A 66560-nucleotide genomic window follows, 5' to 3' on the forward strand; every position below is an offset into this window, starting at 1 on the left:
TTTTTATACTTTTTGCAGTAAAAGGAAATTGTAATATTTGTACAGTGTCCAAGTGAATAAAGACCATGCCTAAGGCTATCTCTGATCAGTTTTTTTTTTTTGGGGGTGGCCCTTCCTGGGACTGCTGGCTTGATTGTGGGAGTAGGAGGATCACCTTGCAGGAGCGGGAGGTGTGGCAGCCACAGGCTGCCTACCCTCCCCGCCCCCACCTGCCGCACCTTAGGGCGGGGCGGGGCCGCCTCAGCGGGGCGGGGCGGGAGCCTTCCTACCCTCTACTCCGGGACTCCAACCCGGAACTAGCCTGGGCTCCTTTGGGAAGGTCGCGTCACCTAGCCAGGAGTGAGAACTTGGGCCGTGAGTGTGGGGCCCAGGGGCCAGGGGCCAAGCCACCTTCTCATCCTCGGGGACCTGGACCAGGTGTGCCCTCGGCTGGAGGTATCGTCGTCTCGGGGTAGGGCAGGCACCCACAGACCGGCTGGACTATGGCGCCCCCGCGAAACGTGGTGAAGATCGCAGTCCAGATGCGTGACGCCATCCCCCAACTCATTCAGCTTGACCAGGTCACCCAGCCATCACCCCTTCCATCCTCCCTGCCGTCTACCTTAGGGGTCGCCCTCCCTCGTCCTGTCTTCTTGATCCCATTCCCCTCAGAGCAGCCCGCCTCCCCCTTCCCCCAGGGCCCTCCCTCACACCTCCCTAATCCCAGCCAGAGAACGATCCTCGACTGTCTGCTTGCAGGCAAAGCCACTGGCTGCTGTGCTTAAGGAGGTGTGCGACGCGTGAGTGCGGACTCCCGGGCTATGGGGTGTGGGGAAGGGCAGGGCAGGAGGCGCCCCCTAGCGGCCTCACTGAACTCTTGGTGCCCGCGGCAGGTGGAGCCTGGCTCACCCTGAGCGCTATGCCCTGCAGTTTGCTGATGGGCAACGAAGATACATCACAGAAAACGTGAGTCCCCTCTTCACCACCTCCAGGTACTCCAGACCCCCAGTGATTCGGAGTGACCTCCCTAAGACTCTCACCCACCCACCTGATTACTCAGACGTACTGTCCCATTATCTGGTGTGCTCTTATTTTTGCTGTGTGGTGTGGTCAATTCAGACTCAGTGGGCCTATAGGACACAGTAGAACTGCCCCATAGGATTTCCGAGGCTGTAAGGGAGGGAGCCCTGGTGGCACAGTGGTTAAGTGCTTGGCTGCTAACTGGAAGGTCATCAGTTTGAACCCACCAGTATCTCTGTGGGAGAAAGATAGGGCTGTCTGTTTCTATAGAGATTACAGACTTGGTAACTCCAGCAGGAAGCTCTACTCTGTCCTACACGGTCGCTGTGAGTTGAAATTGACTCGAGGCCAATCTTTATGGGTCATCTTTAGGGGAGCAGACTGCCAGGTCATTTTCCCTCTGAGTGGCTGGTGGGTTTGAACCATTGACCTTTCAGTTAGCAGCCAGACAGTTAACCACCATGCCACTAGGGCTCCTTGATCTTTTTTTCCCTGAGCCCGAGTCCTTCATGATACTCCACTTGACCATTCTTCAGAGCCCTCCCTGACTTGCCTCCCTGTTCTGCTGTGTCTTTTCCAGAACCGCACAGAGATCAGGAATGGCAGCATCCTCTGTTTGAGCACTGCGCCGGTAATCGCCTTCATGGCCCCACCTGCCCACTCCCAGCCCCAGCCCAGCAGTGCCTCATCTAGTGAACAACCCAGCTCCTACACCTGTTAGCTCGCCTTCCCACTGCCCTGCGTCCTCACCTCTGCTTCTGCCCCTGCCAGGATCTTGAGGCTGAGCGGCTGCTGGCTGGGCTGCAGAGCGGGAGTCGTGAAGGGCGCAGGGAGGCCCTGCAGCACCTTGTCCTACTGGCCTCGGACCTCACTTTTGCCCAGGAGGTCATCAGGCGTGATGGACTTCAGAGACTAGGGACCATCATTGAAGACGGGGATGAGTGAGCACAGGGCTGTGGTGGGCTGGAGGATATGGTGGGACTGGGAGGTCCTGTACTGGCCCTGCTCAGCCCCCGATGTCCCCACCCAGCCTAGGAGAGATACTGGCCCTTGGGCTGCAGGCCTTCTCTGAGCTCATGGAGCACGGCATGGTGTCCTGGGAGACGCTCAGCAGCGCCTTTGTCAGGAAGGTGAGTGGGCTTATCTGGGGCAAAGAGTGGGGACAGTGGGGCAGTATCAGGATTTGGCCTTTCATGGGGATAGTGGTGACAACGATCACCTACCCCATTACAGGTGGTACGCTACGTGAACATGAACCTGATGCATGCCTTTGTGCAGCCCCTGGCCCTCGGGCTGCTGGAGAGTGTGGCCTTGAGCAGCCCTGCCTTGGGGCAGCTGGTCAAAAGCGAGGTGCCATTGGATAGGCTGCTGGTACACCTTCAAGTGTAAGTGTCTAGGGATGGGGTGCAAATGGAGGGAGCTGGTCCGGACACTAAATGGCCCCTGAGCCCTCTTCTTGCCACAGGTTAAACCAGCAACTGCAAACCAAGGCCATGGCCCTGCTGACTGCCCTGCTGCAGGGGGCTAGCCTTGCTGAGCGTAAGGTGAGTGTCCATGCAGTGGCTGCATAGGGTGGGTGGGAGCTGTTGGACACTATGCCCATCCCGACCTGTAGGCTGGGTGCTGATGGTGGGGCTAAATCATCTGCACCCCTTTGCCACCCACCTCAGGAAATGCTCGACTACCTGTGGCAGAGGAACTTCCGCCAGTTCATCTATAAGGTAGGAAGGACTGGGCCAGGGCCACCCCTCCCCACTCCTCCTTTCCCGGTCCCCCACCTATACTCACACCATGGACTGGCTGTCCGCCAGAACATCATCCACAGTGCAGCACCGCTGGGCGACGAGATGGCACATCACCTGTATGTCCTACAGGCCCTCACACTGGGGCTCCTGGAGCCACGTGTGCGGACACCCGTGGATCCCTACAGCCAGGTTTGGGTCTCGGGAGACATGAGATAGGGGGCCTCCTGGAGCTTGGCTTTGAATCTACAATCTTGATCCACTCCCACACCCCACCCCTGCTGCCCTCGATGCCTGCAGGAGCAGCGGGAGCAGCTGCAGGCCCTGCGCCTGGCAGCCTTTGAGCCAGAAGGGGAGTCCCTGGGTGCCGGGCTGAGCACCGATCACCGCCGTTCCCTGTGTGCCCGCGAGTTCCGTAAACTGGGCTTCTCGGTGAGTGAGCCCCACCCCATGCTGCCTTGACCCAGGGCTGCTGCTCCTGAGGGCTGAGCCCTGCCTGAGCTACTGGCGTCCCTCAGAACAGCAACCCAGCACAGGACCTAGAACGCGTGCCCCCTGGCCTGCTGGCCTTGGACAACATGCTCTACTTCTCCAGACACGCACCCAGTGCCTACAGCAGGGTCAGTGATGGGCTGGGTGGGGCAGGGCAGGTCTCCACATAGCGGGTCACCATGGCCTAGCCATGACTCCCTGCCCTCGCCCCTACCCCACCACAGTTCGTGTTGGAGAACAGCAGCCGGGAAGACAAGCACGAGTGCCCCTTTGCCCGCAGCAGCATCCAGCTGACCGTACTGCTGTGCGAGCTGCTCCGCGTAGGGGAGCCCTGTGCGTAGGACCGGCCATGTGCATCCGGGGACAGGGACGGAAGGGCAGAGAGGGCCAGGGGCTGCATACGCTTCCTCCCTGAGCCCCTCCTGCCCCCCCGCTCCAGGCTCCGAGACAGCCCAGGACTTTTCACCCATGTTCTTCGGCCAAGACCAGTTCTTCCACGAGCTCTTCTGTGTGAGCATCCAGCTGCTGAATAAGACCTGGAAGGAGATGCGGGCCACACACGAGGACTTTGACAAGGTGGGAGGGGCAGGAGCTGGGGACCTGGGCCAGGGCTGGGGCCCAAGCAGGGGTGCTCAGCTGGGCTTGGCGTGGCCCCAGGTCATGCAGGTGGTGCGGGAACAGCTGGCCCGCACGCTGGCCCTGAAGCCTTCTTCCCTGGAGCTCTTCAGAACTAAGGTGAATGCGCTCACCTACGGGGAGGTGCTTCGGCTGCGGCAGACAGAACGGCTGCACCAGGAAGGCACACTGGCCCCTCCCATACTGTGAGTTAGCGGCTCAGTCCTGGCCCTCGCCTTTCCCAGTGCTCCACGGGCCCTCGCCCTGGTCAGTGAACCCTCCTCCTCCACCCAGGGAGTTGCGGGAGAAGCTGAAGCCCGAGCTCATAGGCCTGATCCAACAGCAGCGTCTGCTCCGACTCTGCGAGGGGACACTCTTCCATAAGATCAGCAGCCGGCGGCGCCAGGGTTGCTGGGTGGACTGAGGCGGGTGGAGGGCGGCAGGGTGGGGCCAGGCGCCTCTACCACTTCTCACTCTTCCCTTTCTCCCCACAGATAAGCTGTGGTTCTGCTGCCTGTCCCCTAACCACAAGGTGCTGCAGTACGGGGACGTGGAGGAGGGCGTGGGCCCACCGCCCCCAGAGGCCCTGCCTGAGCAGCGTAAGGGGCAGGGGCAGGGGCAGGGCCAGGGCAGAGAGCAGGTGTCTGTCTCCCAGATCACCCCTGGGGCCACCTGGGCCCCAGTGGTCAGCACAGCCTTCTTCCTATAGTCCCTGTGGCTGACATCCGGGCACTCCTGACAGGCAGGGACTGCCCCCACGTCCGGGAGAAGGGCTCCGGGAAGCAGAACAAGGTGGGTGACAGGGTGAGTGACAGGGCTCTTTCCTCCTGGCCCTGACCACTCCCTGCTCAGTGCTCCTGTTCCTGCTCCCCCAGGACCTCTACGAGTTAGCCTTCTCAGTTAGCTATGACCGTGGGGAACAGGAAGCACATCTGAACTTCATTGCGCCCTCCAAGCGGGAGGTGAGTGCTGGGCCAGGCTGAACCGAGTTGGGCCTGGGGGCAGGGGGCAGATGGACAGGTCCTCAGAGCTGGTCCCATCCCCAGTTCCACCTGTGGACGGATGGGCTCAGCGCCCTGTTGGGCAGCCCTATGGGCAGTGAGCAGACACGGCTGGACCTCGAGCTGCTGCTGACCATGGAGACCAAGCTGCGCTTGTTGGAGCTGGAGAACGTACCCATCCCTGAGCAGCCGCCCCCGGTGCCCCCACCTCCCACCAACTTCAACTTCTGCTATGACTGCAGCATCGCTGAACCATGATGGGGCCTTGGTGGGTGGAAGGTGGAGAACCCCACCCTGACTAGCAGGGATTGCAGCAGAAATAAAGTCGGCTTGGCTCTTAGGTGTGTACGACGAGCCAGTTCTGAACCTCGTGGGCTAAGCCTGCCTTGATGACAGCCAGTCTTCCCTTTCTGCCTTCACACTTGGCTGGTGAATGAGGTGGGGCATCAGGCCAGGACCACAGCTTGGGGTACAGCCTGGCAGGGATAGCTGCAGAGCTGGTATTCTGAAGTCAGCTAGACCTGGCTGAGAGTCAACCCAGAGTGGACTGGCCTTGAGGCTGCAGGGGGCCCCTGTGGAGCAAGGTGGGGAAGGGGGTACTTTCTTCACGTGGCTCTGGGCTGGACCCCTTTAGCTGAGGTCAGAGAGGAGCCCTTCAGTCTGAGAACTTCAGACAAAGAGGTAAAATAGGAATTTTTAATCTTGTTTAGCTTTATGACTGAGATGGGCTTGGCTGCTAAAGCTAAGTGCTTGTAGAGGCTGGGAGAATACCTGTAGGGGACAAGGTAGGGCACAGGCCTCCGGTGTGAAATGTGGGTAGGGCATGAGGCACAGAGTCTGCTCCTCCCCAGCACCAGATCAAGCCCCCCTGGGGGCCTGGCCTCCAGACCAGGGCCTGGCCAAGGAGCTGCTATTTCTAGGGGCCAGTGGCAGCAGCATGTAGCTGGGCTATGGGGCAGACTGAGGCAGGAAGCCCCCTGGGATTCTGGGGTCGGAACTTCAGGGCTCCATGCCAACCTGGCCTCAGAGTGTTAGGGTCAGGTCAGCCCCTCCCACAAAGCGGGACTGGACGCAGGTCACATGGGGCAGCTGGGCTTGGAAGCGCCTAACAGCAGCCATGGTTATACCGGGACACATGGCCACATCCAACACACGGAGTTGCTTGCATGCCTGCCCAATGGTGTCCAGGGTTCTGCGGGGAGGCCACAGGGTAAGTGCCTGCCCAGAGTGGGCCTGGCCCAGCCCTGCCCTGTGGCTCTGTCTGCTTGGTCTCAGGATGGACACTCACTGCTCGGTGAGCTGACTGCAGCTGGACATGTTGAGGTGCTGCAGCCTGGGCCAGGAGCTGGCGGCCTGGGCCCAGCCCTCGTCAGTGAGGCAGCTGCAGTGACTCAGTACCACGTGCTCCACGCTGGGGCAGCCCCGGGCCACAGCCACCAGGCCCCTGTCTGTGAATGCTGGCAACAGACTCAGTGACAGTCTCCTCAACTGGGGGAACTGGAGTACCTGCAAGGATGGGGGTGCAGGGAGGCTGCAGCATGGCACCAAGCCCAGAGGCCTGTCCCTCCACCTCCAGCCAGAGGAGTGGCTATGGGCAGCAGGAGTCAGTGAGGAAGGAACTCCCCCTTTTTCTAAGCAGAAAGGGGGTGGAGGGGCAGGCCCCTGGCTCCAGCTCCAGGGTCCTCAGCCTGTCCACACCTCAACCCCACACCTTGGTCAAGCTGGCATCAGTCAGCTTGCTGCAGGCTGTGAGGTCCAGCTCCTTCAGATCCTGCAGCCTGAGCAGGGAGGGACTCTGTGGCTTGGGAGAGAGCTCTTTGGGGCCTAGGCTCTGATCCTCCAGCTCTGGGTGTGGCTGTGGGAAGAAGAAGCACCTGCTGCTCAGGTTCCTCCTGAGTCTGGCCCCCAAGTGCTTCTAGGGAAACACCTGGGAGGGGCAAGAGGGCAGTGGAACCCAGGGGCTAACTCTCACCCCGACCCTGAGAGTCTCACACCTGGAGCCCTTGCACAAACTCCTCACTTGGCTCCCCTAAGCCTAGGAGCCCCCAGTCACAGAGCTCCTTGCACCATGCCAGGCGCAGGACTGAGAGGTGGGTGAGGTGGGTGCAGATGGCCTGCACACTCCGGCTGGTGAGGGCCACACAGGAAGTTAAGTCCAGGACCCTGAGGCTGGGGCCAAGTTCTGTGATCAGGGAAAACACCGAGGTGTCCTACAAGGCAAGTGGAGGGAAAAGCGATGGAGAGGTGGCTGAGTCACTAGGAACGGCCCTCCCCCACAAGCAACAGGGTGCTACCAAAGGAGTCCGAAAGGGAAGCTACATGGTCCCTGGAGGATAAGGAGGCCTTGGGGGTGGGAGACAGGAAGGAGGCTGCTGGAGGACAAAGGCCTGAGCCATGGCTGGGGCAGGAAGGAGGTAGATGGAAGAGCAGGGTCCTGCCCAGCCCTGCCTGTGCTCCCAGCCCCTGCTAAAGGGGTGGTCTGAGGCAGCTCTCCCACATGGTAAATTGGACCAGGGGTAGGTATCTGATCCAAGCTAAACCAATCAGATATGCTCCCTGGGGAACTTGAACCAGAACTGCAGGTCAGATCGGGGGGTGGGCACAGAGGGGGCCCCCAGAGCAGCTGAGAGAAGCCTGGTGGGAAAGGGAAGGTGGATGGGGGCAAAGAAATGTCCTTGTGCTTCCCCAAGCAATGTTGAGAGACTTTCAGGTTGGAAGAGCCCTGGTCTCACTGACAGGCTGAGGGGAAATCCACTGAAGACGGAGGGACTGACACAGCAAAGACAGGGATGCCACCAAGGGGGCCAAAACCCAAAAACAACCCACTGCTGCAGAGTCAATTCCAACTCATAGCAACGCTATCGTATATGGTAGAACTGCCCCATAGGGTTTCCAAGGCTGTAAATCTTTATGGAAGCAGACTGCCACATCTTTCTCCCACAGAGCTGCTGGTGGGTTTGAACCACTGGTTAGCAGTTAAGCACTTAACCACTACGCTGCGAGAGTTCCTTCCTAGAGGGACCAGCTGGGCTACTGCAGGGACTGGCTGCAGCTGGGAAATGACTTTGCTGGCCCCACATCATATCATCTCCCTCAGGCCTGCCAGCAGGCTCTCCCGACAGGACTACTTCTGTCACCAGCCTCCCGTGCCTCCAGAACACTGGTTCTCAGGGAGCCCCCCTCAGAGCCCCTCCCTGGTAACTGAGTACCTGCCATGAGGCATTATACCACCTTGTGTGTGGCTGGGCCACCCAGGTCTTTTGGCCTTCCCTTTACCTGGGCCCCACTGAGGGCTGCAGGGAATTGTACTGGCAGCAGCACAGTCTAGACCCCCTTCCCTTTCTAAACCGTGTCCCAAGTCCTATTTTCCCTACTCTTCCTTGGACACAAACACTACAGCTCTTCCCTGGTGCCACACGCCAAGGTCCCCCAATCTCTGGCCTCGGCCAGGAAGTAAATAGTGGTACGCTCACCTTGAGTGAGGAGCAGTGGGCCAGGCTGAGAGAAGCCAGTGGGGGAGGAGCTCCACGAGCTGAGCCCAGGGCACGGGCCAGTTCCTGCCCGCTCACCAGGCAGCACTCGGCCATGTCCAGGCTCCGGAGCTCCCGCAGGCCCCCCAGGGCCTTACACCCTGCCTCCGTCAATCGATGCAACTTCTTCATGCTCAGGTGCTGCAGGCGCTGCAGGCTGCAGCTCACGGCCAAGAGCACCCCGTCAGCAAGCTCCAAGCAGCCACTGAGGTCCAGGGAGATGAGGCCTGATTGCTGGCGGCACAGGGCGACCACAGCTTCTGTGGACAGGTCCCGGCAGCCGTGCAGGCTCAGCTCTTGCAGCTGCAGGCCGGCCACCTGGCCCAGGGCCTGCAGCGCCTCGGGCAGCAGGCCGGTGCCACTGAGGTCCAGGGCGCGCAGCCTACCTGCCCGCTCCTTCACAAATCGCAGCAGGTTGCGGAAGGAGAGGAGGGGGGAGTGGCAGGAGTTCTGGAGGCCCAAGGAGCCTCGGGCAGGGCCGAGCTCAAAGGTAAGCTGGCAGTAGGCCAAGGAGAGGCGCTCCAGGCTGGGGGCACAGCTGCTGAGCCGGTTGAAGCTGGGGTCGGCCAAGTCCCTCAGGCCAGCCAGGTTGAGCTCCCGGAGGCCGTGCAATGCCTCCCGGACCCGCTGGGCCGTCTCTGGCTGAGCCAGCAGTGTGCCTGAGGTGAAGAGGCTGTTGCAGCCACTGAGGTCAAGGGTACGCAGGGCCGGGCAGCCCAGGATCAGGGCCACAAAGGAGGCCTCTGTGAGGCTGCCCCCACCCAGGCACAAGCTCTGCAGGTGAGGGCCCAGGTGGTGGGCGACAGACTGCAGCACCTGGCGTGAAGCTGCCGAGCCATCCAGGTTGGTCAGGCTGATGCTGGAGATGCCCCTGAGACCCAGGCTCTCGATGGCCGGGAGGGAGGCCGAGGACACGGGGATGTTGTACTGCACATCTGTCTAAGGAACAGCAGCAGGCTGGGGGTTAGCCCTGGCCTCAATGGGAACTGGGCATTGGGTCTAGTGGCTAGAGTGGCAGGCCAGAGATTGGGGGCAGGTCAGGGAAGGGCCTTCAACAACAGGGACCTGCCATGGTGTGAGGTGTATGGTTGAGCGGGATGCGAGTGGGAAGAAATCAAGTGGAGGCCCAAAGGGAGAGGGCTGTCTGGAGAACAGGAATGTCAGGGATGGGCAGGACTGGATGCCCAGGGAGGGGCAGGGACAGGGTGGGGCACTGAGCTGAGCACAGGGGTGGGGGGTATGACCTGAGGAAGCCCCACAAAGCCCCCAAATTATGCTGGACCTCAGCGTTTGCACATGGAGGCCTTGAGACCTGAGACAGGCCCTCACTTACCACAACCTTCTGCAGCCCAGGTTCCAGAGGTCTGGGGTCAGGCAGTGAAGCCTAGGACCCCTGGTGGCCTCTGAGTATGTCTGAGCCACAAAAATGTTTACCCAAGTTTTGTGTGCTAAGTGAAAGTGTGCTCACACACCTGTATGTGAACTAATACGGGGGGCTCTGGCATTGAGCCCTGGATGCTCTATAGTTGAAGAAATCCTTGTGACCCGCCACGGTGCATCTCTGGAGGAGACATCTGTCCAGGTAAGAAAGGAGGCACCTCCCACTTCTGTGGGGAGGAGCTACTAGAAGAAATCTCAGGGCATCAGGGAAGGTGAGCACACAGTGAGTGGGTGGGAGTTGGGAGACAAGGTTGGGGCTAAGTTGTGGGAATAAATTGCTTGTGTAGGAATTTGGGGAGCCCCTAGCTGAGGCATGGTATTTATAGAACCTTCCCTGATCTTGTGCCAGAGGGAGCCAAAGGCAAGTTGGTATAATTTATGTGGAGGAGGGAGAGGAAGAGAGCTTGGCTTCTAAAGCCCCTGTTTCTCTGCCCCTAGCAGATGCCCGGGTTGCAGGCAAGTGGTCCTCAAAGGGGCCTCCCCTTTAAATGTTTCAAAATGATCCTGATTCAGGAAAGCCAACTAGCTGGACAACCTATCCTGTCAGGATAGCAGAAAACCAGCTAATGTAAGCTAATGTTCCCTGCTTGGATTCCACAGAACGTCACCAAAGGGAATGAGAAAAGTCAAAAAAAGATAATCTGTGCTCCTGGGAGATGCTTAGCGATGGGATTCTCCCAGGAAGGCAGACGGGACTCATTCTCCAGGTGTGGAGAAGCCAGCCCCAGCCTCTGCTGCAGAAAAGCTGCCAAGCGTGCCTGTCCTCACGGGAAGGAGGGCGTGGGAAGAGGTGGGGGCATCCCCTGCAGTTACAGGGGTCAGGGGTCACTGAGCTGGGCTTCCAGATCTCAGTCTAGGAAGGGGGCAGTGTGGGTGAGGAGCTTGCTCCACAGATCTCATGGGCAGTGGGTCAGGGGAGGGGAAGACAGTGAGGACGCTGTGAGGGCAGTGGGTAGTGAGGAGACACCCAAGGATCTGGGTCTGTCTCTCAGATTTGAGGACAGGTAGGAAAGATCCCAATGTGTGAGGTGGGGAGAGATGGGAAAGATCAGAGAGGAAAGGTTTAAGAAAGAAAAGGTAAAACTCGCCTCCAGTTGTCTTAAAGCCTGCTTGACAGATGATGCAACTTGATGAACAGAGTAAACTGAGGTGAGGGGTGGGAAGTGGGGAGTGGGGCTGGTTGCCGAGGCAGCCGGCCTTGGTCCTGCCACCTCCACCGCTCACATGCCGCAGCAGAGGCCCCGCACAGAGGCCCTGAGAGCCCTGCAGGCACCAGTTCCAGCAGCAGGCACTGGCTTCCTCCTTTCCCTCCTGCCCGGGGCCCTGATGCCAGAAATGCTCTCCCCTCCTCCTGCCTCCCTGTGGACAAGATGGCCACAGACACAGATGAGGGGGCACTGACAGTCACCTCCAGCCCCACATCTAGGGCTGGATGATGGCAGCAGAAGGTGGCAGGGCCGGGCCTGAAGACCTTCCAGCTCTTGGGGAGGAGATGGCTTGAGACCGCCTTTCTGCTCACTCCAGGCCCCCTTTTGTTTTTTTCTTGGTGGGGAGCAGGCAGCCTCTAAGATATCACCCAGGGACTTTACCCTGCTCCTGAGTCAGCCACGTGGGAAGAGTTATCATCTGGGGGGCACAGCAGCACACAGAAACAGCAGGGCTCCTAGGTTCTGGTCGTTGGCCCCTGTGTAGGAAACACCCCCTTCCTGGGCCCTAGATGCTTCTAAAGGTCCAAGTGAGGATGCCAAGGGCACCTGCTCCAGCTTTAGCCACTCCATCCAAAGAGGTCAACTGGGCCCAGTCTCCTCCCTCCCCAACACTGGCATCTTAGAGGGAATGCAAAATTACTGGGAAGATGCCCTGAGCTGGCTAAACCTGCCATAGCCCCCATGACTGAGAGAGGCAAGGGCTCTGTCACACCTAGTGAAGCTCCAAGCTGAGACTACAGGCCTGTGTACACACCTGGAAAACCATCCTCCATCTGCCCTTCGAGTCAATTCCGACTCACAGTGACCCCATGTGACAGAGTAGGACTGCCACATGAGGTTTGCTAGGCTGTAATCCTGGTGGAAACAGATCAATAGGTCTTTCCTCCCATGGAGCCACTGGTGGGTTCCAACTAACCATTGTACCACCAAGACCTATGTCTGTCTGGTCCAACAACGCTCTCCTCCAGAAGGCTGCCAGAGGCTATGTGCTCTAGAGAGGAGTTAGGCTTGGGGCCTTTACAAACATCCCAGACCTAAGCAGCTGGAGGGCGCTCGGGTTCTTGTCTCACAGTGACCAAGCCAGCAGCAGGCAACCAGGCCTCCCCAACTCTGAGCCCAATGAGCAGAGCCTGTGTGTGTGTGCATGCGTGTGTGTGCGTGTTGGGGGTGTTGGTGATACCTCTGTTTGCCTTCTTATTTGAGGAAAACCGAGGGTCAGTGTATTAATTAATTAATCCGGTCAGGTCGTGGAGCAAGAAGTCACCACCCCAATGTGCCTCACAGACTGACGGCAGCACCCTAACACCTTGTCCTGTGTGTATCTCCCTCTAGTGCACACACACTCCTTGGGAGCTGTGTGTCCCTCGATCCTTTAAGTCCAGGGCCCAGCACAGTGCCAGGCACAAGGCAGGTAGCATCAACATCTGCATAAGGTGGACTGCCTTCAGTGCTGCCTGCAGCCTTTCCACATGCCCCTTCCTCTACCCTGTGACTGTCCTACACCTCTCGGCATGAGGCACTGGCCTTTACGTTTTCACACTCTTGATAGACAACTTGGCCTCCAAGTTCACAGAGCCGGAAGCCACCAGGCAGGAACTTCCTCAGCAAACATCTCCATACTTCCAGCCTATCTTCTGTTTCCTCAGGAAGGACAACATCCTCCCATCTAAGGCCAAGCCTTCTGTGCTAGAGCTTGTCTCAGCCATCACCCTGGGAATCTTGCATCCAACATTCCACACCTCTCTCCTCCCTCTGGGAGCTCTGGTGGCGTAGTGCCTAAGGCATTTGACTGCTAACCAGAAGGATGGCAGTTCAAACCCACCAGCCACTCCAACTAGAAGGCTGGCGGTTCAAGCCCACCAGCCATTCCTCGGAAGGAAGGTTGGGCAATCTACTTCAGTAAAGATACTGCCTCTGGAAACCCAAGGAGGGCATAGCCATGAGTCAGATCCATGGAAGGCAGAGAGTTTGTTTTTTGTTTGCTTTTCCTCTCTCTACTCACCCCTCCTCTAGTGACCCACTGCCCTTAGCATATGAACACATTTGGCTTTTCTCCCAATTAAAATTCCTTTGTCTTACATTAATGGAGTTAATGGAGGAGGAACACCTCAGAAAAGGAGGGTGAGGATGGTTGCACAACTCCAGAACATACTCAATGTCATTGAATCGTACTTATACAAACTGTTAAATTGGTGTATGTTCTGATGTGTATATTTTCAACAACAACAGAAATGAAGTAAGTTAATTAAAAACAAAAAAAACAAACCCTTTGTCAAGCCCACCTCAACCTCTCATTACTTCCTGTTTATTTCCCTCCTTTCACAAAATGAAACTTCTCACAAGTGAGGTCACTCTCTATACTTCCTTTCTTCCCTAATTCACTCCTCAACTGACCTGGCTTTTGTCTCCAGATGCCAAGTGTCCCTGAAGCCTTAGGGGCCTCTTCTGGACGGGTGCTATTTGTTTTCTGTTTTGCTTTACTCATGGGATCTGAGGGTTAAGCATCCACTGGACCCTTTAAATCCTCCCTGCCTCTGACCTCTGTGCCCTCCACTTCTGGAATCTCCTCCGCCCCTTGGAGGTTTCTCAAACCTCCCTTCCATGCCCTCAGGCTGGCGTCCTCTCCAGGGACAGTGTCTGGCAATTCCTGTAGCTTTTCAGGTTTCCCTGGGGGATGTTATTCAGATTCCTGATTTTAACTTCTCATTCTTTATGACACCCAAATCTATATTCCATCACCCAGACCCTTCTCTTGAATTCCTGACCCAGAAATCCAACTACCAACTGGACCTCACCATCTAGATAGCTCCCACTTCAAATTTTCAACACATCCAAAATCAACTTTCTCTAGAGAGTGAGATCCATGACACTGGATGGGTAACTCCACAACAGATACTACTTATAGATACACATGTGATACATGACAAAGGAGGAATTCCAGGCCAGGTGGGGGTAGGGTAGGGGGATGATTATACAGAAATGGTGTTTGGGCTACATTTGAAAAACAACCAGTTTAGCTCCTTACCTCACAACATAAATCAAAGTAACTTTTACTCATAACAAATTAATATGAAAGATTCAGCCATGACAGATGGGAAAGATGAGTACATATCAAATCTGAGGAAAGGCAAGGGACCGCTAAATTTGAAGAAAAAAAAAAAGGATGTTCAGATTCAGTAACAAAAATTTCACTTCTGTATCTTGTAAATAAACACATATCTATAAGCAAATTAAAAGGCAAACATACTAAGAATATATTTCAATACATATACAAAGGATTAATATCTTTAATGTATAACAACTTTATACAAATAGATTGAAAAAAAAAATACTAAGACCCCAATAGTGGATAAAGGACATGAATAAACAAAAGTAAGAAACACAAATGGACAGCTCATCAGAAAAACTGTTCAACTTCAGCAATCATCAAAGAAAGAAAAAGAAGAAAACAACAAGCTATCATTGCTTGCCTTTCAAATAGCAAAGGTGCCTGCATTCAGCTGCCAGCCGGGCCATCTTCCTACACACAGTGGCTCCCTCTCCGGTCCGCTCTGCACTGCGGACTTCTAACACACCAATCCCATTGTGCAACTCCCCTGCTGCAAATCCTGTAAAGGCTCCACATCGGCCACTGGGAGAAAGCCCAAGCCCTGCCATCCAGCACACTTGCCCATTTGTAGTCTGAGCCTCTCTAGTCTCATTTCCCATCGCTTTTCCCTCATATGTCTAAGTTCCCATCCTGTGCAACTCCTTGTGTGGTCATTTCCGGAATGACTCCACACCTTGGTGCCTTCACCTGCACTGTTACCAGTCTTGGAAGACCACCCTTCACCCTCATCCTGTGCCTTCAGGAAGCCTTCCCTGATCCTGCCAGTGTCTTCTGACATCCATCTTCATGTTCCCGGAGCACCTGCTCATTCCTGTGTCACAGCCCAGAGCACATGAGATGGCGGTCATTCACATACTGTCTTCTCCTTCACTGGACTCTGAGCTCCTTGCGGGAGGGAACTATGTCTTATCCATCCACATAGTCCCAGCACTGTACCCAGAGCAGAGCTGGTACTCAGTAAATGTTGGCTGAAGAAATGAATGAATGGGTGGATGGATGATCTATGTGCAGGGCCATGAGCAAGCTGAAGTGAGAGAGAACTGAGAAGAGGCCAGGTGAGGGTGGGCGCCTTACCTCCCGAAGGGCATTCTGGGCTGCGGAGTACCAAGCCCGACTCACGAGGGAGGCCTCTTTCTGATCCGGCAAAGGCAGGAAGCTCAGAATATACGTGAGAATCTGAGGGAAAAAGGCAGGGAGGGCATTGGGGACTTTTAGTGCTGGGGGCCTTTGGAACTTACTGAAGCTGACAACATAGTGGGTGTGAGGGAACTAGAGCACTGGCTTCAAGTTCATTTTAGATCCTAAGCTGAACAGGGGATGTACTTTTCTCAAGCCCCCAGATCTCTTTATCGTGAACAAACCTTTCCTGAGCCCAGGCTGGGTGCAGACTTGGGCAACTGAGAAAAATCAAACTTGTTGCCAAGTCTGGTAGAAAGAGGCTGGGCACTGGGGCCAGATAAACTTGGATCAAAACCTTATGCTGTCAACTGATCTCCCTGAGCTTTGTTTCCTTATCTGTCCAATGGCAATTGTAGTGAGATTTAAATGGTTGTTATGAGGATTAAAAACTGTCCTAAAGTATCTTGCATAGTACCTAGAACATAGCAAACACCCAGTTAATGCTGTTCAGTGTCTCTAAACTCTTCTCCTTTCACAATCCAGGTGGGTGGTATATCACTGCTGTAACAAGAGAAGTTAAGATAACTCATAAACTGTTTTCATAAGACAGTTTTTTGAGTCCCCGCATACCTCTAATGAAGATCTTCTGGGTTCCCCATTACCCTCAGGATAACATCACTCCTGGATCAGTACTGCCAGGCCTCCACACTCACCTGGGCCCACTGACCCCAAAGCAATCCCACAAACACAGCATGTCTGTTGCATTTGGCTCATGTGGGCCTCTTTCCTGGAATGCCCCTCCTGGAAGCCTAACTTTATCAGCCAATTCTAATTTCCTTCTCTTCTCTGATACTGTACACACAGGAGGTGCTCAGAAATACTTACTGGACTGAATTAAGGATCGACACGGACCCAGTCCTCTACCTCTATTTTCACCAAAGGTTTGCTCAGGGAAGGGATGGGGGAGATAAAGCAGATTATTACTGAAAGGTGAGTGACTGGGGAGAACAGGCTTCAGGGACAGAGAAGCTAGGCAAGAGGAAGACAGCACTGATGGGGATGGGGACTGTCCATATTATAGCAACCCATACAGAGCAGAACTGCCCCACAGAGTTCCCAAGGCTGTAAATCTTCATGGAAGCAGACTGCCACATCTTTCTCCTGCAGAGTGGCTGGTGGGTTCAAACCGCCCACTTTTCATTAGGAGCCAAGTGTTTAACCACTGCGCCATGATGAGTTGGAATCAAGTGGATGGTGGTGGGTTTGGTTTGGTTCTGGGACTGTCCAAGCCCCCATCCTCAGGGGTGCTAATGAAGATTAGCAGCCTGTCTGAGCTGAGGTAAGATAGTGACCAGTCTGTCTTCTGGGGCTGAGCAGCCAACACAAGGAGCAAAGGAAGACAGCAAGCTTGTCCCCACTGAGGGGAAGGAGCAGTAACCTTGAGCTGAGATGGGGAGTGGCCTTTCTAAAGGGGCCAGAGGAGGCAGTAAATAAGGACAGAGTGGCCATCCCATGAACCCAAGGGATTACAAGAGATATGATTGGTCATCACTGGGGCCTATGGGAATAGAGTAGCTATCCTGTGGGCTCAAACCTAGGTGAAAGCAGGCCTCTTCTCTGTAAGGGGAGGGAGCACCATTTCAAGACTGATGGGAAAGGGCAGTAAGTCTCCCGTGGGAAGCGAGAGGTTTGATAACTTTCATGGCAAAAGGGATGGAGAGGTCATTCTAAGAGGCCACTAGGTCAAAACTTGTTATCCCTCCAAGTGGTCTTGCCACAGGCTAAGGAAACAGACATCCCATGGGCTAAGAAGCAGGGAACAGGCCTGTCCTCACTGAAGGAACTCAACAACCATACCTGGATTTGATAGGGGAAAGGCTGTGTCCCACCGCCAGGAGGCGAGGGCATTCATCTTTCAAGGTGGAGCGAACGGAGCGACCATTCCAAGAAGTCAGTGGGGATAAGATCTGTTACCCTTAGGGGACGAGGATATGGAACGATCATCTTCCAGAAGTGAGAGGGAAGGAGAGACCATCTCAAAAGAAGAGGGGTAGGAAGAGGGCCTGGCCTCGCTGAGGTGACACAGCAGCCATCGCCTGCGGCAAGTGTGGAAGGAAAGGATGGTCTCTCAAGCTAAGGGAAGAGTGCCCCAAAGACAGGGCCATTACCCAGAGCTTGCAGGTCCCGGGATCCGCCAGGCGGGTCGTTTCCGCAGAGCTGACTGGGCCAGGCAGCTGTCTGACAGCCCCTCCCAATAGCCCGGGACCCCGAGGGCGGGACCTGTGGTATGCTAGGCCTGAGGGAGGCCTCCTCTCACCTCCAGGGGCAACGACTCCGCCATCGCATTCCCAGCCGCCTCCGCCCCCGCGCGAGGCTTTCTGGGAAAGGTAGTTCCACCGGCTGTTGGGCGGGGCTTGGGTAGGCTGTGTACTCCACTTCCGTCCCATATGCTTACGACTTTGATACGCAGCGGAAGTACCTGTGCAACCGATGTGGTACTTACTGACTGCGGTTTTGATCGCTTTCCCTTGTTCTCTCGGCTGGGTGTTTTCGTCGCACCATGGCGGTGAGGAGGGTGGATAGTGTGGGGACTGCATCAGCAAAGCACCCACAGGGCCGGGAGACTGAAAGCAGAGGAAGGACATCAAGGGATGGCGGGGTCGACGGGAGGGGGGCGCCTTCCTGTGTCAGGACTGTACTAGAACAAGCCGGAGCGGGGTGTCAGCCTGGGTAGGACCGTACCAGCTAGGTGCCGAAGCGGGGCGCCTTCCTGAAGCTTGACAGTGCCAGAGCAGGCTAGAGTTCTGAGGGGTCTGAAGAGAGTGGTCGTTAGCCCAGACCCGCACCAGCAGAGGCCGGAGTGGGGTCCCATTTAGATCGTTCAGGAATCTCCCTGGAGGCGGCGTTAGCCTAAAGCTGGATTTTACCCGGGAAGCTAGAAGAGGTATCAGAATGGGGTTAGATTGTTCCAGGCCAAGCAGAAGGTGATCACAGCTGGGGGTGCTTTCCAATTCCTAGGCAGGGTGAACTGGAGGTGGGATGGACATCCCAGGAATTATACTAAGTATGAGCTCTGGTGGAGTAGTGCCTAGAAGGCTGGCAGTTCAAAGCCACCAGCCACTCCTCAGAAGGAAGACTGGGTAATCTACTTCCATAGTGATGCTGTTTTGGAAACCCAAGGAGGGGTTGCTATGAGTCGGAACCCATTCCAGGGCAGTGAGTTTATGATCATCATAGGGACCTGGCTGAGGTGTGGTGGACCTCTGTGACTAGTTAGGCTGGTGGGGGAATGGGAAAGGCCCTGGCGGAGGAGGGCTTTGACAGCATCTCACCATCCTGCAGCCCAAGGGCAAAGTGGGCACGAGAGGAAAGAAACAGATATTTGAAGAAAACAAAGAGACCTTGAAGTTCTACTTGCGGATCATACTGGGGGCCAATGTAAGTCCATGCCCCCGTTCCTACCATCCCCACCCATAGTCCCACAGTCCTCAGCCCTATTTAGTGAGGTGTGGTGGTGACAGCCAGAGCTCCAAAGGAAAACGCCAGTCAAAAAGAGATGAGGCTATGAGTCCTAGCTGGATCTGAGAGCCCTTCTCACCACAGACACATGAGGGCTTCTTTCCTGGGCTGGCTTGGATGTCAGAAGGGAGTTTGGGTACTCAGGTCTCGGGGAGCAGACCCTTTCTCCCCCAAACCCTGTAAAAACCACTTAGATCCTTCTACAGCCTGACTCAGTTCTCAGTGTGTATGTGTGTTCAGTAGGTCAGCAGATGTCAGAAGGGAGTCTGGGTACTCAGGTCTCGGGGAGCAGGCCCTTACTCCCCCAAGCCGTATAAAAACCACCTGGATCCTTCCACAGCTTGGCTCAGTTCTTAGTGTGTGTATGTTGAGGAGGCCAGCAGTTTGGGAGTGGCTCTTGATCCCAGACTGATTCTTCTGTTTGCTTACAGGCCATTTACTGCCTTGTGACCTTGGTCTTCTTTTACTCATCTGCTTCATTTTGGGCCTGGGTAAGTGTCCCCCATCCTGCGAAGTGGTGCATAGGGTCAGTGGCTGGCCTTTGACATCCTCATCCTTGCCCCGCAGGCAGCCCTGGGCTTTAGTCTGGTGGTATATGGGGCCAGCTACCACTCCATGAGCTCGATGGCACGGGCAGCTTTTTCTGAGGATGGAGCCCTAGTGGATGGTGGCATGGACCTCAATATGGAACAGGGCATGGCAGAGTGAGTGTCCCCCACCGGCGGCCCAGGTGAGCGGCCCCAGGGCTGGGGCTCTGGGGCCCAGATAGCCCAAGACCCACAGCTGCCTGCAGCTTGAAGACTGTAGAAGGAAGCTGGTTGGGGCCCATCTATTATCTCTGGCCCTTGCAGCCTCCCTTCTATCCACAGGCACCTTAAGGATGTGATCCTATTGACAGCCATTGTGCAAGTGCTCAGCTGTTTCTCCCTCTACATCTGGTCCTTCTGGCTTCTGGTGCGTGGGGTCCCCAAGAAGGGGATGGAGCATCCAACCCCCCATCTTCCATTTCTTGAGCCTGGTTTCAAGTCACCTTCTCTTTTCTAGGCTCCAGGCCGAGCCCTTTACCTCCTATGGGTGAATGTGCTAGGCCCGTGGTTCGCGGCAGACAGTGGCACCCCAGCACCAGAGCACAATGAGAAACGGCAGCGCCGACAGGAACGGCGGCAGATGAAGCGGTTATAGTCATTGGCATTGTGACCACAGGCTGCTAGACCTTGGGCAGCTCTATCGGGCTGCATGGCCTCCATGCCAGGAGCATTGAGGGCCTTGTCCAGGGATCAGAAATATAAGATTGTGGAATAAATGGCTTAGAGGTGGCTAATGGCTGTGTGGGTGATGACGAGGGGCAGGACAGGTAGAGGCAGTCTTTTGTCATTTTCCTCCCTCTACAGAACCAAGAAGCTCTTTTGGCATAGTGCCTAAGACAGGCATTTGACTGCTAACAGAAGGTTGGCGGTTCAAACCTATCAGCCACTCTGTGAACAGAAGACTGGGCAATCTACTTCTGTAAAGATTACCGCTTCAGAAACCCAGAGGGGGTCACTATGAGTCAGAATCAACTCAATGGCATGATTTTGGTTTCGTTTTCTACTTAGTGGGAACTTTGAGAGAAGAAATAGTTTTGTAGATTGCCTAAGAAAACTTTATTTTGCTCCATAAATTTAGGGAGCTCACACATGCGCAGACACAGACACACACAGGCACACATGGCTAATACTGCTCAAGGCACTGGCCCCTGGGCACAGAGTGGCATTAGAGGTGGGAAGAGGCCCAGAATTCTGCTTGGCCCCTCCTCACTCTAAAGTCTCTTGCACTGCAGGCCCAGGCCCAGGCCCAGGCCCAACAAGGTTTCCTGAAGGCAGCATCTTCACACCTCTAGGCCAGGACCCTTACTCAATCCCAGTGCCTGTACCAGGTCATCTCCAAGCCCGCTCTTCAATGTCCGTCTCACTGCAGGGACAGAGCAAGGTTGGAAAGGGTTGGTGGGGTTAAGGCGGGTAGTGGGTGTGTGGGGGATACTCACAAGACTTGCGGTTGCCACGGGAACGCTTGCGTTCCCGAGCTGCTAAGGCACGAGGACTGCTCTTGGTCACTGACTGCACCAGCAAGTCCATGATTTCATCTGAAGTGTCACTAGGTGAACTGGAGACTAGAGATTCTTCTGGGGGTGCAGTGGATGGCCCCGCTGGTGTGGGTATTACAGGGGAGCTGCTCTGGACCATGCCTAAGGGAGGCCAGATAGGGAGATCAGGCCAAGGTGGCCCTAGAGCCCATCTTCCCCAGCAGTCCTGGGTCCTACCTCTGCTGCGACGGCCATGTGTGGCATCTTCAGGCCTGCTGGTCAGCAGAGTCTTCATGCTGGCATGACTGTCGGCATCACCCCGGCCTGGCCCGCTACCCACGGCCACTGGGATAGCTGGGGTGCTGGGAGTCTCCCCAGCCACACCTGAGAACTTCTCTGTCTGGAGAGGAGAGAAGGGTGAGCTAGGAGTGGGGGAAGGGAAACCATGGGAGCAGTAGTTGAGACCTGGAAGGGGCACTCACCTCAGTAATCATGCGTCCCCGTGTCTTATTGCGCTCACGGTATGTGGCCCGCTTCTGCTGCTGCTGTAGCACCCGTTCGCGGCAAGTCCGATACTCAAGTGCAAACTCCCGTAGTGTGTGGCAGAACTGCATGATGCGCACCTCCCGGGCTGCCTGTGCCGAGTAGCCCAGGTAGAGCAGGAAGGTACGGAACCTAGGCAGGTCGGGATAGTGAGTTCTGCTTGGTGTCTGATGGATAGTGTAGCCATCCTGCTTTTCCCTAGCCCCTGCCCCTACCTATTACAGACACGGCGGTGCACTACCCTCAGTGTGGCGACACGGCGGGCACAATGGGCCAGAAAATGGGTGAGGCGGGCACGCAGAGCTGGGGTCAGCTCATGCTTAGCCAGGCCCCGCAGACTCTCTTCAGCTGCCCGACTCCGGCACTCCAGCTGCCCCAGGTTCTCAGCCAGCTGCTCAAAGTCTACCTGGAAAAGCCCGGGGAGCGGGGGATGGGAGGGGCAAGGGTGTTTCAAGTGTTGTCCTCTCCTTCCTATAGACACAGATACTAGCTGAGGCTGCCTCTGTCCCAGGCTGGCCAGCCTGAGCCCTGAGGACACAGCTGAGACCTGGCCTGTGTCCTCCAGAAGCTTATGGTCTAATGCAAGAGACAGACTATTCCCTTTGATCCAAGGGGAAAAAGAGAAGGATTCTTGGAGGAAGTGGCAGCTAAACCAAGACCCAAAGACTGAATAGGCACAGCCAGGGCTGCAGGGGAGTTTCTGGCAGAGGACACTGCCTGCACAGACGTCTGTTGCCTGAGGCTGCCCTGGGACAGCCCAAAGAGGAGGGGGAGTAGCTGGCCCCAGGAAGCAGTACTCTCTTGTGCTGCAGCCAGTGGGAACCGAGCCTTTGGCTGGTGCTAACCTTGGCACAGCGGGTCAGGGCAGGGATTTCTGAGTAGAGGTCGGAGGAATCGGGCCGAGTCTGGAGTACCAGGGAGCAGAGATGGTGCAGCAGTGACTGTCGGCGCACTGTGTCCTTCACCTCCGACACCTTCTCCAGGTAGCTCAGCTCGAAACCGCTGCTCTGAAAGGACCCCATCTGAGCCTGGGCCTAGCCAGCCCCAGCCCCTGCCTCCCAGCTGCCATGTGCTCTCACTTACCTGGGAACCGTTGAGGAAGTTGCCCACAGCCAGCAGAGTAGCCAGGATGCAGTGGAAGGTGGCATTCTGTACTAGCTGTTCCATGCCCATTTTCAGGTCAAATAGTGGCTCTGCAATTTCCTGATGTGAGGGACCGACCAGGAGCTCTCAGACTACAGGGTCACCATGTTTGCCTGTCCCTCGGCCTGTCCCACCCCATGACCCAAGTACCCGTTCCATGCTGTCATAGTCTAGCTTGAAGGCCCAGAGTTGCAGGCGGGCAGCCAGGCCACCAATGGAGGCGAGGGTCAGCAGAAAGTTCTCAGCTGGGCCTAGGGGTATGTCAGGATTGGCCAGCTGGGCCTCCTCAATCTTCTGCTGCTCCTCCTCCGTGGGCATCATGGTCAGTAGCTTCTGTGGATATAGCCGCCACCCCACATAGACCTCTCAGTGCTGGCCTGAGGCCTCAAACCTTGCTTTTGGCCATCTGGGCAAGTCCCAGGGTCTAGGGACTGCCCTGCAGAAATGCCAAGCCCTTGCCCACATAGGGGCAGGAAATACCCACTAACCAAAGGAAAGGGCCAGACCTCCCACTTCCTCCCCACACCCATAGCTTGGTATCCCCACCTCAATGCCATCCTTGCTGACAGCAAACTCATCAAAGTTGAGCAGGGCAGCCTTGATGACATGCACAGGTGGCAGTGTTGTCAGGCCAATGTTGATGGCGTTGCTGCGCTTAGGGTCCAGCACTGTGGTCATTGTCCGGCGGCCCTCACCAGCTTTCTGCAAGGTTGGGAGAAGGGCATTATAGGATCGGAGAGGGGCCTAGCTGGGGCAGTAATCCAAGAAGGCACTCCAAGGTCCTCCCTTAAATAGCCAAATGGGATAACTCCAGAATTGAGACTCTGGATGTGTAAGACATTGGGAAGAGCTTAGTTTGCTGATCTCTTGCTGAGAGGTCTTGGACAAGTTCCTGAATCGTTCCCTGCCTCAGTTTCCCCACCTGGAACTAAGTGGCTGGATCCAGCAGTTTGGACACTCGAGCACTGATCTCTCCCCACTCCACTGGAGTTATCTTGCAGATGAGGGTGGGTTTACCTTGGAGGGCAACACATCCTTAGCACGAGACTCAAACAGGTGTTCCAGTCGATTTGTATCTACTGAGACAGGCTCCAGTGAGGCCCACAGAGTGGGGCAGGGCCCAAAGTGGCTCCCAGGGCTTCCAGGGCCCCCAGCCAGCTTCAGCTCCCGCCAGAAGAGTTTTACTGTCTTCCTCTTGGTGGGGAGAGCTGGGCCATCAGTTGCTGAGGGGGGAAGAGGGGCAGCTGGGGGTGGGGGGGGTGGGAAGGGGCCTTTGGTTGGTGGGGGAGGTAGGGGTGGCGGAGGTGGGGGTGCTCCCGAAAGCAGGGGCAGTAGAGGTGGTGGAGGTGGGATCCCTTTCCCGGCTTCCACAGATTCCATGTTCAGTATGTCCTGGTCTTCATCCTCTCCCAGATCTGAGAAGTCCAGGTCCCCAATGCAGAGCTTGGGTACATGGGTAGGGAGCTCCCGGATGGGTGCAACCTCAGGGCTTACTGGGGCCAGTGGCTCCTTGGGCTGTGGTTCAAGGCTCCGCTGGGCCAGGAGAAGGACTCGGGGGGCAGGGCTCTGGGGTGTTCTGGGTGCAGGGGCTGGCTCGGGGGGGCGCCATAGTTCCCGAGCATCTAGGGAGAGGGAAGCAGCTGTCAACATTGTGTTCCCAGTGGGGCAGCAGGGCAATACGGGTGGGTTCTGCCCACCCACTTCTTACCTGAGTGTCCATCAGCCTCATCAGCCATGGCCCCAGCCAGAGTCTCTGCCCGGCCCTGGGCCAGTGCAGCCTGCTTCTCTGTTTCTGCGGCTGCCACATTCTCCAGGAACCGGGCTCTGGAGGGAAGCACTTGTCAGTGGGGGTGTCTAACACACCTCCAGCCCAGGGTGTGCACATGCCTTGCTGGGCCCCTGGGCAGTACCCCCAAATGCAGGCACACAGAGACACACAGGGAACAGTCCATGCGCTGAGCAGACCCTGGACCTATATTCCCCAGGCCAGCCCCTGTTCAGTCCTCCACAGCTGGTGAGGGTCACCATTAACCCAGCATTCCCAGGACAACAGACAGGGAGAAGTTCTACTTGATATCCAGTCTGTAGCCTTGCTGCTGCTCTTGTTCACTGTCCTGATTCAGGATAAGAACCCACCAGCCACTCCTTGGAAGGAACACTGGGCAATCTATTTCCGTAGAGATAGCACCTCAAAAACCCAAGGAGGGGTCGCTATGAGTCGAAATCAACTCAATGGAGCGAGTGGATGAGTGAGTGAGGGTAGTGGAAGAGGACAGCTGTCCTGTTGGGCATACCACCCTATCCCTACTTTAGCATGTCTGGAAGCTTCTAAGAGCTATGGCTCAAGCCCAGAAGAGGGTTTGGTACATGACCGGCATTCCATTTATGTTGAACTAATGAATGTGAGCTGGTGTTTTCTGGCTCCTCCAGCCTCTGTCAGACCTCACCCAGGTCCCAGCCCCAGGTTACTCCTCTGCCATTTACCACACAGCATCCTTGATGCCCTCCCTGTCCTATTCCTGAGTTGAAGGTATGAGAGATGGGCCCCAGCCTTGGAATCCACATCCCCATTGCTGGTCTAAGCTGTTGAGGAAAGCACCACTGTTGAAACAACAGGGACCACTAGGACCCAAGGAACCATTTCCCAGTGTTTAGTCCTTGGAAATCGAGGAGGCACAATCCTGGAAGAGGAGGAGCCTGACAGTCCCCCAGTCTGGCTGCACTGGGCACAAGGCACCCCTGCCGGGGAAGCAATGCTGAAGCCCTGAGCATATGGCAAGCCTGGCAGGTTGGTCTCTGTACTTACTCCAGCCTGGCCTGCCCAGTAGGGGACTGGGGGACAGGTGGGCTCTCAGGGGCCCTGGGGGGAAGGGGATGAGAGGAAAAGATTGTGACTGGTACCTGCCCCACCCCAAAGCCCACTTGCTTGCACCCACACAAAACTGGGCAGTGATATCAGAGGGATGGCCTTCCCAGCCACAGTGGGAAGAGGAGAAGGGTGGGGAACATGACATGAGGAACCTGGAAGCACAGGGGGGAGACTGACAGGAAGCAGAACAGGTGTAATAGGAGACAGAGGAGAACAGGAGATGGCAGGAGAAGCAGTGACAGAGAATCACAGAGGACCAGGAGCCAGATAAGAGCAAAGACAAGCAGGATGCCAAAAAGGGGAGATGAAGTACAGAAGCCGCAGGAGGAGGAAGTCCGGTCAGAGCCGAACCTCCCCCGCCAGCAGTCACTTACCAAACAGGAGCAGTTTGGTGAAGTCTGGAAAGAGAAAGAAAGCACGCATTTGTGCAGAGGAGGCTGGGGGCGCCTGGGAGGGGCGCGGAGCAAGGCACAGAGAGGATGGACAGTTAGAGAGAGGACTCCGGGGCTAGCCTCCATCTCCCTACTTACTTATAGACGCTCCGCTCGAACGAGCTGTCGGCTGAGGGCGCCACGGAGATGCTAGGGAAGAGGTTCTCCGAGGCAAGGAGGCCAGAGGCGGGGCCCGCCGGCAGGTTGGGACTTGTAGGACTGGAAGCGGTGCCTGCCAGTGGGGTGGGGCCTGCAAGACTGGAGGCGGAGCAGGTCAGAAGGACATCACCACGCCTGCCCACCCAACTCCTTCCTTTTAGCCTTGGACTTTTTTTACCCAGGCTCTGGGGCCCTCGCTGCAGGGCCGCCCCCTCCTTCCAGAGATCTGCGACTCCTCTTGCCCTCCTCCGATGAGGGCTTTCGGCGCTCCCGCCGTCCACCCGGGGCGGCTTCATCAATATCTCCATCCTCCAATCGCAGGGCGCTCTAGGGACAGCAGGGCTAGGATGTGAGTCCGGGGTAGGTGGGGTGGGGTTGGTGGGGCGGGGTGCGCTTGGAAGCCACAACCCCTTCCTCTCGCCCTCATTCGGACCCTGGTTGCCGCCTGCCTACCTCGTAGAGTATGAGCTGCGCACGCAGGTCGACGTCAGTGCCTGCGGTGTTCAGGTGGCGCTGGACCAATGCCTCCATACCCTGCTGCTCCAATGCATCCGTCACGTCGTAGAAAGAATCCTGGTCTGGGAGCGCTGCCAGAGTCTGCAGGGTGGGAATGGGAGGGCAAGGTTAAAGCCAGTGGGGACCAGAGGTCAGGAGCCCAGGGGCCCAGGGTCTGTGCCTGGTCCTTTGCCCGTACCTTGTTGATGAGGGTGACAGTGTACACCAACAGCTCAGGGTCAGCACCATTCTTCTCCTCCAGGATGGATACCAGGTTGGCCCATGGGAGAGAGCCTGCCGCACAGAAAGGGGGACAGTCAGGGGACAGTGGGAGACAAGGCTGAGTGGTAAGGGATGGAGGGACAGTTTCTGACCGGTGGCGCTGGCCACAGAGTTGACTGCACGGATGAAGAGTGGTGCGTTGTTCTCAGAGTATTCCACAAATACCAGCAGCAGCTTCAGGGTCGTCTTCACCACCAAGCGGGACTGGGGGAGAGGTCACCACATATGAATGGAGCTTGGGCCACCTCTGGGTGGGCAGGGGAAAGGGCTTCTGGGGCTAGATCCAGAGAGAAGGGTCAAGGCAGAAAGACCCTGGCTTGGGGCCCAGGTGCTGAAATGTTTTCTAGGCTCAGAGGGGCCTCAGATTCACTCCAGTTCAGAAGAGGAAACTGAGGCCCAGGGAAAAGCAAGGGGAAGAGGGTGCGTGGTTGGGGCGAGGGGCACTCACCAGGCTGGCACATAGTGTGTATAGCCACTGCACTGTCTCACTGTGGGCCACCACTCCCAGCATCCCATCCACAAAAAGCATCAGCTGGCCCAGTGCTGGGGAAACAGGGATGGGAAGGCATCAGTGAGGGGTCACTGGGAGGTGGGCTGCAAGGGGGAGAGGGGGGCTGACCTCGGAGGATATAGGTCTGGTAGTTGTGGTCAGCAGCAGCACCCACACGAATCAGGCAGCTCAGCCCTTCGGAGTGCACGAACTCAGGCACCAAGTCCTTGTCTTCCTAGGGGCACCATGGGGATGTTTAGAGGGGCATGGGCTGGACACCCACCCCCAGCCCACCTCAGCCTCACCTGGAAGATCTGCTTCAGTGAGAAGAGGGAGCGGCGGAGCTCAGGGCCACTGGAGCCATACAGCTTTTCTGTAAGGGGTAGGTGGGCATGGAACCTCCAAGGAGACATAGACGTCCTCCTCCACTGGGCCACGACTGCAATCCCCTCACCATATGAAATCCACCCCCTGACTCTAGGCACCCCTCACCACAGTCTAGTTGCAGCATCAACCCTGGCCCTGGAGGAAAGGTGAGGATGGGGAGCGGACACACTCTGTGTCCCATCTGCCCTGTATCGGCATCTATCCAGCACAGGCCTGAAAGAAACTGAGCCAGCTGGGCTCTGTGGAGGGAGTAGGGGGGTTTACTGGACACTGGCATCCTCACACACTCACCCAATATGGCATTGACCCTCACAGAGAGCTGGGTCCGCAGGAGCAGCGTGGGCTTCCGTCCTTTGCTGGAATCAAGCAGCCTCGTCAGCAACTTCCAGCCAATTCTTCAGGGTCCCTCCCCCCATCCCAAGACAGCCAGCGACCTCCACCTGCCAACCCTGGCCCAGCTCCTCCTCCCCAGCTGCTCCTGGAAGGTCCAAGAGTCAGGAGAGTTTGCTCAAGCACAGGTATCTCAGGTATGTGGGAGAGTCATCCCCAACTCCCATCCTCAGCAGCAGGTAGCACTGGCCAGGCCTTGGGACTCCCCTGGCGGCAGGAGGTGGCTGACAGCCCAGGCTAGAGATCAGGTTTCTTGGTTGCTGACACATGAGCCTGTCCTGGGTGGGGACAGCCTTGCCTCCTGCCCCTGTGAGCTCTGACCTGATCTCTTCATAGAAACCTTCCAGCATCTCCCGCTGCTCTTCCAGGGACAGCTCGGGGTCCAGGTAGTATCCAGAGGGAGACACTTGCAGGGCACAGTCCTCCAGCTAGGAGCAAAGAAAAAAGCTGTCAGAGCAGGGGTGGTGGGGATATGTGTAGATACCCCATGACCCCCTACCTTCCACTGGGTGGTACCCCACAAAGGTATAAACTGCAGTCATTTTTCATTTTCCAAGCACTTACTATTTGCACAGCCCCATGCATCGTAGGCATCAGGATTTCTTGCTCTGTGCTCTCTCTTGGCTAACACCTGCCCAATCTTTAGGTTTCAGATAATGCTTATAAGGAAAGCCTTCCTGGACTTCATGTGTGTACCCCTGCTGAGACCTTCCACACACGCATGACACTATCCTAGACACTAGTCTCCTTCCCCACTAACTGTGCACTCTGAGTTTAGATGCCATGTCTGTCTTGTCCCCTTCCACATTTGCAGAGCCTAGCCCAGCACTTGCCACACAGCAAATGCTCACTAAATGCTTGTCAAGCTAAGGAACATAAAGGAGGAAGAGGAGTGGAGAGAGGATGAGAGAAGTTCTGGCCTTCGAGGAAGCTCACAGCCCTTATCACCCATGGGGTGCTAAGCTGCAGCCACAAAGCATTAAATAAACCTAGGAGAAAGTGTTGAAAATGTTGGAAGGTGCAAACCCAGCTGGGAGAGCTGAGTGAGTGAGTATGTATGTATGTGTGCATGCACGCATGAGCACATGTCTTGGTGAGTAAGGCAATGGTGAAGAACAGGGGCTGAACCATAGACTCTTTAGTCTCTGGGCCTCAGGTCTTGCCTCCCCCCAAGGGGGCTACAGTTACAATGGTTCTAGCTAGACCCTGGGGAACCTATAAAAAGATCTTAGGGTCTGATTCAATCAGTCCACAGTGGGGCCCTGAAACCTGCATCTGTAACAGAAAGGCACATGGTCCATCTGTGTGTTCCTTTTCCGTGTTCCCCTCCCCTTGGCCTGGCTCCCCTCCACCACCATCACCAGGCACTTGGTCGCTTGAGAAGTGCTTGTAGAGAGGCCAGAGTGAGGTGCCTCTGGACTCTGAGGGCAACACTGTGCCTCTCCCTGACACCTCTCTCAGAGTATAGTGTTGGTGTGCCAGGCTCAGCAAAGTTCCCTTGACTTGAGTGACCCTGGCCCTTGAGGTGCCATACCCACCTCTGGAGAGGCAGGGGGTCTTCCGGTCATCTTACCGGGCAAATCAACCCCCAAGATTTGTCATGCTGTTGTCGGCCCTGCCCTGCCCTGGACCCAGCCTGCTCTTGGTCCCCTGAGTAGAAAGCATCCCTTCCTGTGCTTGTGTTTTGCACCCCTGCTCATGCCTTACAGCCTGATCTGACTCCTTCCTGGTGCTTCAGCCTGTAGGGGCCGCTGGGTGACCCCCCTGCCTGGGACATGGGACAAACACTCCAGACTGTTCTCTGTCCCACTTCCTGCCTGGCTGGCTGCCCTCCTTTGGGCGCCTTGGGCGGGCCTGGCCTCTCTCTCCACCCTGGGGCAGAGTCATCCTCTCCAGGGTTTATTGGGAACAGGCTGGAGAGAAGGCAGTAAGGCCCCAGGGCTGGGGTACCTTGTCCAGAGCCAGCTCAGCTAAGGGCAGCCCCACAGGCCTTTTAATCTAGCTTCCCATATGGTGACTCAGCAGCTGACCCACCCCACCCCCATCCAGGCTTAGCCATATCTCCCTCCATCTTGGATTGGAGGTTCTGGGACCCTCTAGAGACATACTTCTCTCAGAGCCACACCTCCCTCAGGAACCCTCCAAAATCACACATGTATAGACTAGCTCATTCGTTCAAACATTCATGAACTAGATCTGGTTTTAGGAGCTGAACACAGCAGGGAATAAGTGTCTCTGTATTCCCTTCTTTCCAGCCCAGTGATAGAAACAGGCTTGACTCAGAAGAAGTAAATAAATACACAGAAAATCGCAACTTTGATGGGTGCTCAGAAAGGGGTGGGGCGGAGTGCTGTAAAGATAAACATTGGAAGTATGATTGTATTACACCTGGTAACCGCTTACACACCTGGTATGTGCTCACTGGCCCTGGAAGGCCAAAGAACCACTTGCACAGCAAGGGCAGGCCTGCCTGTGGAGTCCCTCTTCCCTTGCTGCACACACACTTGGATGCTTTCATACCAAACAAGCAGAGAATGGCCCTCTCCTTCCAGGATACCCCACGCCCACATCTGTCTGGGGCAGAAGGCCAAGTATCCTACCTCCCCCGGCATCCTCAGGTGAGCAGGTTTAACCCCCTCCCCTCTGCACTGGTAGCAGTGGTTTCCTTAGCTACTTTACCTGTCCAGTCCTGCTCCATTTTTGGAGAGGGGGTCCAGGGGTACCAGTCAGCCCAGTGCCTTCAGGACAGTGCCCCTCCCCGCAATTGTCTATCCTGGGGGGAGGTGGGGGTGCAGGTTAGGACCAGGCAAGCAGCAGAGGGGGACTTCCTGCCAGCAGGATGGTGCTTGTCCCTAACACCCCTGGTTGCTTCCTGGGGTCACCATTCTGGGATCCAAACCTCTGGGCCTTGTTTCTCACACCCTGGGGCTGGGCCAGGCCTTAGCAAGCCCAGTCCCTGGTCCTGCTGACAGGGCTGAAGGTCAATACATAGTATGGGCCAACATCTATGACTCCCTCATGGCTCTTGTCTTCCTCACTCCTTGGGTGGAGAGCCCCTCACTTTGGCCTCCAGCCTACTCTTCTCTTGCCACTCTGGACCCATGCTTTTCTGGCATGTGATTTTATATGCAGGGCCAAGCTTAGGGGACCATGGTGACTATTTTCCAATTTTTTAAATAACAGTCCAATCAGGTCAGAAGGAACATGCAGGGAACAGCTGGGAGTAAGGGGTAGAGACAACAGTGTCACCTCAAATCATTAGGAGCAGAGCAGGACAAAGAGGATGGAGAAAAGGGTGGAATGAAATACCGAGGGCCTCCTGTCTTGGGAAGTAATTGTTAACTGCCTCTTTTTTCTCTCCTATAAACACAGGACCCTGTACTCCGAAGACCCTTTTCTTGTTATCTTGGGTCTCCAACAACATTGCCACTTCCTGGATGAAATGACATGGAAGGGAAACCCACATTTGTTCTGCCTCCTCCTTGATAGGCTTCGGGACGCCTATTTCATTGGGTTCTCCCAACAGTCCTTCCACAGGCCAGGAAACCAAGGTTCAGAATTTCAGTGAACCTGCCCTAGGCAACACAGCCAGGAATGGAATCAGGGCTAAGTGATCCAGATATTGGGTAGATGGGCCTTGGAAGTGCTCCAGGGAACACTGGGTGGGGAGGGCAGTGAGGCAGGGGCTTGTAGGATTGCCAGTGGCTGCAGACCCACTGCCCCTCAGCTTTCTGGACACTGCAAATACTCCAAACTGGTCTTCCCGGTTCCAGCAAAGGAACATATGAATAAACACACACCATAACCGCTAGGAGGAGCTCTGGTAGCAAAGTGCCTATGGCAGGCACTTGACTGCTAACCAGAAGGCTGGTGGTTCAAACCCACCAGCCACTCCTCGGAAGGAAGGTTGGGCAATCCACTTCCATAGTGATACTGCCTTGGCAACCCAAGGAGGGGTCGCTATGAGTCGGGGCCGACTCGATGGCACATAATAACAACAACGTAACTGCTAGGGTAACAGTGCCAGGACCTAGGGACTGGGCTCTCTCACCAGGTTGCAGCCCCACCTCCCGAGCACAGAATGACCAGCAGGTTGCGCATGCTGGCCCCAGGGGAGGCTGGGAGGAGGCCAGGACTTACACATACACCACGGTCTTCTACAGTCTCCTAACAGATCCCCAGGTTGTTGTTGTTATGTGCTGTCAAGTCAGACCCAAGTCATAGCAACCCTTCCTTGGGTTTCCGAGGCAGTAACACTATGGAAGTAGATTGCCCAACCTTCCTTCCGAGGAGTGGCTGGTGGCTTTGAACCACCAGCCTTCTGGTTAGTGGTCAAATGCCTTAGGCACTACTCTACCAGAGCTCCTACAGATCCCCATAGCAAGGTATTAAAGATTCAGTTCTCTACTAGAGCACCGCACCTTCCTCTTATGAGCCCTCTGGGACCCTCCAGTTGGCTGTGGTTTCTAACCCAGAAGCTCAGGTTCACACTTCAGTTCCCTCATGATGACTGCTGCTCAGGGGTAAAGTGAAGCTGGAGTGGGGAGGGGCAGTGACATCCCTGTCTTACTTGACCTCTAGCCACAGCTGGGGAACCAAAATTGTTGGTAATGGCCAAATCACTAGGGCTATATGTAGGTCCCTGGGTGGTGAAAATGGTTTGCTCTTGGCTACTAACTGAGAGGTTGACAGTTCGAACTCACCCAGTGGCACCCTGAAAGAAAGGCCTTGTGATCTGGTTCTGTAAAGATTTCAGCCAAGAAAACCCAAGGGAGCAGTTCTACTCTCTTAACGCATGGGGTTACCATCAGTCAGAACTGACTCAATGGCAGTAGGTTTGTGGTTTTTTCTTTTTATTCCCCTAGGTCTATCCCTGCTGCTAGGAAGAACACCCAGGGACTGCCCAAAGCCCAGGGAGAAATCAGTGGTATCCCAGATATGGCAGGGCCCTTGGGTGACAGGGAGAGGCTCCTGAGACACCTCCAGGAAGGATAAAAGGTAGTACTAGAGAGGGTGGGGCAGGGCTGTTGAGGGTAAGAAGTGAGATACAGAGCTACAGGGTCCGATTCCCCAGAGGCAGAGGAAGGTCCTGGGAGAAGCTGCTTCTGTGGGGAAAATCTGGAGGGAAGACACTCCTAAGTTCCCAGGGGAACTGGCCCAAGTCACTGCCAGGACCCCTCCCACCTCCACCCCCCAGGGCCAGGAGATGAGTCAGAGGCTGCGGCCAGGAGCTTCCTCCTAGACCCAGAGGAAATGAGCAAGGCCTTCTCAGACCTGAGCACTCTGAATAGTTTGAAAAGGAAGCCCCCAGGGGAACTCAAGAGAGGAGGCCCAGCCCAAAGGGGTGTGGAGGGGTGGAGTCCCAGGGAAGGAGTAGGCCAGGCCTCTGCACATCCCTAGGGAAGAGCCAGGAATGATGGTGGCTAGTGCCTGAGTGGGGGACAGATATCACTTGGCTGTGTCATGTTCCTCTGATGGACAACTGTATACATGATGAAGCAGTAAGTAGAGAGTCCCTCCCCCTTTTGCAGTCCCACAGCCTGCGATGAGGATGCCTGGGTTTTTGGGCCTCCTCTCCTCTCTAGAGGGCTATTAAGGCAGACCTGAGTCATATCTGTCCCCTGAAACTCTTCTGGGGCACCCACTTAGGGGATTAGGGGAGGAACAGCTGTTGACATTTCCTGCAAAGAGGGGCCTGTTCCCCTCCCCCAGCTCTCTGATGTCCTTGCCCCTACTCTATTCTCAGCCCCTCTTCCTCCAGCCTTCTATTCTGGGGTTGTGGTCACAGTTTATATTTGGGACAAGCACACAGAAGCACATCTGACCATTCCTGGCAGAGCTGCTAGTCCCAGGGAGTCTCAGTTCCAGCACTGTGGTCACTGAGTGTGCCTGCCCCCATATTCTGCCCTTAGGGGAAGGGAGGGAGGCTGTCCCCCAGGTGGAGTTTGACTGGGTCCTGTTTTATCCCGATGCTCCTGAAAGTGGGGGAGAAGACTTAAAATTTTCTCCATCCAAGCTCAGAGGTGTCCTCAGCTAGAGAACAGAGGATAGAGCACCTGGTATGAGGTGTGGTGGGTCCTAACTGAGGGCGAGGAGGTAGGAAGCAGTTCTAGGCCTCTATCCTGAAGCTGATCTCCCAAAGCCTGTCCCCCTACTCGGGAAGAGGTGTGTTAGGGCCAGGTCCTGTCCTGAGGTGGGGGTCAGGAGGAAACCTAGCTTCTCTTTGGTGCTCCAGCCTTATTTCAGGGCCTGGAATCCCAGGGGCAGGGGGTGGGGGGACACCTCACTTAAAAACTCATTTTTTCCCAGCCCCCAGCACAAGGGGGCAGCATCAAAACTCAGAATGGGCAGTGCGGCAGCCCTGTGGCCTTGAAGCCTGAGCTCTGCCAGGACATGTACCACTCCCCAGGCCAATAGTCTACCCATCCCTCCCTCTCGCGCTCATGAGGCGTGGCTGGCCCTTAGCTCGAGGAATGCGGGCTGGGGGCCCGGCTCCCCGGCACATTCCAGGGGAGACCCCGGGCCCAGGGGGCAAGTTTGCGCAACTCGGCGCCCAGCTGAGGCTGGGAGTTGGGGAGGGCACCCCCGCCGACTCGTTCTCCTCTTCCACTACTGGGGCAGGAGGGCTGTCGGGAAACCCCGGGGGGTAGCAGCGCGCCTCTCTGCATCGCGGTCCGGAAACCCAGAGCGCCGGAAAGGGCTGCCTGCGGGGGGCTAGGGAGGGGGAGGCCGGCAGGCCATCTAGAAACGGGCCTCTCCCGGCAGTGCGCGCGATCGGTTCCGGGGCCCGGGCAGACCGTGGTTTAAACTTAGCCCGGCCCGCCCCCTCCCTCCCAGCTGCAGGCCCACGGCTACGGGTGCACCGGGTGGGGGTGAGGGACGGTGACTCAGAGGGCTTTTCCACTCGTGCAACCTCCTAAAGTCTGCCTATTCCGGGTCGGGTCGCTTCCTGGGAACTCCCCTCACCCCCTAAGGTCTTTTCTCCGCCGGGACTCCCATGCCAGACCCCGCCCTCAGGGGCCAGGCTTTCTACCCGACGGGACCCAAACTTCGCTCGAAGCCTTGGCCACCTTTAGCGGCCCGCCCTGGATCCGCCCCTCGTCGTGGTCCCGCCCCACCTCACCTGAAGCAGGTGGAAGCTAGTCCCTCCCGAGCTCCGCCTCCTGGATCCGCTACTGCCGGAACAGCTACAGTCATCCTTTCTAGAGCAGCTACCTTGGCAGAAAGGCGCTGGTGGACCCCGAGCCCCTGTCCAGGCTGGGCCTGTATTAGAGGGGCACCTGGGGTGGCACAGACCACAAACTCCCATCTCCCGTCCTCACTTTTCCCTCAATTTGAGAGGCATCTCTCGCAGGCAAGGCAGCATGGACGCTGGGCCGTCAGCACAGGACTTTCTCTGAGGGGCGCACCTACTCTGGCTTATCCCCGAGGGGCAACTCCCACAGGCTTTCATGGCGCCGACCCTGAACTCCCGATCGCCCCCAACCTTTCGCTGGCCCCTTTCACCTTGAGCGGCGCCCCCAGCAGGCGGTGCAGCGCGGGTATCTGCCCGCCCAGGGGCAGCGCCCCGTCCAGGCTGCAGGTGGGGGCCCGGCGCGGCTCCGGGAAGTTGGCACACGCGAAGGGGTCGGTATCTTCCAGGTACTGTACCCGCACAGTCACCACCGATACCAGCTCCCCTTCCTCACGATCTTCCCCGCCCGCCATGGCTCCGCCACCGGTTCACGCCGCAAACCTTCGGGTCCGGCTCCACCGCACCGGACTGGTTCTGAGTCCCGGGCTGGGCCAGAAGCAGCAGAAGAGGGGCGGAGCCAAACGGAGGCGGGCCTAGGAAGGGGGTGGAGTCAAGAAGGAGGCCGGAATCATGGAGGGGGGCAATCCGTTCTGGAGGCGGGGCTTGAAGCTAGCCAATCAGTGGGCCTGAACGTGATTTCGTTAGTTCGCAGGCTGGAAGAGCGGGAAGCCCGCGTTTGAGCCCCGCCTTCGACAGCTTGCGGGCGGGGACCGGTACCTTTCTCTGGCTTTGGGGTGGTGAAGCTGCTTTCTCACTGGGGTATTAGGACAGGTAGAGCGAAAGTTTCTTCAGATAGTGGCCGGCCAGGTCCCCCTTCAGATTGCGGGATGAAATGGATGAGTTTCTCTCATCTGGGGAAAGTAGTGAGATAGATTCCACTCAGACTGAAGGAAGAGGTGGGATCAATTCCTTTCAGTTGGGGAAGAAGAGAGCTTCAGTTCCAGGACGACTTTCAGTTTCAAGGGGAAAGTGGAACACGTTCCCCTGTTTTGAGGAAGAAGTGGAATGGGTGCCCCTCAGCTTGTATGAAAAATAGAGATAGCCCTCCATAGTTCGGAGAGAGATGAGAATACCCCTCAGATTTTGGGAAAAAGTTGGATGGGTCCCTCTTAGTTTGAAGGGAATCGATTGGCGGGGATTTCCGGTTTAGGCAAAAAAGTGAGATACGTTCCCCTCAGTTTCATGGAAGACGCAAGAGAAAACCCAATTTGAGAAATGAGGTTCTTTTACAGCCTGAGGTAAGCTGAGTCCAATTTGGGTTTAGGGGTTTCTGGGCAAGGAGTTCGGGTCAAGGCTTTTTTGGGCGCGCCCAGTGCGCATGCGTGGCGCTGGGTGGGCTTGCGCGACAGAAAAAAAAAAACAAGGGTCCCAAACCCACGCTCGCTGCGCTTAAGTCGGCCGTGCACCGCCCCCTGCCGTCCGCACTGGGCAGCGCGGGGCCCAGGGCCTCGGCACCTGGAGCTGGCCAGGGCCGCTGCGACCCCACCCCCCACCCCAGCGGAATCCTGACGGTCAGAGTACCGGCTGACCCCTCCGAGACGCTGCGGTGCCCCTGGAGTGTCGTGGCCGCACACAGTCTGAAACAGGGTGAGGGGAGATTTTGATCAGGTTTCGGGGAGCGGACTCGAAGGAGTAGCTTGCGGGACTTGGGGAGAGAAGGCTGAACTGGGGGATTTCCGGAGCAGAGGCAGGTTTAAGAGGCGAGGAGGAGAGGGGGTCCCGGGGCAAGGTCTAGATTCCGGACCTGGCTTGGGGGTATCGAAGCTGGGATTGGGGGGAGAGAGCCCCACGTGCCTCTGACGCGGGGGCGCCCGGTAGGCGGCGGCTGCTGCGACGCGGGGCCGGCGGCCCTGCCGTGCGGGGAGGGTGGCTGGGCAGGCGGCAGGATGATGCGCTCCGCACTGCCCCTGCTCGGGCTGCTCCTGGCGGGGGCCGAGGCGGTCGGAGAACCTACCCAGGAGCCGGGGGCGCCGGGCGAGCCTCCCTCAGGCTTGGCGCTCTTCCGCTGGCAGTGGCATGAGGTGGAGGCGCCTTACCTGGTGGCCCTGTGGATCCTGGTTGCCAGCCTGGCCAAGATTGGTGAGTGCTTGTGTGCTTGCGCCAGGCCGGCGGCCGGCAGTGGACGCGCCCGCGGCCCTCCTGACCCCCGGATCCCAGCGGTTTCTCGCACAGTGCCCGGACTTAGGTTCGAGTCTACAAATCCGGGTGCTCACCCAGTTCCTGTGCCGCCTCTTCTGGGTCTTCCTCCTCCCTTTCTTCTCCGGTGGGAGCCCTGAGGATTGGCTTTCCCCAAGGACTGCCCCACCTGTCTCCTCCATCCCCATCGCTGGGCTCCTTCGCCCAGAACAAGCCATCTCTGCCCCCTCTTCCTCTTGCAATAAGCCCTTCTCAGTCCCCAGCCTCTCGGGAACCTCTGCCATCGGGAGACATGGGGATGATATTCTGCAGCGAACCTAGGCGTTCTGGACCCTGAGGAAGCAGCCTTCCCTGAAGACCATGTCTCATTGGCCCTTCTCCTGGCTGCGTTTCCTTTAGCCCTCTGTGCTCCCTACTCAAAGAAGCTCCTTTTTTTTGTGCTTAGCTGTGGGACCCTTCTGGCCAAATCAGGTCCAATAATCTTACCACTTCAGGATGAAGGAAACTTCCGTTATTGGAGCTGGCACTAGGTCTTTTGTTCACTCAACCTCCTCCTGTCCTCACGTTGAAGGCTGTGCTTCAGATTATCTCCCTGAATAGAGCTGCTTTTCCCTGCCTCTGCCCCTTCCTCCCCCTTCAGAGCAGCCAGTGGTCCCTCCTCCTCCCAGAGACCCCCCCCTGTTGTGCAGGCCCTGCTCTGGGGGTGACTAATTATAGCTGAGCATTGCTACTCCCCATCTATGCTGGCACAGCCTGTACGCCAGTCTCCCAATACAGCCTTCATGTAGGAATCACTTAGCCTAGAATTTGTCCCCACCCCCTACACACTGCTGGCTGGGGAGAAGGGGGCTGGGCAGGAGCAGAATTTGCCTCTCTGCTGTGGCAGCCGCAGATTAATAATAATTGAAAGTGGAGCTTGAAATGCCTCAGGAGCCTGTCTGCCAGAGAACAGGCATTTGCCATGGGACTTGGATGGCAAGGCGGGGGTTGGTGCATACGTTGGAGATGAAGATAGAATAGGGACCCTGAAGGGGGGGTGACCAAAGGTGGAGATGAGTATGGGGAGAGCCCTGACTGAGTTTACCAGAAGAGGCCCCTGAGCTGTGAGAGAAAAGTGGGAGGAGCCTCAGATTGGAAGCTAAGCCCTGGATTTGCTGAAAAGTTTCTGAGTTGCAGGATGGTTCCTGCCTTAATTAAGGTTTATAGCAACAACTGTTGTTTCCCTCATGAATCATAGTGCTTTTTCTAGTTTGAGTGGCACATCCTTTGGAGGTAGGAGAAGAGAAAAAGTCTTCTTATCCATAGCCAGAAAAATCCTCAGAGAGGAGGGAAAAGAGATGCAGAATGTCCAAGGACACATTCCGCAATACTAGGAGTATTCCCCACCCCTTTATTCAACAAATCTTTATGCAGAGCTCCCTACGTGCCAGGCACTGCCCTAGGCCCTGTGGGCACAACTTCCAAAGGGCACTGCCTTGTCATAGAGTCTCATACAAACTGATACAGAAGCCTCTCCTGGGGATATATGGGAAGACACTCATGGTCTCTGGGCTCAGGGGAGAGCCAAAGAGTTTATTTAAGGGGACAGACAAAGGTAGAAGTAGACTGTAGTGCTAGAAACCTTTTTCTTACCTCCCCCTCTTCCTAGGGACAGATTTGTTATTTTCCCCCTAAAGTCATTTAATTACCATGTGTTGAGCATCTGCCACGTGTCTGACATTATGCTAGGGACACTCACACTTCATATAATTTCATCCTCACCCTTCCATATTACAGAAAAATTAAAGTTCAGGTGAGTTGAATAATTTGCCTGAGATCACGCAGATGATGAAGGAGCTGAGTCCTTCTGACTGCTAAATGCAATACTTTTTTATCTAGCAAATCCTTAGAGAGCCCATGTAATGAAAAGCATATTGGGTTAGGAGATATCCAATGCTTCTAGGAGCCATAATATGAATTACGGTCTAGATAGGGAGGCAGGACATAATAATACCTATTGCCTTTGAGTCTATTCTGACTCATAGTAACCCTGTAGGACAGAGTAGAACTACCCCATAGGGTTTCTAAGGCTATGATCTTTATGTAAGCAGACTGCCACATCTTCCCGTAGAGCTGCTGGTGGGTTCGAACCGTCAACCTTTTGTTTAGCAGCTGAATGCTTAACCACTGCACCACAAGAGCTACTAATATAATAACGTTTCAGTCACTTAAAAAAAAAAATAGGTAACATTTATTGAAGGAGTCTGTAGGTGGTGCAAGAAGTTAAGCACTTCACCACTTAACAATAGGTTGGTGGTTCGAATCCACCAAGAGGTGATCTGTTTCCGAAAGGTCACAGCCTTGAAAACCCTGTGGAACACAGTTGAGCTGTGGAGCCCTTGTACACCTATGTTGTGCCTACACATATACCAGGTAGCATTTGTTGCAGTTCAAATACTTATGAGTAAGGGAGGTCAGAGAAAGGCAAGTCAGGTGAGGTCCCCTGAGGATGAGGTAGAGAGGAGAGGGCATTTCCAGGGAAAAGCAAGGAAAGGCTGAGGTTGCCACGGTGTGACAGGAGTGCCAAGAAACAGGCAAAATGGACTGCAGGGGAGGGTTTTCATCCTGGAGGTTGGAGATTCTGGGAATCTTACATAGCTTTTCTTCTTTCTTGGTCTTAGGTTCAGCGTCCTGACCTTGGGTAACCTGCAGCTCTGTGTGTGTGTGTGTGTGTCTCCTGAACTGATACTTCCCACCCTCTTCTTGCATTGTAGTGTTTCACCTGTCTCGGAAGGTGACATCTCTGGTCCCTGAGAGCTGCCTGCTGATTTTGCTGGGCCTGGTGCTAGGGGGCATTGTCTTGGCCATAGCCAAGAAAGCTGAGTACCAGCTGGAGCCAGGCACCTTCTTTCTCTTCCTGCTGCCTCCTATCGTGCTGGATTCTGGATATTTCATGCCCAGCCGGCTGTTGTTTGACAACTTGGGTGCCATCCTCACCTATGCCGTGGTGGGCACACTCTGGAATTCCTTCACAACAGGAGCTGCCCTCTGGGGCTTGCAGCAGGCTGGACTTGTAGGTGAGTGACTCTAAGATTTGGGCTGGCAGAAGGAGGATTTTCTGCCCATCACCTCGCTTCCCTCTTCTTCAGCTTTGGAGGTCCCATGTGGGTGACAGCTAGGCTCTGGGAGCCTTGCACAGCACTCCTCCAGATGGGCCTCCAGCCCTTGTTTAGGTCTCTGCCAGTCAAGTCTGGCTTCTGCAGCATGACAGTTGAGCAGGCCTGGCTCCCAGCTGTGTGTAGGCTGCCGAGGCTGGGGAGCCCACATCACCACTCCGCCTGCTGCTTCCTGCCCTTTGTTGCCATGCTGCCCCTTGCCAGCCTTGCTCCCCTGAGGCACAGTGTACCTCTCCTACAAGGGGTTCCTGTCCTGGCTCTGCCCAGGCCATTGTCAGAGTGGGTTTCTGCTTTTATTATTACTTTTAATAAATACATATTATATATCCACAAAATACAAGGCACCACACTGGGTGTTCATCCTTATCCTAGCGACTCTTCATAACACCCTTGTTGGGGTATCATTTGTCCCATTGGGTGGATTAGCCCCTTAAATTCATTTGACATCATGTTCAATGTTACCAGGAGAGGTCTGTTTTTCTGAGGTTCCTTGCCTTTAGGCTGCCCTGCCCATCTCCCTTCTTCATTTCTGCCCTGAGAAATTCATTCACCCAGAACGCTGACCATTCAGCCTTTTTCAAGGCACACGAAGAGGCTTGCAGTTTCCATCTGGGGACCCCAAGCCGCTTTCCCCAGTGAGTCAGTGAAGTCTTTGTGGCAGGAAGGGAAGGGAAGATATCAGAGCATAATAATAATAGTTGTTGTTGTTGTTGTTATGTGCTGTCGAGTCAGCCCTGACTCATAGCGACCCCTCCTTGGGTTTCCGAGGCAGTATCACTACGGAAGTAGGATTGCCCAACCTTCCTTCCGAGGAGTGGCTGGTGGGTTTGAACCGCCAGCCATCTGGTTAGCAGGCAAGTGTCTTAGCCACTATGCTACCAGAGCTCCTAATAATAATAGTAGTAATAATAATTGGTAATATTTATTGGGTGCTTACTGTATATTTGTTGTTGTTATGTGCCGTTGAGTCGGCCCCAACTCATCGCGACCCCTCCTTGGGTTTCCAAGGTGGTATCACTACGGAAGTAGATTGCCCAACCTCCCTTCTGAGGAGTGGCTCATGGGTTTGAACTGCCAGCCTTCTGGTTAACAGTCAAGTGCCTTAGGCACTATGCTACCAGGGCTTCTTACTATATATTAGACATTGGCTAAATAATAAATTCCTTTATTCTTCCCAATTTACAGATGAGGCTCAGAGAGGCTATATGACATGTTCAAGTCACACCTATGGTATTTTTATGATACTCAGACCTTGTAGACCGATATCTGATGTCCACTCCCCTTACTGCTGAGAATTGTTAAGTGTTATATCCTTTAGGCTGAGAATCACAGATATGGGAGAAAGGGCTGGCTTTTGTTCTTCTCCCTAGTAAAGCCAGTCAGCAGCCAATTTCCAGCTTCTGGTGGTTATTGTGACGTTGCAGTTTTTATTACCAGCCTTTTTAACTTTGCTGGTTCCATAGAGCTTTCGCAGTCATCACCTGGGTTGATTTTTTGCAGCAGTCTTGTGAGGTGGGTGTGGCTCAGAGAGGTCATGTGACCGACATCACACATTCAGGTCTTAGGCAAAGGCAGCTGGGCCCAAGTCTCCTGACCTGCAGGCCAGTGCTCTGCCCTCTGTCCCAGTTCCTCTCTAGGCTTCTCTGTTTTAAGAGTGGGATGGAGGCTGTAGGAGGCTGGCTCGCCTTCACCCATTAATGGTCTGTCCCCTATCTCTCCCTCCAAAGCCCCTAAGGTACAGGCTGGCTTGCTGGACTTCCTGCTGTTTGGGAGCCTCATCTCAGCAGTAGACCCTGTGGCCGTGCTGGCTGTCTTTGAGGAAGTGCATGTCAACGAGACCCTCTTTATTATCGTCTTTGGCGAGTCCCTGCTCAACGATGCAGTCACTGTGGTGAGAGTGCACAGCCGGCTGCCATTCCCTGACTCTAGGCTGCCCCACTGACTGGTTGGGCTGTCTGAGGAATGGCTCAGACTCTCCCCTACCCCCAGGGGGAAGAGAATGATCTAGAGTTCACACACCCCCAGCACCAGTCCCAGTGCTGCCTCCCCCTCACCCCTGATTCTCCTTGTCTCACTCAGGTGCTGTACAAGGTCTACAACTCCTTTGTGGAGATGGGCTCTGCCAACGTGCAGGCCACTGACTATCTGAAGGGAGTCGGTCAGTATTTCCCCCCTCTCGTTGGCATTGGAGGTCGGGCTCCCCTGGGTTTCTGAGGCCCTCCACCCTGGCATCAGGGCAGAGGAGGCTGTTCAGTGTCTGCCTTACTCCCTTCTCTCCTCTGTGGAGAATTGGGTTCCTGAGAACCAGAGCAAGAAGGGCTTTCCCTGGGAACCTGACCCCTGGGGAGTGTGGTGGGCATCATCCTCAGTTCCCTGCCAGGCAGCAGTCTTGTTAGCCCGGGTCAGGTCCGGGCCAGGGGTCATGCTGACAACCCACTCCTCCCCCAGCCTCCCTGTTTGTGGTCAGTCTGGGCGGGGCAGCTGTGGGCTTAGTCTTTGCCTTCCTCCTGGCCCTGACCACACGCTTCACCAAGCGGGTCCGCATCATCGAGCCGCTGCTGGTCTTCCTCCTCGCCTATGCAGCCTACCTCACTGCTGAAATGGCCTCGCTGTCCGCCATTCTTGCGTGAGTCCTGGGAGCCTTGCAGGCAGGCAGCTGGGAGGGAGCACTGCAGATGGTTGCCCCTCATAGAGACAGGAGCAGGACCCTGAGGAACCCATAGATTTCCCTAAGCACTTGTGGAAGCAGGAGCCTCACACTGGTGATGAGCCTTAGGTCATATTCCAGAATCTGTCTCCAGAACTGTTCTTGTACCCCAGAACCCAGTCTTCTTCCACTAGAAGTGCTCACTGGGTATGGGCTGATCTGGAATTGGAATCCAAGGTCTGTTGTCATTGGTTCTGGTAGCCACAGCACTCCAGAAGATATCTCCAGGAGATACTTCTCCTAGGACTACCAGTAACTGCTTGGGACGGTCTCATGTTCTCTGGGCTTCAGCTCTTAAAGTCTGGCATCCTGTAATGGACAACCCCCCTCCTGAAGCATGTTTGAACCCTAGAGGCCTTGCTCTGCCACCCTCCTCACTTGCCTTCTCTCTCCATTCCTCTCTAGGGTGACCATGTGTGGCCTGGGCTGTAAGAAGTATGTGGAGGCCAACATCTCCCATAAGTCACGCACAGCTGTCAAGTACACAATGAAGACTCTAGCTAGCTGTGCTGAGACCGTCATCTTCATGCTGCTCGGCATCTCGGCTGTGGATTCTTCTAAGTGGGCCTGGGACTCTGGGCTGGTGCTGGGCACTCTCGTCTTCATCCTGTTCTTCCGAGCCCTCGGTATTATCAGCATCCTCTACTTTCCCACCCTCCTTCCTGTCCTGCTTAACTCCAGCCCCTGCAGCTTAGCCCCCAGTCTGAGTCCCCATCCCTGTCAATCCCTAAGTCTCTCCTTGCTGCTCACCTCTCCCAGTCCCTTTAAGACCTTAGCCTGGATCCTTGGTGCCCTCCACTCCCAGTGCCCTGCTCCCACTGGCCTCCCTCCTGCTGTAGGCGTAGTCCTGCAGACGTGGGTGCTGAATCAGTTCCGGCTGGTCCCTCTGGACAAGATTGACCAGGTGGTGATGTCCTATGGGGGCCTGCGGGGGGCTGTGGCCTTTGCTCTCGTCATCCTACTGGACAGGACCAAGGTCCCTGCCAAGGACTACTTTGTGGCCACCACTATTGTGGTGGTCTTCTTCACAGTCATCGTGCAGGTGGGAGTGCCCACAAGACTGGGTGGGGAGAGGGTCTGGCAGGTCCTGGGGGAGTCTTGGAGCCTCTGGGACTGGGGCTTCTCTTCCCATTGGGGGATGCAGGGGCCTGCCTTCCCAACTTTGAGTGCAACAGGGTGGTGGTACAAAAGCTGAGGCCTAACCATGGAGAGAGGAAGGCAGCATGGAATTGACCAGGGCAGGGCTCACCTATTGCCTGTCCTCAGGGGTTGACCATCAAGCCGCTGGTCAAGTGGCTGAAGGTGAAGAGGAGTGAGCATCATAAACCCACCCTGAACCAGGAGCTGCACGAGCACGTGGGTATCAGAACCCCTTCCCTCAGCCTGTCCCTCTTTCCTTTCTTCTATTCTGGGCAGAGTCCTGATCCAATCCCCCTACCCACCCCTCTTCTAGACTTTTGACCACATTCTGGCTGCAGTGGAGGACATTGTGGGGCACCATGGCTATCACTACTGGAGGGACAGGTGAGGGAGCTGGCCCTAAGGCTCCTTCAGCAGCAGCCACCCCACCAGTCAGGGCAGTATGGACCATGGGCTGCACTTCTAAGAAGGGCACAGCCAGGCTCAGGCAGGATGACTCCTGCTGGAAGCCCTTTAGTGGCGGTATCCCAGTGCTCTCAGGATAAGACTTCCCAGTGTGGCCTTGCCAGCCCTGTGTGCCTTGGCACCTGTCAGACTCCCAGCCACATTGTGTTCTGTCCTCCCCATTACTGTCTGCCTGCTAATCACAGGGACCTTGTTTTAGCAGCTTAGGACTTACCGTTTCCCTGCTGACCACTGGCCCTTTGTCATATTGCTCTCTTGTTCTCTCTTGGCTACCCTTCACCTGCTTCTACTTGTCCTTCAGATCTCCCCATAGGCATCAATTCCTTAGGGAGGCCTTCCTTGTCCTCCCTGACTAGGACAAGTTCCAACACACTCCATAATTCTCCTTTGTAATTCTTGTCACGGTTTCAGTTTCACAGTTATTTGGAGTTCAGTTAATCGTGGGCTTCCCCATAACACTGTAAGTTCCTGTAAGGGGCAGGGACTAGCTTTGAGATTCTTCTTGCTGAGGTCCACACCAAGAGAGCCAGGCCAGTGCTGGCAATGGCCTTGCACCATCTGTGGAAGGGCCAGCCAGCTAGGCCTTGGCGATGGTGCTCAGGGCTGGGCCTGGCATCCTCTGTAGGTGGGAGCAGTTTGACAAGAAGTACCTGAGTCAGCTGCTGATGCGGCGGTCAGCCTACCGCATCCGGGACCAGATCTGGGATGTGTACTACAGACTCAACATCCGGGATGCCATCAGCTTCGTGGACCAGGTGGGCCAGCAGCCAGTGGTAGGTGGGTAGAAGGCTAGCAGAGCAGGGCTGGAGGGGGCAACAGGCAGGCAAGCCCCAATGGGGAGCTGGGAATTCCCAGCTGGCTTCATGATCCTATGATGTGGCAGCTGTAGGAACCGGCCTGCCCCAGTCCTGACATCAGAGTCTGACAGACAGCAGAGAAATGTGGGAAGTATCTGGACTCTAGAGTCAGCAGATTGAGCTCAATTCTTATCACTAGCAGGCTTGTGGCCTTGGGTAAGTCATATGTCCTCTCTGGGCCTCAGTTTCTTCAACGATAAAAAAGCAGGAAAGTCAAAGAGTTTTGTGTATTTAACATGTAAAGTGCTCAGCACAGAACGTGGCACATCAATGGAGCAAAATAAGGGTTAACTAGTCTTATTTTTATTACCCTTCTGGCTGTCTCGGTCACCCTCCATCTGACCTCTGTCTTGGCCCCTGTTCAGGGAGGCCACATCTTGTCCTCCACCGGGCTCACTCTGCCCTCGATGCCCAGCCGCAATTCCATGGCAGAAACTTCTGTCACCAACTTGCTGTGAGTCCTGGGCCCCCTTCTCCTTCCTTAACTCCTCTCCACTGGGCCCTCTGTCTGAATCCCTTCTAGGGAAGAGTTGTTTGCACCTTTGTTTCTGCCCTTCCCCTGGCCTGCCTCCTACCTTTCCAGCATCTGCCTTGCTTGCCCCTTGCAGGAGGGAGAGTGGCAGTGGTGCATGCCTGGATCTGCAGGTGATTGACACAGTGCGCAGTGGTCGGGACCGAGAGGACGCTGTGATGCATCACCTGCTCTGTGGAGGCCTCTACAAGCCACGCCGCAGGGTGAGAGCAGGCGGGGCACAAGAATTCCAGGGGAAGGGCACTATGGGTCTGGGGAGGTGAGGATGATCAGAGGTTTGAGGAGTGTTCGGTGCTGCGGAGAGTGGAGAGGTGTAGGTGCCCAGTTGAAGAATGTGAGCTTCATCTTGTTGGTTATGAGAAAAAATCTTTGGCTTTCTTTTCTTGGAGAGAGTGTTTTTGTCTGCTACAAGCACTGTTTAAAGATGCCTTCTCTGGTGGCAATGTGCAGATCGAATTGGAGGGGTGAGCTGAGAGGCCAGGAGAGCCAGTTGGGAAGCTGGAGTGAAACACAGTGGATGCGAGCTGGGTGGTGGGAAAGGAGAGGAGCACATAGGATAGGTGGTTGGCCTTGAAGGGGAGAAGAGGAGATGAAGGAGAGGGTCCTTGTGGGTAACTGAGAGAATGATGGGGTCACAGACAGTAGCAGGAGTGCTGAGGAAGCCTACAGGATCAGCTAGCATAGGGAAGGCAGACACCTGTTTTAGGTAATGATAGTCCAATGCAGATCATAAAGCTTTGGGGCTGGAAGGGCCCAGCTGATCCAGGAGGGAATCTGTTGAAACCCCCACAAGGGGGCAGCAAGTCATTCCCTTTACCCTTTCTGAACTTGGAAGCTAGCCATTACTGTTTCTGGCAATCTTAATAGTTAAGGTTCTTTCTATGGTTGAGACAGAATGAGCTCCCTTTAACTTGTACACACTGGTCCTTATTTGACTCTGTAACTCTGAAGAATAAGCCTTTAAAAGTTTGAAGGCAGCTTTCTCCTAGGCCACCTTTTCTCAGGCCAGCATCTCCTGTCCCCTGCATTGTCCTGTCCACTTTTAACTCGTTGCCCTGGGGCACCACATTGTCTTTACAGTTAGGCGAACCTCAGATTTTCCTCTTGTTAATGGCTGTTGAACTCTGTCTCCTCTAACCTATTTTTTTTTTATTGTGATTTACAGAGCAAATTCACTTTCCATACAGCGTTTCACATACACTGTCTCATGACATTGACTACAATTTACCACAATGCAACAGCTCCCCTCCCACTTTCTCCCGAGAGTTACCTCTTCCCTGTGTCCATCCCTCCATTCACTCCTGCCCCCTGAGCTGTCTCCCTGTGCATAAATAGCCCTTCTTTCTCTCATGATTGTTCTCTTCAAGGAGTGTATCTACCTCAGGTAAATGTTCAACTCATATGCCTGTCTTTTGTTTGACTGGAAGCCACAAGTGTGGGTTCAATTCCAGACCTGAAGGGCAGCTAAGGGCCACAGTCTCCGTGGTTCCACCAGACTCTATCAGACTAGCAAACTTGGTCGCCCCTCTTTTTTTTTTCCCAAATGATTCTGAGTTTTGTTCCACATTGTTCTCCCTCTCTATCCAGGATCTCCTACATAGATCCCCCTCCAAGTGGTTGACATTGGTAGCCGGGCACCATCTAGTTCTTCTGGTCTCATAGTCATATAGGCTGCAGATCGCATGGTGTACCAGTTGCTCGGACTAATTCTTTCCATGAATCTTTTAACCTATTTTTTTAAAAGATATTTTTTCTTATGGAAAATTTCAATCATTTAGAGAATCAAATAATGAACTTCCATTTATCCATCATCCAGCTCCAATAATTATCAATATATGGCTAACCTTGTTATGTTCTACACTCCTACCACACCTCATCCACACTTTTTTATTTTAAGGAAAATCCCTGTTATTATCTCTAAATATTTCACAGTATATCTCTAGGTGGTAAGAACTCTTAAAATACATATATTTAAGTGATAATGGTACTATATATATATACATATATATATGTGTATATATATATATATATATATATATACATATATATATAGTACCATTATCACATATATATATATAAGACCTTAGTACCATTATCACTTACAAAAAATGATAATAATTCCTTCTTATCATTAAATAGCAGTCAGTATTTAATAAGTATCTTTTTACAGCTGGTTTGTTCAAATTAGGATCAAATAAAGTCCATACTTAGTATTTGAGAAACATGTCTTGTCATAAAAAAAAAAAATTTGTAATAGTTTCTTTTTCCCCTTGTTATTTGTTTATTGACAAACGTGGATACTTTGTCTTGGAAAATTCCTGTTTTCTATAGCCTGCTGATAGTTCCAACAGTGTTGCTTCACAGGCTCCTCCACCTCGGCATTTCCTGATCCTATTCAGGAGCATTCACTGATGTGTCTGTATTTTTTATTGTATCACATCAGAAGTACCTAATGATTGGCTGGCTGGCTGTATCTGTTTGTGTGTGTAAGAATGGTCTGGGTTTAGTCCAACCAGTTCTTATGGAGTCAATTAAAAAAAAAAAAGAACAAAACTGGAGTTAAATGTCATCTTATTTGATTTAGCCCATTATCCCATCATTTGGATATCACTTCTGCCATCAGACATCTCCTCAGATTCATATCATCTGAAAATTTGCTAAGCCTGTTAACAAATCAACATAAAAATGTTGAACAGGATAGAGCTGAGGAGGGAGCCCTGTTGTTTGCTACCAAAGACCTTCCTTCAGACTGATAATGATCAAGCATTTTGGGGAGAGATGGTTACTTAACCAGTTCTGAAACCACTTAGTTGTACCATAACACAATTCATAATTGTGCATGTTCTTCACAGAATCACCATTAGTAAGAGGTGTCTAGTATGCAATTAGAAATATAAGATTATACAGTGAAGCCTGTGAGAGTTCAACTCAACGGGACTGTCTTGTTTTCCGGGTCTTGCAAGTTTCTGCCTTTGACAGGATGCAGTCTTAACCACTTTTCTATCCCTCCTTTTAGTAGAAAATATTTGAGTTTTCCTTTTCTGACAGATTTCTGCCTTACACAAGTTTTCGGCTTTGCAGGTTTTATGGTCATTTGAGAGGTAAGGGCTGGAGATAAAGATTTGGAAGCCATCTGTATTAGGTTTCCTTGCCTGGCTACATCACAGTCCCCTGGGGATCTTGCTAGAATACATATTCCTGGCCTAACTTCCTGGAGATTCTGAATCTGTGTCGTATAGAGTATATACCAAACTCTATAGTATAAAGAGGAGCTCTGGTAGCGTAGTGCCTAAAGCATTTGACTGCTAACCAGAAGGCTGGCGGTTCAAACTCACCAGCTGCTCCGCAGAAGGAACATGGGGTAAATCTTTATTGCCATAAAGATTTACTGCCTCAGAAACCCAACAGGGGTCACTATGAGTGCAAACGACTCGATGGCAGTGAGGTTTATTTTTTTAATAGTATAGAGTGGGACTAAGAGTCTGTATTCTTAATACATCCCCCAAGTGATTCAAATGCAGTTGGACTGATGGCTGGTGTTCGGGAGCTAAACACAGGTCTGTGTCACTGGGGTAGCTGAAGCTGAAAGATTGGATAAGTTCTCTGGGGTGACCATTTAGAGGGAGCGAAGAGAGCCAAGGGTAATACTGTCAGTAATGCACATGGAAGAAAAGGAAGGAGCTGATGGAGGAGGGGGAAGGAACCCTTGGAGAGGCAGTAACAGGTCTTGGAGGCCTGGGTGGAAGGAGGGCTGGATGCTGCCTAGATGTCAGGTTAGGACCCAAGCAGAGGCCATGACCAGCGAGAAGGCAGTCTGGTATTTAAGGATGTAATGCGTCTGAGGGAAAGTGTCAGAAACAAATTATGAACGTTTGGCAGCAGAAGTAGGGGTGATGGAGTCAATGAAAACATTTTCTTCAAGGGGGGATAGTCCGCCGCATGCTTGAAAGCAGAGGAGAGGGAGTCAATGGCGACAGATTGAAGAAAGATGGAAGGAGAGTGGAGAAGTGGAGGAAGCAGTGCAGTGATGGGGTCAGAGGAGTGAGCTGAGGAAAGGGGGAGGCCTGGGTTGAGGAGTGAGGAGCCTGTGAAATAGGGTCCTGCCTCCTGTCACTTCAAAGCAGAGAGAAGGGAATGGGCACAGCGGATGGGCAAGCCAGATTTTGGGGGACAAGTTCTGGGACAAGGGAAAGTTTTCTCCCAGTGAACCGAGAATGCAGAGTCCCTGGCTGGGTCCCTATTGCACCTTTTTTTTTTTTCCCCCCCAATCCATGGCTAGTTCTGGAAAAACCCACTGGCAGGGTTTGTGGTGAATGTATTGGGGCCATGGGTGGGGGTTCCTGTGGGAGGCCAAGGCACCTAACATCATGGCAGGATGGTGCTGTCATTGATAGTACAAAGCCAGCTGCAGCCGCCACTTCATCTCAGAGGATACACAGGAGCGCCAGGACAAAGAGGTCTTCCAGCAGAACATGAAGCGGCGGCTGGAGTCCTTCAAGTCCACCAAGCACAACATATCCTTCACCAAGAGCAAGCCACGACTCCGCAAGGCTGGCCGCAAGAAGGCACGTCCTTTCCTGGATTCCTGTTTGGGGCTGGAGACTGACAAGCAGTTTTGATCCCTCAAATGCTGGAATCCAGCTTAGAGGCCCTAGTTAGAGATCCCTGCCTTCCAAGGACTTACTGTTTGTAGCAGTTTGGGTTCCCTCTTAGAATGTCCTGGAACCCCTGAAGGGTAAGATGAGGCTTTCAGCAGGACATCGGCTTAGCAATATGGTCACCTGATGGGAAGCAGCTGGACCTTCTACCCTGAAGGGCAACTCCATGAGACCCTAAATCAGCCATGCTGAAGCATCCAGAGTTCTTGCTGGGGCATGGTTTACTCAGGACTTCACCAACTTGCCTAGGTAGTCAAGGGATGGTTGGCCTGTTGGGCCTGACCAGCCCAGACAGAAATTCTCCCCCTGCTGGGTCAGGACGACTCGTCCTCCAGCTGACCCTACCAGAAGACAGGCTTGGGGTCTGGGAGCCAGGGCCAGGGGCTCAGCTTTTCTTTCTTCGTCCTCAGAAGGACGGTGTGGCTAACACTGAGACTGCAAATGGGAAACCTCCTCGAGACCTGGGCTTTCAGGACACAGGCAAGCAGGGAGCAGGGGTGGGGTTGAGGATGAGTGAAAGGGCAGAGGCCCATCAGCCAGAAACCTGGAGGCCATCCTCCCGTGGACCACTCAGCACCATGAGCTGGGCTTGCTTTTCCCCTCTGGGACTAGATGGGCAAACCGATTTCAGAGTTGGAAATGCTCAAAATAGTTATTGGACCTTGTGTGACAGGAGGTGACTGATTACTAATGGGTTACAGGTCCTGAGGACTTGAGCAATATAGAAAAGGTGGAGAAGGGGAAATTTGGTCTGGGCTTTGAAGGATGTGTGGACACTGGGGCCCTGTGTCCCTGTCTGCAAAATGAGGAGGAGTCTGGATGAGCTAAACTTTAATGGGCTTTTCCAGCTCGCAAAATCCTCCCATTTTCAGTTGATAATGGGATCTGGACCTGAGAGGAGAGAATCGGGGAGCTGGGAGGTCTGACTTCCCTCATGGCTTCCTCTGAGGACCCTGCCTTCTCTAAGTGCCTCCTTGGGCTCCATAGTCCCACTTTCTTTCCTCTCAAGGCCCCCACCCTGCCCCAGCCCTCATGCCCATGCTGCCGCCTTCACGGTCTGGTGAGGAACGGCAGGTAGTAAGGGTACCCAGCAGATGAACTAGCCAGAGAACACAGGCGCCTCTGTCAACCGTAGGCTCTGCCTGGGTGGACAGGGCGTCACTAATCGAAACGTGCAGGACCAAGAGGGAGCTGCTGGCTGAATGCCCTGACTCTGCTCTTGTCCTTGTCTAGCTGCTGTGATATTAACTGTGGCGTCTGAGGAGGAGGAGGAGGAGAGTGACAGTTCAGAGACAGAGAAGGAGGATGACGAAGGGATCATCTTCGTGGCTCGGGCCACCAGTGAGGTTCTCCAGGAGGGCAAGGTCTCAGGTAATGGCTTCCTCCCTACCTCTCTCCTGGAGCAATGCAGGCTGTGCAACTGTTTCCTCTCACTTCAGTCTGGGCCTCTACTCCAGACAACTCCCTTTTCCTAGACATTAATGTATTCACTAATCAGCATTTGCTGGGCATCTCCTTCATATGAGACATTTGACACGATCTTATTCAACTCTCACAACCACCAGGATGGGGAAACTGAGCTCACAGAGCCTAAGGGACTGTATGTTGTGTAGCGTGACACAGCAGAACTAGAATCTGAACTTGACCCATCTGACTCCAAAGCCAATAAACAGCCTTTTCACTGCCACGCTGCCCCCTTCACAGGCTGGTGAGGAACAAGAAGTAATGTTGTTGTCATGTGCCATCGAGTTGGACCTGACTCATAGTAACCCCTCCTTGGGTTTCTGAGGTGGTATCAGTACAGAAGTAGATTGCCCAACCTTCCTTCCGAGGAGTAGCTGGTGGGTTTGAACAACCAGCCTTCTGGTTAGCAGTCAAGTGGCTATCAGAGCTCCTACAAGAGGTAATAACTATACCTAATAGTAGAATAAGTATACCTAATAGCAGACTCTGCTTCAAGCATGCTCAGCACACCTATCCTCAGGTAGGATACCTGGTGAGGATGGTAGCCTGATCTGGAAGAGGAGCCTGAATTCATCAATATGGAATTATTGTGGATAATTATATGCAAAGACCTAATGCACTCATATACTAAATACCACTGCTGGTTGGCCCAAGTATTCTTAGGTGTCTTGCTGTCATATCTATATTTATATATCAAGTGTCTTGGGATATATATAATTTTATTGTGTTTCAGTGAAGGTTTATAGACTTTAAGTTCCCATTCAACATTTTCTACATAAACTGTTTAGTGACATTGGTTATATTCTTTACAATGTGTAAACATTCTCATTGTTTCCATTTTGGTTGTTCTGTTTCCATTAATCTAGTTTCCTGCCCCCTTATAGACTCATCTTAGTTTTAAAGTAATTTTTTTCCTTAATGCTTTATTTATTCATTTATTTTAAAATTTTTATTGTGATTTGGGTGAAAGTTTACAGAGCAAATTCCACACAGCAGTTTATACACATTTTGTTTCATGACATTGACTGCAATTCCCTACAGTGTAACAGCTCTCTTCCCACTTCCTCCTTGTAGTTACCTCTTCCTTGTGTCCTTCCCTCCCATGCACTCCTGTTCCCCAAGCTGTCTCCCTGTACAAACACTGCCCTTCTGTTCTTCCTCGAGTGATCGCTCCAAGGAGTGTACCTACCTGATGTAAATATTCACCCCATATGCCTGTCTGTTGTTTAGTTGGAAGCCACAGGAATGAGTTCAGTTCCAGACCTGAAGGGTAACTAGAGGCCATAGTCTTGCGAGTCTTACCAGGCTCTATTGGACCAGCAAACCTGGTCTTTTTCTATGATTTTGAGTTTTGTTCCTCATTGTTTTCCTCCTCTATCCAGGATCTCCTGCACCGATCCCCCTCTGAATGGTTGACAGTGTAGCTGGGCACCATCTAGTTCTTCTGGTCCCATGGTCATATAGGCTGAGGATCACATGGTTTACCAGTCTCTTGGACTGTTTCCATGCATCTTTGGTTTTCTTTATTCTTCTTTGCTCTGGATGAGGAGAGACCCATTGTTGCATCTAGATGGCCACTTGCAAGCTTTTAAGACCTCAGTTGCTACTCAACAAAGTAGGATGTGGAACAGTGTTTTTGTGTAGTATATTATGCCAATTGAGCTTGATGTCGTCCCCTGCAACCATGGTCTCGAGCCTGCAGGTCCAACTACTTGCTCCCTCAGGGTGGTTGGCTGTGGCCAATAAGTTATCATGACTTTGCCACTTGTTAGCTCTATTATATATTTGGACATTCTTATAGCACATACAAGTACATATGTAGAAATACAATCTGCCAGCCTTATATATGGGAGCTCTGGTGGCATAGTTCCTAAAGCATCTGACTGCTAACCAGAAGGCTGGTGGTTCAAAGCCACCACCCAGTCCTTGGAAGGAAGGTTGGGCGATCTACTTCCATACTGATACTGCCTCGGAAACCCAAGGAGGGGTCGCTATGAGTCGGATCTGACTCGACGGCAGAGTTTGGTTTTGGTTTAGCCTTATATGTAGTCATGGATATATTCCCTTTTGCCTAGACATACCTGATCAAGCAGCCTGTCTCCCCATCTATTTACCCATAGATTAATGTTTGTTATCACTGACAACACAGTATTGTATATATAAGAGGGTTTATCTCTGTTGTTTTTACCTCTTTGTGTCTTCCTCTTCCTCAGTGCCACTGTGTTGATACTCACGTTTTAAAGTAATTGTTAACCATTTGGTGTCATCTAGGTGATTTTGTTTTTTAAAGGAGCACAGTACTTATGGGTGATATTCATTCTTTTTTGAGCCAATTTATTATTTTGCAACAAGGTGACCTCCGATTAGTTTTGGTTCAACTCAGATGTCTTTTAAAAATATTTTATTATAGAAAATAAAAAAATATACAACAGTAGACAGGACAGTAAAATAAACTCCTATTTATCCACTACCCAGCTTGAGTAATTACCGACTCATAGCCAATCTTAATTCATCTCTTTCCCCACCCATGGTCCTCTCCCCGCTGGATTCTTCTGCAGCTTATCTTAGGTATCATTTCATCAATAAATACTTCAGCATGTATTTCTAAAAGATAAAGATTCTTTTTAAAAGCATACAAGCATGATACTATTATTTCATCTACAATTTCTCTCTTCAAACATCCAGCTAATGTTCAAGTTTCTCTGATTCAGTATTTTTTGCAGTAGGTTCGTTCAAATTTTTACTTGAACAGATCAGGCCCACATATTGCATTTGGGCGGTAAGTCTCTTTTAACCTATAGCCATTGTTCTCAAGGGGGGAAGGAATGCAATTTTGTCCTCCAGGGGAATTTTGGTGATGTCTGGAGACATTTTTGGTTGTCATTGTCACAACTAGGGGATGCTACTTGCATCTAGTGGGTAGAGACCAGGGATGCAGCTAACCATCCTGCCATGCATAGAACTGTCCCCATCACGAAGAATGATCTGGCCCATAATGTTAGCTGTGCTGAAGCTGGAAAACTCTGATCTATAGGTTCCCCTTCCCCTTCCTTTTTCCTTTGCAGCTTATGTGTTGAAGAAATCAGGTCATATGTCCTGTAGTTTTACCATCTGGATTTTGCTGATTGCATCCTCAAAGTGTCATTTAATATGCTTTTCTGCCCCTGTATTTCCTTTCAACTCATAGTTCAATATAGATCAGGTTTCAGTTTTAATTTTTGGTGAGAACACTTCCGAGGTGGTGCTGTGCTCCCCACTGCATCATATCTGGAGGTACATGCCACCTGGTTGTGTCTCTGTGAGGTTACCACGCATCACTGGGTTCAGATCCATTATCAAGTTCCCCATTCATTCTTCACCCGTTTTAGCAGCCGTTGATTCTTGACAGATCCAGCATTTCCCTAGGGATTGCACAATGGTGATATCCCTTATCTATCTTTTCGTCTCCATCTATTAGCTAGAATCTTCCATAAACTTCCCTTCATCAGTTATTCAGACACAGTAAAAACAGGAAAGAATGGATAAATGGTCGATTTTTTTTCTTTTTATTTACCAGTTGTCAGACTAGTGACTAGTGTCAGACTAACTAATATTAATTACCTAAAATTCTTTAGCAAGGGTTCTGGTAGCATAGTGCCTAAGGCATTTGACTGTTAACCAGAAGGCTGTCGGTTCAAACCCACCAGCCACTCCTCGGAAGGAAGGTTGGGCAATCTACTTCCATAGTGATACTGCCCAGAAACCCAAGGAGGGGTTGCTATGAGTTGGGTCCGACTCGATGGCACATAACAACAACAAAATTCTTTAAAGGTGGATACTGGTTTTTTTTTTAATTTAAATATTCCATATCTTCCAAAGATTTCATATCTCTGTTCATCAGAACATTTTATAGGGTGTTCAGTCAAGAAGCTATGGGACTGCCCTGGACTTGGTGAACAGATGCCTACCAAACCAGTCGCCATCGAGCTCGTTCTGACTTGTGGCAGCCCTCTAGGTTGCAGAGTAGAACTGTGTTTGTTCTCTAGGGATGTCAGTAAGGAGCTGGTGATGCAGTGGTTAAGGCATTTGGCTGTTAACCAAAAGGTCAGTGGTTCCAAACCAGCTGCTCCGTGGAAGAAAGATGAGGCGGTCTGCTTCCGTAAGGTTTATAGCCTTGGAACCCAATGGGGTGGCCATGAGTCAGAATCGACTTGGTGGCAGTGGGTTTGCGTTTGGTCTGAGGCTTATCAGCGGCTGATTTTTCAGAAGGAGATCACCAGGCCTTTCCTCCAGGCACCTCCGGGTGGCTTGAACCTCCAGCTTTTCATTGGAAGGACTCTGATCAATGTTGTCAGGTGCCTTCAAGTCAATTTCATCACAGTGGCCCCACGTGACAGAGCACAACTGCCCATCGAATTTTCTAGGCTGTAATCTTTATGGGAGTAGATTACCTGGTCTTCCCATGGAGCCCCTAACCTTTCCCTTAGCAACCAAGCACGAAACCATTGTGCCACCAGGGCTCCTTCTGATACATACTGAGCAGCTATATACAAGGCATTGTGTTTGGCTTTGGGAGAAATGGGAGGCATAGGTAGCCAGAAGACTTCTCTTTCCCAGGCTTCCTCTTTCAGAACCCCAGACATTCTGTAAGGCAGGGTCTCACTCAAAGCTGGGCCTGAGCCTCCAGTCCTGCTGCCAGCAGTTCTGGGCTTCTCGGCTCATTCTCAGCTTTACTCTGTCGTCCTTTGTGGCCCAGCTTTAGCCTGCTGTTAGGTTTGCATGAGCTTGCACTCCTGGGCTCTGTCCCACCAGAAGGCTGTGGTGGGAGCTCAGGCAGGATGCCCAGCAGCAAAGCCTTTTGGCACAGAGCCCTCACCCTCGATGGCCACCTGGGATGGGGCTTGGCCTGACATGATCTCTCAGACCTGTGTTGCAAAGTGGCTAAGGGCTGGTGGCAAGTGGGACTGCTTTCTTGCTGGCTCCTGCTTTCTCTTGCTTTGATTATTTTCATTTGTTCAGTAGGTATTTCCTGAGCACCTACTATGTGCCCAGCTCTGTGCTAGGTGCTGGGGATAAAGCAGAACAAGACCATCTGTGATGCTTCCCTTCAGTAACATAGTCATCAAGCAATCACACCGGTGGATGTACTATGGCCCCTGAGGAATGACTTTGTGAAAAGTACTTAAACGAAGGATCCACTGGGTCAGTAATGAGCTTGTGTGTACCCTCTGTCCTCAGGGAGCCTGGAGGTGTGCACGAGCCCACGTATCATCCCTCCCTCTCCAACCTGTGTGGAGAAGGAGCTCCCTTGGAAGAGTGGGCAAGGGGACCTGGCAGTGTACGTGTCCTCGGAGACCACCAAGATCGTGCCTGTGGACATGCAGACAGGCTGGAACCAGAGCATCTCATCCCTGGAAAGCCTGGCCTCCCCACCCTGTACCCAGGCCCCAAGTATGATCCACCTGCCCCCTCGCCATCTGGGCACTGAAGAGCCCTGGGCGCCTCCCGCCCTGCCTTCGGATCCCCTCCTGAACTTTGCCTTCCCCCCGAGCCTGGCTAAGTCTGGCCGCTCTCGCAGTGAGAGCAGCGCTGACATCCTCCAGCAGCCGGAGCTGCAGCCCCTCATGAGCCAGGAGGACAACACCCATCTTAGCCCTGGCGCTGCCAATCCCCGCTGGTGCATCCAGTTTAACAAAGGGGGCCGGCTGTAGCCAAGGACTCGGGTGGGCTGCTGCGGGACACATTTGCTGGGCAGAGAAGCCCACTCAGCCCAACATGGGGCCAGTGGGACCTGGACTGAAGTAGCCACTGGGTGCCAGCTCCCTTGGGGCTGTTCAGAGGGGTCTCCAGGGCTGGTTCTCACGGGGCCCATATTACCAACCTTGCTGCTCCTAACTCCTGCCGCCTTCCCTTTCAGTGAGGCCCTTCCTCTGGCTCAGGACCCAGTTCAGAACTTCTAGGGGTAGGCCTGAGACTTGGGTAGCTGATACCCTTTCCCTAGTGGGTCTTCTGGCATCACTCGGCAGTTGCTTCTGCTCCCAAAGTAAAGGCATGGTTCCCTGGCTGGCATTGGCCTGCCCTGCCCTCCACTCCCTCCCCAACACCAGCTCAGGGACAGTGCCCTGATAGTGAGGCCCGGAGAGGGGCTAGACCTGGTGGTTCTCAGAGGGACTGGGGTGGGAGGTGGAATAGGTCTCAGCCTTGGTTCAGCTGCCCATAGCCAGTTTGTTTAGGGCAGTGGGGGAATCTCTGCCCCCTCCCTTTGCTGCCAGGTATCGGGTGATGGGTCCTCCTTTTCCAGGGGTAAGGCCAAAGTGGGGCCACCACTTCGCCAGGGTCACTGGGGATCTGCTGCTCTGGGTCCAAGTCTGGGCCTTTCTGATCCTTGGGTCTGGGTTTTCAGAGGCAGGGAGACAGTGGCCTCCAGACTCCCATGTCATCACCTCCACATTCTCCAAACAGGGAAGGACCCAGGTATCCCAGGGCCACTGCTCCGCTGCTCTGGGGGCTGGGATCCTGGCTGTAGTGGTAAGTGGCTGACTGGGTGGTAGGTGACTTTCCTGGGGTTAACACCTGCCCTGTTTTGTACCTTGAGCCTAAGATACATTAAACCTCTCCCAGGTGGATGGGTGCCCTGTGTCCGTATGCCTGGGAGTTCTGGGGGTAGGGGGCAACAGGGGAATCTGGTAAGGGAGGTGGGAACTTCCAGCTGCCTGTCTCAGGGCTTCTGGGACACAGACTGGCTTCTGTCATTCCCTCTGATCCTCCCTCACACTTTCCTGTACCTGTCCAGGGGGTCCCTGTGCAGGCCCAGGTCACAGAATGCAAAGTCCACAAGATGGGGACGGCTAGTAGGAAAGACCCCAGAGGTCAGTGGCCATGCTGCCTGAAGGTGCAGTCACCACACACCAGGACCAGAGAAACATTCCTCAAAAAACTGGAGGTGGGAGGTGTAGGACATGAACCGAGGGTCTGCCAATAGCAGGGTGTGAGGGCACTCAAGACAGCTGGTTACCCTGAGTGTTTCTGAAACAATTGGACAGTAAAAAGCCAGAAGCATGGCTAGAAATCCCTATGTAACAGCAGTCCCAGCATTCAATTCCTACTGGGTCTGAAGGACTTTTTTTTTTAAATTTTAATCTTTATTGAGATTAAACTCACATACCATAAAATTCACCCATTTAAAGTATACATACAGTTCAGTGGTTTTCAGTCTATTCACAAAGTTGTGCACGCCTTACACAGTCTAAGTTCTAGAACATTTTCATCATCCCCAAAATACACTCATATCCATTAGCAGTCAATCTTTCTCCCCGACCTTCCCCAGCCCCAGGTTACCGTTAACCTACTCTGTAGACCTGAAAGACTTGGCACACTGAGAAGGTTACCAGTTTTATCACCCAACGTGTCTGTGCTATGTACTGAGAAAACAGGAGGAGAAGTGAGTTAGGCTTTGCCCTTAAGGAGTTTAATTGGCAGTGATTAGGCCTAGTAGTAGGAGCTCTGGTAGCATAGTGCCTAAGGCACTTCGCTGCTCACCAGAAGGCTGGCGGTTCAAACCCACCAGCCACTCCTCGGAAGGAAGGTAGGGCAATCCTACTTCTGTAGTGATACTGCCTCGGAAACCCAAGGAGGGGTTGCTATGAGTCGGTGCCGACTCGACGGCAAACAACAATAACAACAGGCCTAGTAGTTAACAGTTTGGAGTTACAGTCCTACCTGTCACTCACCAGCTATGTCATCTCAGGGATATTCCATAAGCTCTTTGGGCTTCACTGTTCTCATCTTTAAAATGAGACATTACTCCATAAAGTTGCTGTCAGTGGTAAAGCAGGGAGGGATCTAGTACAGGGACTGGCCCATGGTCAAACCCAGTCATCAAGTTGATTCTGACTCATAGTGACCCCCATTGGGTTTCCAGAGCTAAAAATCTTTACAGAAATAGATTGCCTCATCGTCCCATAGAGCAGCTGGTGGGTTTGTTTGAACCACCGACCTGGTTAGCAGCCAAATGCCTTACCCACTAAACCACCACAGCCTCCTTCTGGCCCAAGGTAAGGGATCATGAATGGTTGTCATATTGGTCTAACATGGCATGGCAAAGGTGCACGCAAGGTGCTGTGGGCCCCTGAGGAGAGCTGAGAGGGTCTGGGCAGGCTTCTGGAGGAGTTAGATGTGTGTGTGTATGACCTTGGACACAGGCAAAATCTGCATGGCTGCATTCCAGGCAGACAGTATGGCCTAACCAAAGGATGCCCAGAGCACCTGTGGTGAAAAGCAAGTAGTGGGAGCTGTGGCTGGGAGGGGCCAGCTAGGAACACAAAGCCATGGCTGGGTAGATGCAGGATCTACTGCTGAGTACTGGAGATGGCAGACTGAGCTGGGAGTGGTGAAGGCAGCAAAGTGCTTTAAGGAGCTCAAGTATTGCTCGTGCCAGGTGGAAAAGGTACAGAATCCCAGGAGGAGAGCTTTGCTAGAGAGCAAGGCTGGAGACAGAAGACCTGCTGGAAGGCTGCTCCAGGCACCCAGGGGACATGAAGAGGTTGGAGCTGGAAGAGTGGTGCTGCCGGACCGCCATTCTCAGACTTTAGTGTCCAAATCACTGGAGGCTGCTGGGCAGATAGGGCTGGTCAGGGCTGAGCAGACTGGGGAGGAAGGCAGATGAGCACGGGTGTCTGGGAGGCAGGAGAGTGAACAAGATCATCTCTGGGTCACCACCTGACTGGGCAGGATGGGAGAGATGGCCTTCAGTGATGCCCGAGCTGAGACGGGGTAGTGGGGCTGTCTCCAGTAGCTAGGATGGCTGGGGAAGACGGTGCTGCCTCCAGGCCTTGAACAGGAAAGATTCTGACCAGCGGAGATGGGTGTGGGCATTCCAGGATGAGGCAGTGTCAGTCAAGACTTGTAATTAGATAACAGTTTGCCAAGACAACTGTTGGGTGCTGGAAAGGAAGGCTGCGATGCCTCTGGCTGGCCTTGAATGCCATACTGAAGAGACTGGACTTGAGTTAGGCCAAAGGTGAGAGAGAACTGGAAGGTCTGAGGTATTTGTCACTGTCACTGTTTGGGACATATAGAAAAGGGGTGTGCAAGGTTTGGGCTAGGGTGAGGGATCCTAGAGTCTCATCACTAGGCCCACAGGCACAGAGCCCCTATTTTATTTTCAGTTGATTCATGTTGCCAAGGACAGGGAGGCTGAGGGAGGTTTGGGGAAGGGGCAGGGGAGGGAGGCTGGTCTCCCTGTATGAGCTCAGTGGAAAAGGCTGCTGTGTGTTAATTCTGCTGCCAGGAGAGCCACAGAGATGGGTCCCATGAGTCACTCCTCAGTCCTGCAAGCTCAGCCCACAGAGCCTGCTGTGGTCGGCTGCCTGGCCCGGCCAGCTCAGACCTGGTCCCCCAGCGCTCCCCACCCGGCCTCAGCCTGCCCGTCTGCATTTCTATTTGTAGTTTTGCCGTCCCAGGGCTGTGCGTCCTGTAACTCTGCCTCTGAAACCACGTCCGTCCTTTTGTGACTCTGCTTTACATCTTAGCTCACAGATGGGAGCCTCTGGAGGGCAGAGGGGTGCGACGGGTCTAAGTCACCCCTGAGCATTGATTCTGGGCCAGGCCCTGTGCTGGGTGCTGAAGAATAGTCATGGACAACATATCGTTGTCATGAAGCATGAACCAGGGCCTGTCCCTGCCTTTGTCTCAGTGTCTCTGTGGATCAGCTATGGCCTGTGGCTTGAGGTCCCTTCTTTGCCTCTGGCACTGGGAGGGGTGTGTGGATGCCTGTCAGCTCTTAGGGCTCCTGGGGGCCTGGTTGGTGGGTGGGCAGAGACAGTAAGCATCGGAGGGGAGGGAGGGAGCAGGAGACAGTGACTCAGTGGGGGTGGACCTAGGACAGAGCTGGGGAGGGGCCAAGGTTGGTCCAACTGCTTATTGTAGCTTAGAGGGTAAGGACAGTCAGGCTGGGGGTTGGGTTGGGACAGGACAACTCCAAGGCTCCTTTCTCGAAGCCAAACCAGCTCATGAGGGAGGCTTCTTGGTAGTGTGTCTGGGAGCCTGGACCCTATATGCTGATATGGTAGCTGAGGTGGGTGGGGGGCTGCCGTTGGCCCCATTGTGCCTGCTCTGGATGCTTAGGTTCCCTCCTCCAGTAGCCTCCCTGAGGTCATGAAGGAGGGGCTGCCTTAGAGCCAAGGAAGCCATTACCTCCTCTGTCACCTCCTCCCCGGCCTGGTTCTGCCAGGACCGGACATTCTATGGGGCACAGCACCTTCTTCTGGCCACAGAAGCAACTTTTCCACATCTTCCCACAAATTTTGGGGAGTGTCAGGCCAGGCCCACATGCCACAAAAGGATCCCAAACTTTAGAGCTGGGAGGGATCTCACAAGTCATTTTTATCTAAGTGACTTTCACGACAACAGGACCCCTTGACTGAGGGCAAATGAGAGGCAGAGCATGCACACAGCCCGGCGCTGGCAGTGAGCGAACAGACACTGGAGATGTCTTTGTGGCAAACCCAGGAGGAAGGAATGACTTTCTTCTTTTATAGGTGAGGCTCAAAGAGAAGAGTGTTGCTGGAGCTCCTGCAGCAGGTAAGTGGAGGAGCAGGGGCTGCCCTAGTCTCTCTGGCTCCAGGACCCTTACTTCAACACCATTGGGGGCAGTGAAAGAGTTAGGAAATGCAAGGAGGTGGAGGGTCCAGCCTGGTGGCTTCTGGCAGGCCTGGGTCAGCTGCCACCTCAGAGACCTCCCTGCCCCTCCATCTGCCCCCATCCCAGCATGCAATCATATAACCTGTTTCACGGTCCTCCACCTGGGGACTGGAAGGAAGGTGGGGACTGCTGTCATCCCTGCCCTCCACGAAGATGCTCCTACAGGCTCCCGGCAGCCCCAAGCAGCTAGTCTGGACTCCGCGAGTCTCATTTTAGGGGCTTCCCAGGAACCCTAGGCACACATTTTCTTCTTTGGGTCTGATTTGGGGGCCCCGGAGAAAACAGGAGGGTTTTAGCCGTCCTTGTCTCACTGAGGGAGGCTGGCAGGCTGCCCCGGCCCGGTGGGCAAGCAAATAGCCTCCCAACCCCCACAATAAAGCCTTCCCCGGCGTGCATTCAAGAGCAGAAGCCCCTGCAAGTTCCTTCCCCCCATCCCAGGCGGACCACAAGCTCACTCACCATCACGCCCCTACACTGCCTTCCCCAGAAAATGACCGCTTCCAGCGCTTTGGCCAGACCCGGGGAGTAGGCACGGCCGTTGGTCGCTGCCTCTTGCCGGCAACAGACAAGCCAAGGTTGGACATGGAAAGTCGGCGGGCCCGGCGGGGCGGTAGAGCAGAGCCATCTGGGCCCGCGGGGGCGGAGGGCCGGCGGGGGCCGGCGGGCAGCGGCGCTGCGGGAGCCGGCGCCCTGCTGTTCTCTCGCCGCTGGAGTCTGCCGTCGGGACTGCCGGGTGGGCTGCGTCTCTGTCCTCCCGCCTCCAGGGGGCGGCGCGGCGCGGCGTATCTGCGGCCGCGCGTCCCTTCCTCCGCGGCCAGGAGGCGGCGCCCTTGGACGCCGCACGGGCCGCACTAAACCCTCCGTCGAGGCTGCGGCGGTACGGTACGTTCGGTACGTTCGAGGGCTTCCTTTTTGCGGTTTCCTGCGTCGCGTCCCGACGACGGCGTGAGCACGGCGGGCTGATGAGCGTGGCTGAACGCGGGTCCCAGGCGGAGGCGCGGGCAGGACGGAGCCGGCGGCAGTGCGAGCACACGAGGCAGCGCGGCGCCCATGTTCTGGGGGTGCCATAGGGCATAGGCCTGCCAAGTGTGGCCAGGAGTGTGTGGTCCTGGGTGTTGGCCCCCACCGAGACACAATTATTTGAGCGCAGTCGGCGGGGCCTGGGCAGAAGGGAGACTTCTGAGGCGTTCTCTCCTCCCCAGGTCTGAACCGTGGCAGTTTCGGCGCCCCCTGGTCCTCGGCACCATCTGGGCCCCCGCACCAGGCAGGACCAGCCTGCGTCCACCAGCGTTGTCCACTGAGGCCTGCTGGAACATCTTCAACCCAGTTACTGGATGACCTGTGGCCTTAGTTCACTCTGAGGGCCTAGCCTCTCTTCCACTGGGTCCGGAGCAGGACCACCCGAAGGGAGTGGTTGATGGAACCGCCACTGGAGGACAGGGATGGATCCGCAGACTCCCAGGGCCACGCCACGGACTGGAGATTTGCTGTGTGCACTTACATGGATGGCTGGGATGAGGAGGAGCCCACCCCCAACATGGAGGTTCAGGACCGCAGTACTCCAAGACCATCAGCAGGGGAAGTTCAGGGTAAAAGGCTACAGGGCAGCGAATTGTCCGGAGAGCCTAAGTCACCCCCAGAAGTGATGGCTGCAGATGGGTCGGGGGGTGGCCAGGAGGGCCCATCTGAAAGCTTCTCAGCCCAGTCAGAACACCCAACCCCTTCTGGAGTGGAGAGCCCCCTATCCCCCATGTCTTCCCATCTCAGACTGCTAGAGGGTGGCAGTGACAGCCAAGGGGGAGGCTTGGCAGGGAACCCAGGTCCAGACAGGGTGATGGCAGCCAGCTTAGACCTCAAGGAGTTGAACAGCGACCCTGTGGACCTTGGAGACCCTTTATCGGAGCTGCAGGAGCCAGGTAAGTGAGGCTGAATCAGGGAAGTCTGGGAAGGGAGTAAGAGTACCTAGAGTTGGGTGATGAGACTTGGAATGGCTCTAACCCTACTCAGGCCAAAATATAGGTTTGGGGAGAAGCCTCTGGGTAGGTGACTCAATGTAGACCCAACCATGTCCCTTCCCAAGATCCCAGCAGATCCAGTCCCCTCACACCCTCTGACCGCCTCTTGGCCCAAGACCTTGCTTTTGAGCTCCTGGCCAGTGGCATGGCTACCCTGCCAGGTAATGGAGAGGACTGGGGGAGGTGAAGGTGGGGTGGCCCCATGGGGTGGATGTTCACTGCCTCTTCCCCACAGGAACTCGGGATGTAGACGGCCGAGCAGTGCTGCTTCTGTCTGCTCACAGTCCGGCCTGGCTTCACCCCAAGTGCAGCAGTCAGGAGCTTGTCCGCCTCCTGTTCTACCTGCGAAGCATCCTCAGGTAGAGAGAGAAGGCTGGGAGATGGAACCTGGAGGGGCAGGGCCTGGGAATTAGGTCCTGAATGAAGCCTGTCCCTTCAGGCCCGAAGTACAGGCCCTGGGACTGACTGCGCTGGTGGATGCCCGCATTTGCTCTCCAACCTCTTCCCTTTTCAGGGGGCTTAGCCAACTGCAGGTGAGTACAGGATAGTCGTCCCATCTCCCCCCACTTCTCTTCCTTTGGGGTAGGGCTGAGCTCAGACTCCTTGCAGGAAGCCGCTCCAGGGTCTGTGCACCAGGTGCTGCTAAGGGGAAAGATGCCACAGGAGGTGCCTTCTGGTCTGCAGGTACTGAGTGGCGTGGGCCACAGGTGGGGGTGGGGTGCTTTCCCATCAGGCCTGGGTCACGTCGCCATCTTCTCCTGCAGCTGGAGCAGTTGCCCTCTCACCAGAGCCTGCTGAGCCGTGTCCCCACCACGGGGTTGCCTGCTTCACTGGGAGGAGGCCTGCCTTACTGTCACCAGGCCTGGCTAGACTTTCGGATGGTCAGTGCACTGGGTAGGGCGTGGGCTGGGTATGCAGGCAATCTGCGGCAGTGAGGAGCTGCTCCTGGGCTGGGTTCAGCAGAGCAAAGCTGGCTGCAGAGGCCAGGAATCCAGGCTGCCTGGGAGCTGCACTGAGCCCTGCTCTGGCCTTGCCTGGCCCCTACTCACAGCATCTGGAAGCCCTGCTGCAGAGTTGCCAGGTGGTTTGTGCCTTGCTCCAGGGGGCCATGGAGAGCATGAAGGTGATTCCCCGGCCCACGGAGTCTGGGGTGAGTGTCTCCTCCCGAAGCCTCCCTGAATGCTCCCTGTCTGCCTCCTGCTCTGCCACGGCCACCTCCCCTGCCTGTCGTTCTCAACCCTAGGAAGTCAGCCAGCTGCTACGGCAGGCACGGGTCTTGATGCAGCAGGTACTTGATTCACCGCGGCTAACATGGCTACAGGGCCAGGGGGCCTTGGAGCTGACATGGCTGAAGCAGCAAGTCCCAGAGGTGACCCTGAGCCCAGACTACAGGTAGGTGCCAGCCCACAGAATCTAATGCCAAGGCTTCAGC

The 66560-nt window shown here is 54.4% G+C and overlaps 6 protein-coding genes across 6 annotated transcripts in view; 4 read left to right on the forward strand and 2 right to left on the reverse strand.

Moving 5' to 3' along the window:
• The first annotated feature begins 482 nt into the window (after positions 1–482).
• ELMO3 (engulfment and cell motility 3) lies at positions 483–5107 on the forward strand. The gene is made up of 20 exons (XM_007940244.1): positions 483–560; positions 739–779; positions 873–945; positions 1580–1630; positions 1771–1940; positions 2030–2129; positions 2233–2384; positions 2465–2543; positions 2670–2720; positions 2811–2933; positions 3042–3173; positions 3260–3361; positions 3458–3566; positions 3673–3809; positions 3891–4054; positions 4143–4255; positions 4343–4447; positions 4558–4640; positions 4724–4810; positions 4895–5107. The coding sequence occupies exons 1-20, from the start codon at positions 483–485 to the stop codon at positions 5105–5107; spliced, it is 2163 nt and encodes a 720-aa protein (XP_007938435.1).
• Positions 5108–5872: 765 nt separating this feature from the next.
• Positions 5873–17596, reverse strand: LRRC29 (leucine rich repeat containing 29). Its single transcript, XM_007940245.1, has 6 exons — positions 17573–17596; positions 15211–15312; positions 8323–8613; positions 6561–6704; positions 6138–6355; positions 5873–6041 (listed from the first exon to the last, which is right to left on the reverse strand). Exons 1-6 carry the CDS (start codon positions 17594–17596, stop codon positions 5873–5875), a joined length of 948 nt encoding a protein of 315 aa, XP_007938436.1.
• A 219-nt stretch (positions 17597–17815) lies between these two features.
• TMEM208 (transmembrane protein 208) lies at positions 17816–19956 on the forward strand. The gene is made up of 6 exons (XM_007940389.1): positions 17816–17821; positions 18598–18693; positions 19206–19265; positions 19342–19478; positions 19644–19728; positions 19819–19956. Exons 1-6 carry the CDS (start codon positions 17816–17818, stop codon positions 19954–19956), a joined length of 522 nt encoding a protein of 173 aa, XP_007938580.1.
• A 685-nt stretch (positions 19957–20641) lies between these two features.
• On the reverse strand, positions 20642–35732 carry FHOD1 (formin homology 2 domain containing 1). Its single transcript, XM_042780859.1, has 24 exons — positions 35532–35732; positions 28347–28453; positions 27927–27991; positions 27554–27621; positions 27378–27483; positions 27207–27301; positions 26851–26962; positions 26676–26770; positions 26435–26578; positions 26160–26308; positions 25922–26128; positions 25766–25789; positions 25329–25382; positions 24231–24346; positions 23540–24144; positions 23069–23224; positions 22673–22855; positions 22463–22582; positions 22225–22386; positions 21595–21785; positions 21319–21511; positions 21074–21236; positions 20798–20998; positions 20642–20724 (listed from the first exon to the last, which is right to left on the reverse strand). The coding sequence occupies exons 1-24, from the start codon at positions 35730–35732 to the stop codon at positions 20642–20644; spliced, it is 3600 nt and encodes a 1199-aa protein (XP_042636793.1).
• Positions 35733–37205: 1473 nt separating this feature from the next.
• Positions 37206–58123, forward strand: SLC9A5 (solute carrier family 9 member A5). Its single transcript, XM_007940247.2, has 16 exons — positions 37206–37398; positions 40209–40511; positions 42338–42501; positions 42690–42768; positions 43059–43236; positions 43723–43943; positions 44157–44359; positions 44584–44673; positions 44771–44841; positions 45548–45677; positions 46145–46233; positions 46388–46514; positions 50706–50876; positions 51380–51449; positions 52203–52340; positions 57651–58123. The coding sequence occupies exons 1-16, from the start codon at positions 37206–37208 to the stop codon at positions 58121–58123; spliced, it is 2700 nt and encodes an 899-aa protein (XP_007938438.1).
• Positions 58124–64530: 6407 nt separating this feature from the next.
• The window catches only part of PLEKHG4 (pleckstrin homology and RhoGEF domain containing G4), an 8794-nt gene continuing 6764 nt past the window's right edge, over positions 64531–66560 (forward strand). Inside the window, exons 1-8 of the mRNA XM_007940390.1 lie at positions 64531–65029; positions 65194–65289; positions 65364–65487; positions 65568–65661; positions 65738–65812; positions 65893–66009; positions 66180–66278; positions 66372–66520. Coding sequence (XP_007938581.1) covers positions 64531–65029; positions 65194–65289; positions 65364–65487; positions 65568–65661; positions 65738–65812; positions 65893–66009; positions 66180–66278; positions 66372–66520 — 1253 coding nt within the window. The remainder of the gene's footprint in view (positions 65030–65193; positions 65290–65363; positions 65488–65567; positions 65662–65737; positions 65813–65892; positions 66010–66179; positions 66279–66371; positions 66521–66560) is intronic.

This window comes from Orycteropus afer, unplaced genomic scaffold, assembly GCF_000298275.1.
Source record: "Orycteropus afer afer isolate SDZICR_OR568_19922 unplaced genomic scaffold, OryAfe1.0 scaffold00067, whole genome shotgun sequence".
Lineage (NCBI taxonomy): Eukaryota > Metazoa > Chordata > Mammalia > Tubulidentata > Orycteropodidae > Orycteropus > Orycteropus afer.

Excerpts from the sequence above, each read along its gene's own strand:
- ELMO3 (XM_007940244.1), top strand. The coding sequence starts at position 483 with ATGGCGCCCCCGCGAAACGTGGTGAAGATCGCAGTCCAGATGCGTGAC. Across the intron at positions 780-872 it reads CTTAAGGAGGTGTGCGACGC|GTGGAGCCTGGCTCACCCTG; the intron begins GTGAGTGCGGAC and ends TGCCCGCGGCAG. Across the intron at positions 1,631-1,770 it reads TCTGTTTGAGCACTGCGCCG|GATCTTGAGGCTGAGCGGCT; the intron begins GTAATCGCCTTC and ends TGCCCCTGCCAG.
- LRRC29 (XM_007940245.1), bottom strand. The coding sequence starts at position 17,596 with ATGGCGGAGTCGTTGCCCCTGGAG. Across the intron at positions 8,614-15,210 it reads CCCAGAATGCCCTTCGGGAG|CAATCAGGCCTCATCTCCCT; the intron begins GTAAGGCGCCCA and ends CTGTGCCGCCAG. Across the intron at positions 6,042-6,137 it reads TGCAGTCAGCTCACCGAGCA|AACCCTGGACACCATTGGGC; the intron begins GTGAGTGTCCAT and ends GCCTCCCCGCAG.
- TMEM208 (XM_007940389.1), top strand. Across the intron at positions 19,266-19,341 it reads CTGCTTCATTTTGGGCCTGG|GCAGCCCTGGGCTTTAGTCT; the intron begins GTAAGTGTCCCC and ends CTTGCCCCGCAG. Across the intron at positions 19,729-19,818 it reads TCTGGTCCTTCTGGCTTCTG|GCTCCAGGCCGAGCCCTTTA; the intron begins GTGCGTGGGGTC and ends TCTCTTTTCTAG.
- FHOD1 (XM_042780859.1), bottom strand. The coding sequence starts at position 35,732 with ATGGCGGGCGGGGAAGATCGTGAGGAAGGGGAGCTGGTATCGGTGGTG. Across the intron at positions 27,992-28,346 it reads GGTTTCTATGAAGAGATCAG|CAAAGGACGGAAGCCCACGC; the intron begins GTCAGAGCTCAC and ends GCTTGATTCCAG. Across the intron at positions 26,309-26,434 it reads CGCAGCTCATACTCTACGAG|AGCGCCCTGCGATTGGAGGA; the intron begins GTAGGCAGGCGG and ends TGCTGTCCCTAG.
- SLC9A5 (XM_007940247.2), top strand. The coding sequence starts at position 37,206 with ATGATGCGCTCCGCACTGCCCCTGCTCGGGCTGCTCCTGGCGGGGGCC. Across the intron at positions 40,512-42,337 it reads GCAGCAGGCTGGACTTGTAG|CCCCTAAGGTACAGGCTGGC; the intron begins GTGAGTGACTCT and ends CTCCCTCCAAAG. Across the intron at positions 44,842-45,547 it reads TATCACTACTGGAGGGACAG|GTGGGAGCAGTTTGACAAGA; the intron begins GTGAGGGAGCTG and ends CATCCTCTGTAG.